We start from the raw sequence: 72,089 nt of genomic DNA on the forward strand, positions 1-72,089 counted from the left end.
TTTAATTAGTTAGTAAAAAATAAAAAAAATATATATATAAATTATCATGTTTCTTTTTCTAGTGATTTTATAGAAAAATAAAAAATTTAAGCATGACAATTGCATGTTAACTCCTAGCACTAAGCATGAAAAGTTAGATTCATTTAAAAAGAAAAATACTTTATGTTTAATGAAATCATGCTTGATGTTTCAATGATATAATGAAGTAATAATATGTATCTTGATGATTTCCATATTGCTTTTTTATTTTGATTGAAAATACTTTTTTTCAACGAAACCATGCTTGATAATTTGAAATCATGCTTTATGAGTTTATAGTTTGAAATTGTGCATGTTATATACCTTGAAAACTTGAAACCATGTTTAGTGAAAAATTGACCAACTATGAGTCATATGTAACTTGCGAGCCTTGCCTTCATGGAGAACTAACCAACTCTCTAATGAACGATTGGAATGAGCTGGAGAAGAAGAATTTCACTTTAAACGCCAAAGCTATGAATGTCTTGTTTTGTGCTTCCGATAAAAACGAGTTTAATCGTGTGTCTATTTGTGAAATGACTTTTAATATTTGGCACACACTCAAAGTGACTCATGAAGGCACTAGTAGAGTGAAGGAGTCAAAAATTAATATTTTAGTACATACTTATCAATTGTTTCGAATGAAACCGAGTTAGACCATTGAAGACATGTACACCTGATTTATGGATGTCGTCAATGGTCTAAAAGGACTTGGTAAAAGTTTCTCGGATTTTGAACTTGTTAATAAAATTTTAAAATCCCTTTCAAAGAGTTGGGACCCTAAAGTAACGGTCATTTAAGAGGCCAATGACTTAAATAACTTTCCTCTCGAAGAACTAATCGGGTCACTAATGACCTATGAGATGACTTGTAATACTTATGAAGAGCTTGAGAACAATCTTTTAAAGAACATGAAGGATATGACACTAAGAACTCAAGAAAATCACTTGAAAGAAAATTCAAGTGACGAGGATTTTGATGATGACTTGGCACTCTTGACAAGAAAGTTTAAAAAATTCATAAAAAGGAATAAATTTAAAAATGAGACTAAAAGTAAATTTGAACCTAATAAAGATCAAGTAATATGCTACGAATGCAAGAAGCAGGACATTATAAGAACGAATATCCCTTAGTGAAGAAGAAGCAACCATAGAAGAAGAAGGCTCTTAAAGCAACATGGGATGACTCAAGTGTATCTGAAGAAGATGAGCCAATCAACACCGGGCAAGTTGCTCACTATGCACTAATGGCTATTGGAGATGAGGAGACAAGTTTATTAGATGCAAATTTATCTTTCGTTGAGCTTTTAAGTGCTTTCCATGAATTGTTTGATTAATGTAGAACCTTGAGTAAAAAGTATAACTCTTTGAAAAAGGAGTATGCTATTAGGATTAAGAGTGGCACTAAGAGGGGGGGGGTGAATTAGTGCAGCGGTAAAAATTATGTCGGTTCAAAACTTCATTGCGATTAAATCTGTTTCCGATGAAAAATCATTTTTTAAAGATAATAACTTTGAAAGTGCACGAAAGAGCATAGTGGATGTAAAGCAAGTAGTGATTTGCAGTTAAAGTAAATTGCTCAAGAGAAACGCAAACCAAATTTTTATAGTGGTTTAATCATCATGACCTACATTCACTCCGCCGATTCTTCTTCCGTCGAGGCCACCGGCATCCACTATTGGTATTCCTTTAATAGGCAAAGACCAATCACCTTTTACACTCTTCTCCTTTTCACAGGTTTAGGAGACAACCTTTTACAACCCTCTTTTATAAGGTATCTCTCTCACACCTCCCTTAGAGCTCTCTCTAAGCTTTGAGAGGAGGGAATTAAACTTTCTAAGGTTTACAACTTTAGAATTATAGAGTTTTGCTCAATATTTATTGCTTATCTATGTAGGAATAGCTAAGGTATTTATAGGCCCCAAATGAATTCAAATTTGGAGCGCTAAATTCAAACCCCTAAAATTTCAAGGTACGAGCGGTACAACCTGAGGTGTCGAACATCAAGTTCTAATCTTATTAAGTCATTAATGGCATCGTTATTGTGATACTGAGCAGAAGAAAACAAGTAACAAAACTTCGAATTGTGATTATTTTTTTCTTTTTCTTCTTTTCAGGAACAAGATCCTAACATCCGGTTGTATGATCTGGTCAGGTATAATATCAAAACATCCTTTAAAGCCAATATAAATGGGAATTACCTGTCCATCGAGTGCAGCGATAGCATCGTCCATCTCGGACTGTGATTTGTCATTCTAACGAAACCGAAACCACGAGAGCGTCCGGTCATACACCACCCTTTGCATCCAAAACTTTGCCCTCTTCACCGAAAGACCTGCGCCAAGCGGGCATCATCCATTTCGCCAAGGCAAATTGCCAACGTAGATCCTAAAAGAGGGTTCAAAACCTCGCGGGCTTCTCTCCACAGGAGCTGCTTTATTTACAGTTACAAGCCTGCCGCTAATTGCAGCACAAAAATACTTCCAATAGAAGCACACATCTCTAATTCCCACATCTAACAACACTAGTTTAAAACTCAAGGTGATGAATAACAAGTGCGGATGCTCAAACTCAAACTTCCTACATCATATCCACATTCACAGTGGATATTTATGGCTTACACAGCGGTGGAATATGTCTACGGCTTTCTCTGCTTCAACGGTGCTTCAATCAGTCTTGATAGACTAATTAGACTATCATATCTTGATAGACTATTCAAATACTCTCATTATAAAACAGTGATCGATAAAATAATGATTCAGTTACCCTATCGAAATGTTACGATGATCAATAATTATATACTAATCAAACCTTTATAAGTTAATATCCAAATGTTACTGTGAAAGATGGGGCCGCTGATGCACCAACTAAGTTGAGCTAAGAAGCCTGCACACGAGAAAAGAGACCCAAGGATGGCAGTGGCACGTGACATATTGAGCAACAAACAATGAGGTTTTTGAGTCAAATTCATTGCAAGCACGAAGATATATGAACATTAGAACAACACGACTTTAGCATTTCGAAGTTGTTCGAGTACACATTCAGAAAAAGGAGACGAAACTGTTCTACACTATATCTACTAATTAGAAGCCAAAGTTGTCATGTGTTGGCCACAATTAGCAGCCAAAATTGTCGCATTTTGAGTGTTTCCCGTACGACATCAATGTATATAGAGCGTACAATAACTGGTACATGGCACATCAATGTATATAGAGCGTACAATAACTGGTACATGGCAAATTAACCTTCAGGAACATCTTATCCACTAGGATGCAAAAGATGCCACCATGACTACATTCTCTTCAATACTCTAAACTGGCACCTTGTCCACAATTAGCAGCCAAAATTGTTGCATTTTGAGTGTTTCCTGTACTACATCAATGTATATAGAGTGTACAATAACTGGTACATGGCACATTAACCTTCAGGGATATCTTATCCACTAGGATGCGAAAGATGCCACCATGACTATTCAAATGTTGCTGTAACTCCATCTTGTGAAGTGGCACCAGCCACCCGACTCGTACTCTAATCTGGCACCCGGATCAGAGCTCTTTGGATTTCACAACAGCTTGAACATGGAAATACAACCTCCACAATGTCACATTATCCTAGAAAACAGCAGTGACACATTCATGGTGTGACTAAAAAACTTGAGTTTGTCAAACCCAGAGAGCTGAGCCAACCTTACCAGCTCTTCCAAATTAACAAAGACATCATCAGGAAAATCTGTTGCCGGAGAGTTCCTTTGCCGAAAGATATCTACCACACCACCAAGCGCCTCTCCTGGGAGCTTCTGGATCCGTCTACCAAGTTGCTGCTTCTCGGCATTGGTCATAGGTCTGCAAATTACTCGAGCCCAAGAATTACATAAAATGGCATCAGTATCTTTGGATTGCATATATCCTGTGTGCCAGAAAATTGACACCTATACTATATATTGTCTCAGCAGGCAGCCATCAACAACAAGAGCATTACACTTGGAAAATGAAGTCTTGTCACCCCAAATTCCCTCGTATAAGATCCAAACGTGATGGTTTTCACAAATATAGCGACAATACATCATAAGGCTATCAGATAAGAAATTATACTGATTGTGTACTAAATTTACTACATCATAAGTCGATATAAATAAGATGGAAGACCAACTTAGAGAAGCCCCAATTATCCAACTAGCAAATTACAGCACAAACTGCAAGTATAATATATTTTCCTGAGGAAAGGCTTCATTAAGAAAAAACTAAATATAGATTTTAAAATGGTGCTTTATAGAGACAAATATAATCTCAAGATAGAAAGAAAATATACTTTTTTGGACAAAGAAAGCAAACTTCACTTGTGATAAACAATGCATTGCAAGAAAGCCAATTATGATTTACTTTATGCACCAACCCTATATGCTTGAAATCTTAGGGCTCATTATTGTTGTTACCGTACACTTTATTACCTTCAACTACTGATAATAAAGAAAACTACTCCACCAATCAAGGTATGATTTGACAAGTTAGTAAAAATTCAGAACTAAAAACCTATGTGACTTGGGCAAATTTGAAACATAACTGACATCAGAGGAGCAGAGACCTAACATTAGGTAAATTCTATAATTTACTGATGCTGTATTGACAGTTCTTCAAATCTTCAAAAATTTGAAGATTTACACTCCCAAAATTAAGCTTGTCAGCTACAAACACTGAGAAACCCAGATTAGGGTCACAAAGAACGCGTATCAGGAAATTATTCCAACACAGTTTTGGTAATTGTAGAGCTTAAATATGTTCACAAATTGATCATCATACCTTATCATATTGGATCATAAATGACTTTTCATACTCTGATGATATTTCTGGGAAAAAAACTATAATATCTGCTTGCCAGTCATCTCATTACATATTAATGATTTTTTTTTTTAATTTAAGTGCCCTTAAAACACAAAAAATTTACAGATGTGTTCAAATGTATGTGATTTGATAGATCTTTCCCTTCTATTTCCTACAAAACTCAGCATACCTCGATCTAGATGGATAATTAGGTATACTGACACAAATTTTGGGTTCAAGAACTGAGACCAAGTTCCATGCTTCCATAAAAACTAAATTAAAAAAAAAACAAAAATCAATTTCAATTAAAAGATTTTCCATTTCCCTTCCCAATTGTGGCCATAATGCATTCCTAAATCATGTGCCCAATCATTTAAGATTCTCATCTGCCAAAACATTACTAATCCCTTTAGCAAATAATCAGGGTCTTCATGGAAAAAAAAAATCATACTCCCAAGTTCATTATTGGTTTTTTAGATGAGTCAAGATAACTGGACCAAGAGAATGTCATTTCTAGATCAGAAACTTTGGTGCCATGTTGAATGTTACTGTAAAATTAAAAAAATTACAGTTTACACACTCGACTGTCAAGGTATTACATCGATGAGGTTATAATACTCTTCCACAATTTCAAGTTTTGATTTTATTCGTGTCCAGTAAGTTCTATGCAGCATTTGCAGGTAGAGTCTTTAGAGAATTAATCTTTTAAATTAACCATGAGATCCAAATAGCCCATGCATCCTGTACTAAAGATTTCATAAGAAAAAAAAAGAAGGTACTCTACAAAACATCATGTTTCGAGATCAAGAAATACTAAATAGAGTACCTGCATTTGGAGACAACCATATCCAGATATTCATCAATGTTCTCCTCCATTTCCATAAGCTGAAAAAACAAGAGATGTTCTTGCTCCAGTGTTAACATTTCAGAACACCAACCCAACTTTGAACTAACAGTATCGAGTATCCATTGGCAAAAAAATGTTATATTCTAGGGAATAAATTGAACTCAAAGGTAATTCTTTCAAGCCACCATACATATTAAGGAGAGCACCTTCTCATTTATCTTATCTGAGTACTTTTCCACAGCTTCCATACATATTGCACCATCTCCTTTAACAGCTTGAATTTCATTGTAGACCTAATGTAATCCAAAACCTAAATATTTAATGACCAATATATTAATGAAACTAGTACTAAATTAGAATGTCTTAATGTAATCAGTAGCAGAGCCAAGGTTGATATTCAGGGGCACAGAACTCAGAGACATTAATTGAGATGCAATTGAAAGAATAAGTTGAATCCCAACAAAAACATGTAAGGCAAAACCAAATTAGAATAAAGATAAAGTGAAAGCATTTGCATAGTCTCACTGTGCTTTGTGTGACCAGGAAAGACTTTCTTTAGTACACTTTATTTTAAATAGTTCCGTTGTTTGTTTTGTCTAGACAGTGATTTACAAAGGCGCTCGGGCGCTCGCCTAAGCACTCGGGCGAGGTGAGGCGAGGCCCGAGTGCCTCATTTAATGGCCTAGGCACTCGCCCGAGCCCAAGCGTCAAGCGCTTCAGGCGAGCACCCGATTTAAACAAGGCGACCGAACCAGATTTTTAAGTCAGGTCGGTCGCATTTACGTTAGCTGGTTCGATTGAACCAACTATCGCATGCATATCAGCCTCACCCTCATTACGACTTCCCCTAACCCTACGTGCAATTCCACCGTCAACATTTTCACTGCCTCTCTCCGCCCTTGCCTCTCTCTATTGTCGTTGCCGCTGTCGTTGCCACTATCGCTACTCTCTGTTGCCACTACCATTGTCACTGCTCTCTGCTGCCGCTGCTCTCTGTCAATAGCCTCCTGCTCTCAATCAACAGCCTCGGTCTCCTCCTCAATCCTCACATCGGTCTCTACTCTTACTTCTCACATCGACTCAGTATACTATTAACAATATATTAACATTATACTGTTAATATACTATTAACAATATTTTTTATTTATTAGATTAATAACATATTATTTTAATTTTAATACTGCTAATTTTTATTTATTTAAAATTATTGTTAGGGTTTCAGGATAAATAGTAAGTGTACAAAGCAACTCAATAGATTATTCAATGACATCAAAAAGGATCCTACATAGAAGTATAATTATCTAAAGAACCTAATGTAGTTACTTACATCTTCTATGATAAGACTACTAGAGGTGATATTTTTCGTACAAAACATCTAGTAGGAAATTTCAAGAATGCAACAGCCTGCAAGAAGTATCCACCTGAGGTAAAAGAAGAGTTGTTGGCTTATATGAATGAAAAGAAGATGCAAAAGAATGCATCTTATGAGAATTACCAGAGGATAATTTTAAACATATCAGGGATGATGAAGAATAAGATTATTCTAAGTATCAACCCAAGTGGAAAAAAGGTACACAACAAAAAAGAAAAATAAGCTATGGTTACTAAAAAGGGTAAAAAGGGACCGATGGATCTATCTATGTTATGGTTACTAAAAAGGATAAAAAGAGACCGATAGATCTATATATGTTTCAAGGATCACAGAAGTAATAGGGACAAGTAGGAAGCTCAAAATTAAGACAAAAAAATATAAGTGATGCTCGTGATAAAAAATAAGAGGAAAAACAATTCAGCACATTGCTCGCTTCTTCTATCAGGTTGGTCTTCCCCTTAGTACAACTCGTTTAAACAATTTTAAGGAGATGATTGAAACTATTGGAAGATATGGTGAGAGATTAAAACCTTCAGGTTATTATGAGATGCGAGTTCCATTATTGAAAAAGAGTTAAAATATACAAATGACTTACTAAAAGGCCATAAAAAATCATGAGTAAAACATGGTTGCTCTATTATGTCAGATGCTTGGACCGATAAGAGACGCAAGAGTATAATTAATTTTATGGTTAATTATTCTTTAATGATCATATTTGTGAAGTTAATAGATGCTTTATCTTTTGTGAAATCTAGAGATAAGATATATGATTTACTTGATAAATTCGTGGAAGAAATTGGTGATAAAATATCGTTCAAGTCATAACCGATAATGGAAGCAACTATATATTAGCTGATAAGATTCATCTTTTGAATTTTTTTAATTACTTTATCTTCAATTAAATAGAAGATGTATTAAACTCTTTAAGTCTTTTTATTTTTGTTATCATTTGTCTCAGGTCAATTACTTAAAACAAAAAGACCACTTATATTGGACTCCATGTGCAGCACATTATATTGATTTAGTGTTGGAGAATATTGGAATGAACCTTAACATCAAGAAAATTTTAGAAAGAGCAATCTTTGTTGTTGAATTTCTCTATAATCATATTGGGACTTTAAATATGATGAGAAAATTCACAAGCAATAAAAAATTAATAAGATATGGTATCACCCGATTTGCTACTTCATTCTTGACATTACAGAGCGTGCATCGTCAAAAACATAACCTGTGAAACATGTTTGCCTTCAAGAAATGGGTGACAAGCAAATGGGAAAAAGAAGCAAAAGGCAAGAGGACCACTGATATCATCTTAATGTCATCCTTTTGGAATCATATAATTTATATATTAAAGGTAATGGGCCCTCTTGTTCGAGTCTTTCGGTTGGTAGATAATAAAAATAAGCCAGCAATGGAATATATTTATGAGGTTATTGATAGAGCAAATGAGACGATTCAAATGTCCTTTAATGAAAATAAAGAAAAATATGAGAAAATTTTTACAATCATTGACGAAAGATGGAATTATCAATTTCGTCGTCCCTTACATGTAGTAGGATATTATTTGAACCCAGAATTCTTTTATAAGATCAAATATGTTGGGTTTGATGTAGAAGTCCTGAATGGGTTATATTAGTGCATTATAAGATTAATTCCAACCCTTGAGGTACAAGATAAGATTATTCGTAAATTATCTCTATATAAAAATATTGATGGTAATTTTGGAATTCCAATGGCATTTCGATCCGAGACAACTACATCCCCAGGTATTAATAATTTGATATAATTAATTTCATCTATAGTATGTTACTATGTTATTACTAATAATAACATAAATTTTGCAACTGAATGATAGAGTCTATTTGGAAATTCCACCCCGAACTTGCAGCAATTTATTATCAAATACTTAGTTTGGCATATAGTGTTATGGGTTGTGAGCGAAACTGGAGTGTCTTTGAACATGTAAGGATCATTGAATATTTTTGTTTCAATTAATTTATTTTTTTAGATAGATGTATTAATATATTTTTAAATTATATAGCACGACAGATTCACTTAAAGAGAATAAATCGGTTAGAACATCAACAATTACACGATCTTATTTATATCAAATATAATCAAACTTTGAATACTCGTGATGATTTGCGAAATATAATTGATCCAATCGCATTACAATATATTGATGATTCAAATGAGTGATTGGTGAGAAAAATAGGTGCCAACTTATAAGCAGTGATTTAAAGGCGCCAAGATCCAAAAATACCCCAGGCGCTCGCCCGAGCGAAGCGAGCCACTAAAATATAAAAATATATAATATAATTAATAAATATAATTATTTAAATAAAAAATATGCTATTAAATTAAGAAAATTAGGTACAAAATCATAATAAATAAATCATAATAGTATATTTTTTATTTTTAAATAAAAAAAATACTATTAAATAAATAAAAATTAATAATATTAAAATTAAAATAATATATTATTAATCTAATAAATAAAAATACAATTATTAGTATACAGTTAGCAATATACTGTTAATAGTATATTGAGAAGATTGTGAGAAGACAGAGGCAGTCGAGGCAACAACAGCGATAGCAGGCAACAACCGTAACTGTAGCGGCGAGCGGCGACCACAATAGGAGCGGCAACTGCGAGGGACAACGAGAGCGGCGACAGCAGCGACGAGCGACGACAGCAATGGCGAGCAGCGATTGTGGCAGCGGCAAGCAGTTGGCGAGCAGCGATTGTGGCAGCAACGAGTAGCGACAGTAGTGGCAGCAACGAGTAGCGACAGTAGTGGCGAGCAGCGACAGTGGCAGTGGCAGTGGCAGCGACAGCGACAATAGAGAGCAGCGGCAGCGGAGAAGAAATCTCGACAGTAAAATCGCGTGTTAGGGTTGGGGAAGTTGGGGAAATTGCGTGAGGGAGCTTGATATCGATGATTTAGTTGGTTCAATTGAACCAACTAAAGCACCGGAGACCAACCAGACCTAAAAATCTGGTTTGATCGCCTAGTTTAACCCAGGCGCTCGTACGAAACGCCCGACGCCTGGGCTCGGGCGAGCACCCAAGCGGCGCCTCGCGCCCGAGCCCAGGCGGCGCCTCTTTGAAGCGAGGCGCCTGGACATAAAGCGAGGCGCTCGAGCCTCGCCTCGCCTCACCCGAGCGCCTATTGAAATCACTGCTTACAAGATGCCAAAAACGAGTTTGTATTTGAAGATAATAGATTGACATAGGGAGATGTGACAAGAGCTTCAGGTGCTGGAGAATTACAAATATATACAAGACAGATTGCGAAAGGAAAAATGAGTGCAATAGCATCAAGCTCGGCTCCTGCTACTGTTGAAGACAAAGAGAATGAAACATCTTTTGATGAGAAAGGACAAGAGAAAAAGGACGAACTTAATAAAGATGATTTGTTTAAAAATGATGATAATGTTGATTATGATGAATGACTTTGATGTAAAACTTTATTGTTTTGAATTTCGAGACTTTTGTTAAAGTGACATTGTGACTTTATACTTTAGATTTTCTTAATTTAATATCATATTTTATTTAAATAATTATTTATTAATTAGATTATATATTTATTATATTTTAATATTTTAGAGCATCTTGTTTCGTTATGACGAACGCCCAGCACCTCGGGCGTTTTAGGACCTTAGCTCCTTTTAGTGCCTAGCACTTTTTAAATCACCGTCTAGTACAAATACTCAGCAATAAATTAGGTGAACCCATCACCCACTAGTCCACTTTTTAAAACCTCTATGCTCTAAGGAAAAAAACTCGTTTTCATTTCCATGCTTGTAGAGGAATCCAATAGATTAAGGTTAATGTAAAGAAATATTCATAATTTCTATATATATCTAATAATCTCAAAATTGATAATGTAAGCACACCAATCATATACCTATAATGGTAAGGAAGATCCAAACCAAAAGAAACACAATTTTGTACTTAAGCTTCTAATGCTATATAATGTTTATGGCCAAATATGTTCTTTATTTGATTGATATCCATGTTCACCTACACTACTAGGCTTAAGATGTTGAATTTTATTTCAACCAGTGATTTAAAAAAATTAGACGCCAAAGTCTTAAAATGCCTGAGGTGCTAAGCACTCGTCCGAACGAAGCGAAACGCTCTAAAATATTAAAATATAAAAGTTATAAAATATAATTAATAAAAAATAATTATATATAATAAAAATATAAATTTAAATTAAAAAGATCTAAAATACCAAGGCACATTATTCATCTTCAAATAACAAAAATATCAAAAGACTCAAAACAATAAAGTCTTGTATCAAATTCATTCATCGTTAGAATCAACATCATTATTCTCAAACATATCATCATCCTTCTCTTCCTCTCGTCCTTCTTCATCAAAATATATTTCCTCCTCTTCAACAATGACAAAAGATGAGCTTAAGACTTTTGTACTCATTTTTTCCTTTGTTGTCTGTCTTGTACATATCTGTAATTCTTCCACACCTAAGGCTCTTGCCACATCTACATGCCAAGCTGTTATCTTCAAATACAAGCTCGTCTTCGACATCTTGCAAGTTCGCACCCATTTCTCCCACCAACCACTCATTTCAATCATCAATGTCTCGTAATGATATTTGATAAATACTATTTCGCAAATAATGACGAGCCTTCAATACTTGATTATAATTTATATAAACAAGATCATATAATTGTTGATGCTCTAACCGATTTCTTCTCTATATGTAAATCTATCATGTCATATAATTTGAAAATATATTAATACATCTATCTAAAAAAGAATAGATTAATTGAAACAAAAATATTCTCTAATTCTTATATGCTCAAAGATACTCCAGTTTTGCTCACAACCCATGGCACTACATGTCAAGTAAAAAATTTTGATAGCCAATTGTTGCTAGATCGATGTGGAATTCTCAAATAAACTCCACCATTACAAAATTTATTTTATTATTAGCAATAACATAGTAACATACTATAGATAAAACTAATTATATCAATTTATTAATACCTAGGGATGTAGTTATCCAAGATCGAACTGTCATTAGAATTTCAAAAAGACCATCGACATTCTTATATAAGGTAATTCACGTATGATCTTATCTTGCACCTCAAGGCTTAAAACCAATCTTGCAATGCACTGATATAACCAATTTATAATTTTTGCATCAAACCTAACGGAGGTGTTTTTATAAAAGAATTTTAAGTTCAAATAATGTCCTACTGCATGTAATGGACAATGAAGTTGACCTTTCGTCAATGATTACAAATATTTTCTTATAATTTTCTTCGTTTCCATCAAAAGATTTTTAAATCATCGCCTTTGTTCTATCCATAGCCTCATAAATATATTACATTACAAGCTTATTTTCATTATTTACCAACTGAAAGGCTCAAACAAAAGGACTCGTTACCTTTAATATATGAACTACAAGATTACAAAAGAACGACATTAAGATGATATCACTGGTCCTCTTACCTTTCACTTCTTTTACCTATTTGCTTATTACTCATTTCTCTAAGTTACACATGTTTCTCATGTTATATTTTTTACAATGCACGCTCTGTAATGTCAAGAAGGAAATAGCAAATTAGATGACACAATATCTCACCAATTTCTTATTATCTGTGAATTCTCTCATCATATTCAAAGTCCAAGCATGATTATAGAGAAATCCAATGACAAAGATTGCCCTTTCTAAAGTCTTCTTGATTTCAGAAATCTTGCTAATATCCTCCAACATTAAATCAATACAATATGCTGCACATGGAGTTCAATATAAGTGGTCTTTTTTACTTCAAGTAATTTACCTAAAATAAAGGATAACAAAATTTATAAGACTTAAGAATCACATAATTCTTTCATTCAAATTAGAGATAAAATAATTAAAAGATTAAAAAAGTCAAAAGATAAATGTTATCAACTAACACATAGTTGCTTCCATTATCGATTATAACTTCGACGACATTTTGTTCACCAATTTCCTCCAACAAGTTGTCAAGCAAATTATATATCTTTTCTCTATATTTCATAAAAAATGATGCATTTATTGACTTCACAAACATGGTTTCTAAAGAACAGTTGGCCATAAAATTAATTATACTCCTATGTCTCCTGTTGGTCTAAGCATCTAACATAATAGAGCAACCATGCTTTACCCATAATTGACCCTTTAATAAGTCATTTGTATAATCCAATTCTTTTTTCAATAATGGAACTTGCATCTCATAATAACTTGGATGTTTTAATCCCCCACCATATCATCTAATAGCTTCAATCATCTCTTTAAAACTGTCTAAACGAGTTGTACTAAGAGGAAAGCCAACCTGATAGAAGAAACGAGCAATATGCTGAATTGTTCTTCCCCTTATTTCCTTATCATAAGCATCACTTATATTTGTTTATCTTAATTTTACTTTTGCTTGCCCTTGTTGCTTCTGTGATCCTTGATACATATATAAGTCCATCGGTCCTTTTTTACCCTTTTTAATAACCATGACTTCTTTTCCTTTTCTATCACATATTTTTTTCTCACTTGGATTGACACTTTTAGAATAATCTTCTTCTTCATCATCTATAATATGTTCAACACTATTTTTTGGTAAAATCCCATAAGATTAATTCTTTTATGTCTTTTTTCTGTCATATAAGCCAATAGTTCTTGTTTTAATGAAATAGAAACTTCTTACAAGCTGACGTATTCTTGAAATTTCCTACTAAATACTGCTTTGCATGAAAAATACCACCTTTAGTAGTCTTATCACAAAAGATGCAAGTAACTGCATTATGATCATTAGCATCCTTTATATAATTGTATTTTCAGGTAAGATCATTTTTAAAGTTTTTGAAGAATCTTCTAAATTGCTTTGTACACTTGCCATTAATTCTAAAACTCTAATAATAATTTTAAATAAATAAATATTAGCAGTGTTAAAATCTAAATAGTATATTATCAATCTAAATAGAGATTGCTTTAAACAGTAGTTAACAATCTACTGTTAATAGTATATTATTTACTATTAACAGTAGTTAGAGGGGAGAAAAGAGTTGTTAACAGTAGTAGAGGGGGAGAAAAGTGTCTCTGATAATGGAAAGTGGGGAAGGAGAGGGCAGCGGTGATGAAGAAACATTCGGACAACGACGACGATGACGAAGTTGTGGATGGTACCAACAACAGTAGAGGAAGCTGCGGATGACAACCGTGGCGAATTAAGCAACGGACTGTCATGGCCTTAGCTGGAATTGCCTAAATCGTGAGGCACCCTTGCGACAAAGATGCGAACTTAGCTTGCGTTGCTTAAGTCGCGAAGCACCCTTGCGGCAAAGACGCGAACTTAGCTTGCGTTGCCTAAGTCGTGCTTCGTCCTTGCGATTTGCGTCCGCAAAGATCAGCCCACTTGCAACCTCTCGCAGGCCCCGAAGGACCTGTAAAAGAGAGTTGATTAGTTCGAAGAACGAGCGACAGACAAGTCCCGACGTCTCGCGAAAAGGGGAAGCTTTACAAGCTTGAACGAACAGCTACAAGTCCACAAACAACTGCTCACCGAGTGCCGAGCGCGACAACAAGTTCCCGTCAAGGTAACGTGCGAACTTGCGAAAGAGTGTTTAACGCCCGACACTATACCGAAGCCCTATCCAGCCTTGTGCCACCCGAGTGGTTCCAGGGTGCTGAGATGGCTGACGTTTCGCGTGCAGCAGCGGGCTACAGAAATCAGCCCGTGACACATGAAAACAAAGCTGTTTTGGGGCTGTTTTGCTCGGTTCGGTGAGCGATCGCACTATAGCACTGTAACTTATTCGAATTTACATTTTTACAAGCAAAAGGACTTAAAACCAAACCAAAACATGCTGCCAAGCAGCTGTACATGTAGATTAGAGCGACGAATGGTTCGTTGAACGAAGTTGTTGCGGGTGCACAACGACCGTTCGTGACATTCTCCCCCACTCAACCTGTCGACGCCCTCGTCGACTCTTGTTGGTAGTTGTTGATAATTGTTTCTTCATGTCGTAGGGCATCTTCGGGCTCCCATTTGGCTTCAGTTCGGGGAAGCTTTCGCCACTTCACCAAGCACTCGGTCTGCTCAGCTCCATTGGGTAGCTTTATCTTGCGATCCACTAAAATAGTTTCAACTCGCTTCTCGTAGGAGACTCTGGTGGGGGGTAGCCAAGTTGGAACACTTCGGGAAGCATCTTGCGGATCCGAGTGGTAGGCTTTTAGGTTGCTGGCGTGAAGAACATTGTGAATTTTGAACCATGCCGGCAGCTGCAACTTGTAAGAGACGTTGCCCACCCTGCTGATAATTGGGAAGGGCCCTTCATACTTGCGCATCAATCCTTTGTGTACTTTGTTCCTAAAGAATTGGAGTGATGCTGGTTGGAGCTTTACTAGCACCAAATCGCCGACCTTGAACTCTTGCGGTCGCCTTCCCAAGTCTGCCAACTTCTTCATCCTTTTTGCCGCCTTCTCCAAGTAAGCCCCCGCAATAACTGCATTTCGGTGCAACTCCTAGGCTGACGGACTACTCCCAATATACCCGATTGCCATGGTGTGAGGAGTTGACGGTTGTTGTCCTGTAATGATCTCGAAGGGGCTCTTGTTGGACGCAAAGCTCCATTGCAAGTTGTAGGAGAATTAGGTAATGTCCAACAACTTCACCCAATCTCGTTGGTTGGCACTCACGTAGTGCCGAAGATATTGCTCTAAGAGCGAGTTTATCCTTTCGGTTTGGCCATCCATCTGGGGGTGGAGGCTTGTGGAGAAGCATAACTTGGACCCCGACAATTTAAAAAGCTCGGTCCAGAATCGTCCCAGGAACCGAGCATCTCAATCACTGATGATATTGTACGGGACTCTCCAATACTTCACTACATCCTTCATCATCAACTTGACCGCCTCCTCCGCTGAACAGTGTAGGGGAGCAGCAATGAAAGTTGCATACTTTGAAAATCGATCGACCATCACGAGTATCAATCCGAGTCTCCCTACTGCGAGCAAGCTTAATATGAAGTCTAAGGAAATACTCTCCCACGGCCTTTCTGGTACAGGCAACGACTCCAAAAGTCCCACCGGCTTCCGTTGCTCCACCTTGTCTTGCGGCAAGTGAGGCACGTTCGAACATATTCCTCCACATCAGTCCCGATCTTCGGCCAATAGAAGGCCCTCTCCACGAGAGCTAAGGTTCTGTGAATGCCAGGGTGCCCAGCCCAAAGGAAATCGTGACACTCTCTTATGAGTTCACGTCTCAGATTGTCCACTCAAGAAACATAAACCCTATTCCTTTTGGTATAAACGAGTCCTTCCTGGACCCAAAACTGTCCTTAGTACAAATCACGATCCAAGAAGGTAGTGTCGCCAAACTCATAGACAGTGGATCACCGCTGTCATCTCCTTCTCGTGCACCGGATACCACCGCTCAGTCTCGTTGAGTTTACAACTCTCGTAGGCCACCGGATGACCCTCCTGCATGAGTACTCCCCCAATAGCGAAGTCTGAAGCATCTGTATGGACTTCGAATGGCTCCCCATAGTCCGACAATTTAAGCATCAGTTCTGCCAATACAGCAGCCTTTAGATCTTGGAATGCAATCTCACATTTATCCGACCACCTCCAAGGCTGCTCCTTCTTCAACAACTCCGTCAATGGAGTTGCACTCTTCGAATACCCCGCTATGAAGCGTCGATAGTAGTTGACGAAGCCAAGGAAGGATCTCAACTCTGGCACCTTCCTTGGAGTTCGCCATCCGCAACCGCTTGCACCTTCGATTTGTCCATCCGAATGGAGCCATCACAGATTCGATGCCCCAAGAATAAGATCTCCGTTTGGGCAAAGTAGCATTTCTCCCTCTTCACGAACAAAGTGTTCTCCCTGAGAACCTTGAAAATTGTCCGAAGGTGCTTGACATGTTCCTCGAGCGTTTGACTGTAGACGACGATATCGTCCAAGTAGACGACCACGAACTTATCCAAATATTCCTTGAATAGTTGGTTCATGAGGGTGCAGAACGTGGCCGGAGCGTTGGTTAAGCCAAAAGGCATCACCAAGAACTTAAACACTCCATACCTGGTCACACAGATAGTCCTTGCTTCGTCGCCTTCAGCAATGCGCACCTGCCAATACCCTGACCGAAGGTCGAGTTTTGAGAAATACTTAGCTTTGCCCAATTGGTCGAACAAGTCCGCGATGAGCAGGATGGGATACTTGTTCTTCACCGTCACCTTGTTGACGGCTCGATAATCGACGCATAGTCGGAGGCTCCCATCTTGTTTCTTTTGAAAGAGAACTGGAGCTCCGAATGGTGCTTTCAAACTGCGGATGAGACCACCACTTAGCAGTTCACCTAACTGCTTTCTGAGTTCTGCCAGCTCTGGCGGGGGCATGCGGTAGGGTGGTCTCGCTAGAGGCTTCACTCCTAGCTCCAGCTCGATATTATTGTCCACGCCTTTGCGTGGCGAAAGAGTCTTTGGCAACTCGGGTGGCATAACGTCAGTGAACTCTTTCAGGACGTTCGCCACCACAGCAGGTTCATGAATGGCCTTCTCGTCGAGTGGCTCTAGCTTCATAGCAGCCACGAATATTAGTTCGTCTTTTCATACCCCCTTCTTCAATTGTAATGCCGATATATGTTGGGGGTCTTTGGTTCCTCTCCTAGAGACGGAAACCACACAGGGGTCGTCACCCCCCATCATGCATAGGGTGTTTAGGAACGGCATTAGCACCAACTTCGCCGCGTTCATAAACTTCATTCCAAGGATCACTTGGAAGTCATCCAATGGCACCGCCATTATGTTCATGCTCCCGCTCCATATTCCAATCTTGATGGGGACACCCTTTGCCAACCCGGAGATTCGCTTGGCCTTCGAGTTCACCGCCTTCATTCGACTTGGGCTCTTCTCCAAGATCAGCCCAAGTCGCTTTGCTTCTCGATCGACAATAAAGTTGTGGGTAGCACCCGTGTCCACCATTACACGGGTCGTTTGGCCATTTAGCTTGATGTTGACGTACATCAGCTCAACACTTCTTGTTTTTAGTAGCTTTGTCTTTGTGTTCTCCCCCACTTGACCCCGCAGTCTATGAACCTTTCTGCGGCAGCAATTGCCCTGATCAAATCGGCGGCATTCCTTCAATGTAGTTCTTGTTGCGCCCATGGCTTCAAACCATCGAGGAAGCTGAACAGCTTATCCTTCTCGGACATGTCCTGGATGTCCAACATTAGCGCAGAAAATTGCTTCACATAGTCTCGAATGGAAGCATTTTGGCGGAGTTGTCTCAATTTCCTTCTTATGACGAACTCGGTGTTCTCCGGTAGGAACTGAGTTCTCAACTCCCGCTTCAAGTCCTCCCATGTGTCAACTTGACACCGACCTTGTTGGATCTCCTCCCAACGGGTTTGCCACCAAAGTTTTGTATCTCCGTTCAGATACATAGTCGCTATAAAAACTTTGGTTTCTTCAGAATCAGGCCTCGTAGCTCGAAAGTATTGTTCCATATCGAATAGAAAATTCTCGGGCTCTTTTGCATCTCTGGCCCCTCCATAACCATGAGGCTCGGGTGCTCTCAAGTTTTGTGGCGGCGCAACGCGAGTGTTGCTTCCTCCCGCATTTAGTGCCCTTGTGAGCATGGACACCCTCGAAGTGAGTTCTGCCACAACTTCCTGCAGGTGTTGCACGGACACTTTGGTGTCATCTAACAATTGGTCGACTAGGGCCTCAACCTTGTCGATCCTGGACTCCGCTTCTTCTTGCGAGCTCCCTACCCCAACAAGCCTTCGTTGGCCATGGTAGAGTTCCTCCAAGCTCGCTTCGAGAACATCCAAGTGGGTTTTCGCCTTGTGAGTCTCTCCTTATGACTCTTTTTCCCGATTGACGCTCCATATTGCGCCTCCTCCGCTCGCGAAGAGTAGCCAACTTCTCGCTCATCATGTTCGCTGTCGCGCTCCTCCTAAGCGGCTCCAACAACATGCGAGCGAATGTGCACTTGCAGCCCACCTGCGGCTGCTTAGGGCAAGGGTCCGGCTTGCCCCGTCTTGCTTGATTCGCCACGATGCTTAGCCATGGCGAAGTTGCGAAGTTCCTTTGTTGCTCGCTCGAAGTGCTTGCCCGCTCTGATACCACAATGTCACGGCCTTAGTTGGAATTGCCTAAGGCGTGAGGCACCCTTGCGACAAAGACGCGAACTTAGCTTGCGTTGCCTAAGTCGCGAAGCACCCTTGCGGCAAAGACGCGAACTTAGCTTACGTTGCCAAAGTCGCACTTCCCCTTGCGATTTGCGTTCGCAAAGATCAGCCCATTTGCAACCTCTCGCAGGTCCCGAAGGACCTGTAAAAGAGAAAGTTGATTAGTTCGAAGAACGAGTGACGGACAAGTCTCGACGTCTCGCAAAACGAGGAAGCTTTACAAGCAATTCAGCGAGCACCTTGCATGCACAAGAGAAAAGAGGGAGAGGGGGAAAACAAAGACTTTAGAAGGTTGAACGAACAACTGCAAGTCCACAAACAGCTACTCACCAAGTGTCGGGCGCGACAACAAGTTCCCGTCAAGGTAACGTGCGAACTTGCGAAAGAGTGTTCAACACCCGACACTATACCGAAGCCCCATCCAGCCTTGTGCCACCTGGGTAGTTCCAGGGTGCTGAGATGGCTGATGTTTCGCGTGCAGCAGCGGGCTTTAGAAATCAGCCCGTGGCACGCGAAAACAGAGCTGTTTTGGAGCTGTTTTGCTCAGTTCGGTGAGCGATCGCACTGTAGCGCTGCAACTTGTTCGAACTTACATTTTTACAAACAAAAGGACTTAAAGCCAAGCCAAAACATATTGCCAAGCAACTGTACATGTAGATTTGAGCGATGAACGGTTCGTTGAACGGAGTTGTTGCAATGCGCGACGATCGTTTGTGACAGGACGACAGTAGCGGAAGCAACGGACAGTAATGATAGAACCCTTGCATATTCTAAACTTGGGGTTGATCTCTTTAGGGGATCGGCCTCTTTGGAACTCTATAGGGGTTCCTCTCTCCAAATTGTTGCTCAAAGGCTGCAGAAAAGATTCATCTATTGCTTATGAAAAGAGGAATACATAGCTATTTATAGGGCCTCTAAACCCTAACTCCTAATATGACTCCTACTCAAGACTCCTACTTCTAACCAACTCCTAATAGGACTCTTACTCAAGACTCCTATTCTTTTACAACTCCTAATTCTTCTCTAAGAAACAACCTCCTAACCCTAGTCGGCCTCTTCACCTCTTTAATAGGGATCGGCTTAGGTAGGTTTTAAATGAATGTCTCTCTCAATTAGGACTCTCCTAGCTAGAGTCCTAACAGACCCGCCCTCTTCAAATCAGCATTATCCTCAAGGCTGATAATTCATGAATTCTAGGAATTTGATCTTCAAGTCGTCATAGTTCTCCCAAGTGACATCTTTTATTGGTAGGTTCGCCCACTGTATTAGCACTTCAGTAGTGGGTCGTTGTCGTCGAGTCACGATCCGTCGATCAATAATGGCACTTGGCTGAGTCTGGAGTTCTCCTTGGGTAGTCATATTTGGTGGGTGGCTTTGGGCTGTCTCCAAGCACCTATTTACAACTTCCGTCTGGCCGTCGGTTTATGGGTGATATGTCGTATTCCTTTTCAATTTAGTACCCTGCATATGGAATAACTTTGTCCAAAATCTGCTCGTGAAGATGCAAGTAGAATTTGTCACAAGCACAATGCATCCCTTATAGCATAATTCTTTTGAGTCTCAATTGTAATAAGCCACGAAGCTTAATGCTTCCTCCAATTTTTTTATGATCTTACTAGTCTCCGGATCTTCCTATCATTCCCTCTTAATATCGTTAAGGAAGTCACTAGTCGAAAATGAAATGGCCAAAAATTCAGCTTGCTTAGGTAGCCATGAAAGCGCATCTGCAACAACATTCTCTTTCCCCTTTTTGTAAGTTATTTCATAATCATATCCAAGAAGCTTTATTACCCATTTTTATTGTTTGGGGGAAGATATCTTTCTGCTCCAAGAAATATTTTAGGCTTTTATGGTCGGTCTTGATTTGAAAGCATCGCCCAATCAAGTACGATCTCCACCTCGTTGCTGCGTGCACAATGGTGAGCATCTCCTTATCATATGTTGACATGTTTTGATGGGAGGGAGACAATGCCTTGCTAGTGTATGTGAGTGGTCGACCATCTTGCATGAGAACGTCTCCAATTCCGACTCCAGATGCATCGGCCTCAATGATGAAGGGTCGACCGAAATCTGGTAGTGCTAGCACTGGCATCGTCGTCATGACTGCCTTAAGTTTGTCGAAAGCAGCGGAGGCTTTGTCCGACCATTAGAAGGTATCATTTTTCAATAGAGAAGTGAGTGGTGCACTGATCTTTCCATAGTTTTTCATAAGCTTACGGTTGTAGCCTGTTAAACCGAGAAAGCCACATAGCAATTTTATGTTCCTCGGGGTTGGCCAGTTCTGCATTGCTTCTATTTTAGAGGGGTCCACAGTCACACCTTCCTCTAATATGATATGCCCAAGATATTTCACCTTTTGTTGAAAAAAGCAAAAATTCATAGTGACCGTTGTGTGTTTGAAAGGTGATTTTCGGTATGTCTTCTTCGCACACTTGTATTTAATGATACCCGGATCGAAGGTCCAGCTTTGTGAAGATTTGTGCTCCCTTTCATCAAGCAATTCATCTACTACTGGAATAAGGTATTTATCTTTGATGGTTATGTCATTGAGAGCTTGGGAATCAACGCATATTCGCCATGTTCCATCCTTCTTGCGTACAAGTAGCACCGGTGAAGAGTAGAGACTATAACATGGCCGAATAACTCTTGTTTCGAGCATCTCTTTTACAATCCTTTCTATTTCATTATTCTGGAGATGTAGATACTGATATGGCCGAGTATTTGCTGGAGGTTTGCCTAGAAGAATCGTTATATAATGATCATGCCGACGGGTAAGAGGTAGGTTGTGCGGTTCGTCAAATATATATGAAAATTCAGCAAGCAAAAGAAGTAGGTTTGGATCTTCAAATTATATTGGCTCTCCCTTAGTTTGTTGCTCAAGTTATACCAAAAAGTCGTTAAATGCTTTATGCAAAACCTTCTCCATTTGTTGTGTGCAAATCGTCGTTACGTCGCCCCCACGTTTCTCGTGCAGTATCACCTGTCTCCCCTTACTGTAAAATTTCATAATTAGTTTCATAAAATTCCAGGAAACATCACCTAATGCCATCAACCATTCAATTCTGAGCATGGCCTCATAATCATCAAGAGGGAGGAGGAAAAAATATGCAATTATATCTTGGTCCTGCAGCAACAGTTTCACTCGTGGGCGCCTACGATCATACTTCAAAATTCATTCGTCGGCGACCTTAACATCAAACCTACTGCAATTCTCGATAGGTAAGGCCATTTGGACAACAACCTTACTGTTTAGGAAGTTATTAGTGCTGCCCGTGTCGATGAGAACAATGATCGGTTGTTGTTTGAGAAGGCCTCCAACTTTTATCGTTTGCGGGTTTGAGTAGCCAGCTAGTGCATATACCGTAACTTCGGCCGGTTGTGGCTCTTCTTCTGCATCTTCTTCTTTATGTTCAAGGCTCTCTTCTGGATGTTCAATGACCCCTTCTTCTACTAGTTCAATCATAAGAAGTCTCCCTTTACTACAGCGATGCTCACGGCTCCACGGCTCATCGTAATGCCAATATAACCCCTTCGCATTTTGCTCTTGAAGCTCTTCTCTTGTCAACCTTTTTAGTGCAGGGACTCGGTCGATAGTATGGGAGACTAAGGGCTTCAGTATTGCTGGTCGAGGAGCGACCCTAGTCCTCCGGGCTTCATGGTTCAATCGCTCCTCTTAAAATCGTGCGAAAGAGATGGCTGTCATAAGCGTGCACAGTTGTCGCGCTTTAACTTCTCCTCGGATCTTCGGCTTCAAGCCCTCAATGAAGATCCCCAATAGCTGTTTTTCAGACCAATCATGAGTTTAATTAGATAACCTTTCAAACCTGGTTTGGTACTCCTGAATGGTGGAGGTTTATCGGATCTTTGCTAGTTGTCCGTCAGTGTTCTCGTAATCGGTTGGTCCGAAGCGGATCAGCAGTCCTTCTTTGAATTGTTGCCATGAGAGGACTACATGAGTGTGTTCAAACCAGTCAAACCACTGTATGGCATCCCCTTCAAGATGTATAGCCGCAATTTTCACCATAGATGCGTCCTCAATTTTGTGGTACCAAAAGTATCGCTCCGTGCGCAAGATCCAACCAATCGGGTCTCCTTCTTCCTATCTAGGGAAGTCCACTCTCATGCCTGGATAGTTGGGGTCGATCATAGAGCCTCCCCTCTCTTGGAAGTCATCTCTTCGAGCTTGGTGCGATTGGTTAGAACTCTCTCCTTGATGTGATTTCTTCGGGCTTGGTGGTCTGCCCAAACTGAGTTTGGTAAAGAGAGTCCGAATCTTATCCTCCATTCGCGCCTCGAAGGCTTCAAATTTAGCATTGATTACCTCCTCAGATGTCATAGTATATGCCTCCAAATCTATGATGTTAAGATCTCTCTTTTGTTGTCGGGTTAAAGGCATGTATAGGTTGAGAGAAATGATGGTTGAAACTTGAAAGGGTTGGTGGATTGGTGGATGTAGGCTGCGGTTTAGGCTTGTTTTGTAGCTGTTTTGGGTGCAGTTTGAGGGTGTGGTTTGGTGGAGTTTTAAGGCTGTGTATGAAAGTTTTAAATCTGTGGTAGATGGCAGCAAAGGTTTGATAAAAATCAATAGAAGTTGCTGCAGGTATGTGTTGTCTTGTAAGAGCAGAATTGTCGTCGAAGAAATAACGATTTCTCGATGAAATTTCCACCAAAAACTTAAGAAATTTAAGGAGGGAATTGACAGTAAAATCTTAGTTTATATGACAGCAAGGATGTCCAATTTAATCAAGAAAATTTTGGTAGTATAACAACAAGGAAATTGATGCAAGTTGTGATAGCTGAATTCTCGTCGAAAAATTTCAGCGGTTTACGACAAAAATTTGTAACTATACAAATTCGTTTTTAGAGGTGAATTCCTCAATAGATCAATCTTAGATGGAAGCCAAGATGATCTATGAAGTGTATAAGAAATTTCATTCAAAAAAGATTGCAAATAGATGGGTTAAGGCAACAATATGCGGCTGAAATTTTCTGCATCACAAATTTTCAAGTGTAGCAGATTGGACGTAAAAGATCAGTGGTTTATATTAAGAATTTTTCGACGAAACCAAAGGGAAATCCACTGTTAGAAAGTGTCAAAGCTATCATAAAAATTTCATAGAGATTTGGACAGAAAAAACAAAGTAGCAAGATCAAACAAACTATGCTATGCGGTTGGAATTTTACAGTGCAGATTTTCAAGTATAGCAGATTAGACGTAAAAGATCAATGGTTTATATTAAGAATTTTTTGACAAAACCAAAGGGAAATCTGCTGTTAGAAAGTATTACAGCTGTCATAAAAATTTCGTAGAGGTTTGGTTAGAAAAAACGTAGTAGCAAGATCAAACAATCTGTGCTATGCAACTGGAATTTTATAGTGTAGATTTTCAAGTATAGCAGTTTATACGTAAAAGATTAATGGTTTATATTAAGAATTTTTTGACAAAACTAAAGAAAAATCTGCTATTAGGAAGTGTCAAAGCTATCATAAAAATTTCGTAGAGATTTGGATAGAAAAAACGCAGTAGCAAGATCAAACAGACTGTGCTATGCGGTTGGAATTCTGTAATGTATCTTTCGTCGTAGAGATGAAAACTTTGCGACGAAAAGTTTATACAGCAATTTTGGAACAATTTTTTTTTTTTCGAATAAGGATAACTAAATTGCAACAGCAGTAAGGTAGGAAACCAGAACCTATTGCAATTCACGAGGAGATCAAAGGATGATCTGCGATGGTGGAGATGACGGCGGAATTTAACGACGATCTTTTAAGTAATTGTGGGAATTGCTTTGAGCGGCTGTGGAGGGCTGATGGATGGCTGTGGAAGGGCAGCGAGACGCCAAGAACGCTGCTCTGATACCAGGTGTTAGAACCCTTGCAGATTCTAAACTTGGGGTTGATCTCTTTAGGGGATCAGCCTCCTTTGAACTCTATAGGGGTTCCTCCCTTCAAGTTGCTGCTCAAAGGCTGCAGAAAAGATTCATCTATTGCTTATAAAAAGAGGAATACATGGCTATTTATAGGGCTTCTAAACCCTAACTCCTAATAGGACTCCTACTCAAGACTCTTATTCCTTTACAACTCCTAATTCTTCTCTAAGAAACAACCTACTAACCCTAGCCGGCCTCTTCACCTCTTTAATAGGGGTCGGCTTAGGTAAGTTTTACATGAATGTCCCCATCAATTAGGACTCTCCTAGCTAGAGTCCTAACAAGCAACAGCAACAACAATGTTAGTGGCGAAAGTTGCGGACGACGACGTCGTGGGCGAAGGAAGCTTCAAAAGTGTCTATTGATGGCGTAGGAAGCTACGGTCCTCTCCCTCAACGGTGGAAAGAACTGCACACAAAAGCAGTGGTGGAGAAAGGAAGCTACAGACGAAGGCTAGGTCGTCGGACCTATCTGTCGACGACAGAGGAAGCCTTGGTTTGTTGCGTCTGCGACGAAGACAACGACAGAAAGTGTCAACAGCAGAGGCAAAACCAACGCTAGGGTTGATGGCTCGGGGCAGTACGAGCATCTGGGGGTGGCTTTTGTGAGTAAGAAATTGGTTAGTTGGTTCGATTGAACCAACTAACCACTATTGAACCGAACCAAACTAGTTCAATTGCTTCATTTGAGTCAAGCGCTTACTTGAGGTGCCCGATGCATGGGTTCAAGCAAGCATCCAAGCGACGCCTCATTGAAGCATGCTGCTTGGTCCACCCTTAAGGCGTTCAAGCCTCGCCTTGCCCAAACGCCTAGGCGAGCACCCGGGCACCTAGTTAAACTGTTGATTCCAACTAACCTCTTGGAACATTTAATTTCTCACTAAGCATATGTAAATATTATTATGCTTAAAAATCACTTACATAATTGTATAGTTCTTTTTACATAAGCTTTTGTATGATCTATGGGACTTTGGACAAAGGAACAATTGTACAAAGCACTCATCTTACCGGTTTCTATTATAAATTTCACGTTGAATCATGTTAAGATTTGGAACTCATAGTTTAAGTTGCTTAAGAATTACCATCTTTAGTTTCTACCAAGGTATGCAATATCGTACCATACCGGAGTTTCGACGTTCGCTCGGTACGGTACGATATTGTATATCGCGCGGTATACCGTTCGATATACCACTCGGTGTGTGTGTGTGTATATATATATATATATATATAATTCAACGACGTCGTCGAAGCAACGTCGCCTCTCTCTTCTCTCAGGCAGGGCGACGTCGCCTCATATATATATATATATATATATATATAATTAATAAATATATATTTATATATAAAAGATTATATATTTATATATATATATATATTTATAAAAGGTGACGTCGCGTCGCCTCGGTGACGTGCCTCTCTCTTCTCTCAAGAGGGGCGACGTCACCTCGTTTATATATATATATATAATAATAAATATATATTTATATATAAAAGATTATATATATTTATATTTTTTTTATAAAAGGCGACGTCGCATCGCCTCGGCGACGCAACGTCACCTCGTTTATATATATATAATATTATATATATATATATATATATATATATATATATATATAGTTCGTTCCGTCCGGTAAGGGGCAGTCCGTGTATCAGTCAGCGAACCGGTACGTACCGCCCGTACCGGGCAGTATTATTCAAAATTGCATACCTTGGTTTCTACAACAATAACATCCTTAACAACAATAACATCCATAACAACAATAAAATTATAAAGTTTAACTATTTGAGATCGGTTACATGAATCTTTTGCTGTCCTTGAGATCTTGTAAAGAACCATTAAAAATATTTAAATATTTTGTTTATAATTTTTATTAAAAAATTTTCATGTCTCCCTTCATTTGTTGTACCACTAATAGTAATCATTTTATCTTTTCTACAATATGATCTCTATAGCACATTCATATCATCTTAAGCCATTCTTTCTTATTTTATCCTCTATCGAATAGACACCTAATTGTTCATGAAATATCCTGTAAACTTCATACATCCACTTTAACATTCATCCAAACAACATAAACTTCTTATCCAACAAATATAACTAATGCTTATACAAAACTCCTAATGCCCCATTTTAATTATTTTGTTTTTACTCTATGAACAATATCTTCAACAATCTCTCCATTTCATTAGATAATTAAAATCATTACATTTTGACAGTTTAAAAGACAGATGATGTTTCTCATGTCAGCGTCAGATGTATCTATATTTTCAGTTCATGTACTTCAAATGATGAATTGCATATAGTTCTCAAGTACATGCGTATGTATAAATATACATAAAGACAACATCACCAAAGTAAACCCAAGGCTCAAGAGAGATTAACCAAGGAGAAAGTTGCTCTTACTATACCTAACTATCACACCTAAAGACCCATGGCAAGATAGGACATGCTTTCCATAAAGCATGTTTTCTTCCTTGTACTATGAATATCTGGATTTTATCGACAAAGCATCTGGAGGGCAGGGTGCTGATTCATTTAAGTACAATGATACTATGCAAGGTCTGTCATACCGAAGTATACCGCCCGTATCGGGCGGTACGTACCGGTCCGACAGGTTACCGATATGCGAACCGCCCGGTACCGCTATAGTGCTACAGTACTATACTGTAGCATTGCTACAGTATGAAAAAAATATTAAATTGTTCGGTACATCAGGGTGTACCGCTCGGTACGCCCTGATATACCGCCCAATACACCGGTACCGTACCGTATCGAGCCCGGGTCGAAACCCCGGTATGGTACAGTACGGCGAACCTTGATACTATGTACCATCACAATCCTTGTGATAGGTTACAACATTGAAGTTATAAATGATATGTAGTCCATGATATCTACTAATAGCACTATGACATGCAGTCCACATCTGCCACCATTTTGGTAGAGCACCATTCTGATTGGTGCCACCACCTTTGTCTTAAGAATTGTTGCCGCTATTGCCTTCATTATCACATGGGTGAAAAAGATAAAGAAAAAGACACATACTTATTGTCTGAATAGGATGTTATTTTTGAACTTCTTACTTTTAATCTTTTCTACATAATTCTTCACAACCATCCCAACATTTTCATCTTGGTGGCATTAACTTTTTTGTATGTTATATTGTAATTCCTCAACATCTTGATCCACGAGATGTGGCTGGCCTCGTAATATCACATATAAATTTTCTTTTATGATACACAACAATAAAACAAAAACCCTTAATGCCTCTCCTCACTTTATCCATCGCACTTTTAGTCCATACTCCATAAATAATATCTACATCAATCTCTCTTTTTTGTTAAATATTAGATCAAAGATATCTAAATCTTTATTTTTGTGATCTTTTTGTCCATGTATCTTAAATAAGTCTATAATTTTTTTCTTAGCATTATATCTCATTTATCCTGTCACAATCCTAATTTGTTAAAACCTGTCATTTCTAACTCTTATATATATATGTATATATATGTATATATATATGTATATATGTATATGTATATGTATATATATTTATGTATATATATATATATATATCTATGTGTGCATAGATGTATATATATATACATAGATGTATATATATATACATAGATGTATATATATATACATAGATGTATATATATATATATATATATATGTATATATATAACACTCAAATTTAGAATTAAACCCAACTAAACACCCATGAGTCTGAATGATATCATCAACAAATAAAATATAGCACCAAAGCCTATGTGTATGCTTCGTAAGTTCATCCATTATCAATTCAAAAATATAAAAACTTAACATTAATGCTTGGTACTGCTTTATGACTACAGGATACAAGTTATACATATCTCTTACTTTCCTAAGAGTAGTGACTATTCTACTATGCATATCTTTAAGATAAATTTCTTAAACATAACATATACCTTTGTCCTAAACTGGGTATTGACACCGAAAGGATTAGAAAAGCCACCAAAGTTGTCGAGAGAAGATGACTTTCGCTTCTTGTTGCAAAGAGGTTCACAAATCTCTTCATTTGAGAAACTTGAATGACATGACAATTGCCTTTTATCTTGCAGATCCAACTCGATCAGTAGAGTTGTTAAAATACAGCCAAAAACCTGCATTCATTGTTCAAGGTGGTAATAATCATTATAGATCTTTGCAACTTGTATTGATTGCTTCATATGATAAGAACAAATAAAATATTGATAAACTTAGCCACCTCATGCTACAAAACATGTTACAGACAGAACAATTTAATGCCTCAAGCGGCAAGGAATGCTATTACCATATTAAAGGGATATTTTGTAGGCAACAAAAAATGTCGCTTTATACATATGATAGTATCTTAGAGAACAGAAGTAGAGAGGCTTAGAATGCCAAAATATTGTCAAATACATCTAAATTTTATATGACATGAACAGCTGTAATTATACACTGTTGATGCATAATATATGTTTTTGATGCAAGCAGCCAAGCATGACTATTTATCTGCAAAAGTTTCCTGAAACAACAATTTACAGATTGTAAAAAGCTAACTTAATTATTAAGGAGACATTTTTAGATAGTGACAAAAAGTAAATTGTAATGTACTTCATCAGCTTCCTGATTAAGACAAACTGTTGCATGGTGGAGGATTGCCTTCAGTCTCTCCTTCTTATATTCTGAAAGCTCTTCACCAATTACTCTGGTAAAGAACGAAGCCGAATGATAGCAACTTTTATCTTCCACAACATTGTTTGGATTAACAATGCCTTCAACCTGTCCACTAGGATATCCTAACAGTGACTCCAAATTTGATGGCAGAGAAGGTGAAGCTCTATCACCACTTTGAGGAAACAGCTCAAAGAATAGATGCTTGAAGTAACCAAAATAGTCAGGCCCTAGTTCATTTTGCGTAACAGAAGAACTTTCAGGCATCATAAAGAAGTCAAACCCTGTCATAAATCATTTATAAAGGATTTACCTAATAACATATCAGAAGAAGATAAAATATGATAACATGGAAGCACAGAAAGAGCATCAGATTTGCACTGGATATTCTCAAAAGCAAGATATAGGCATAAAAGATTAATAAATTTAACAACTATTTATTTTAATAGTTTACACAATTGCATTTAGTCATCAGCTGCCAAATTATGAAGGCATACCCAAAGATGTATGTCAGAATATAAAACAAGATAGACAATTGAATATGTTACAAAAATATTTTGGTAAATTTTCTATATATGTTATTTGTCACATACTATAAATTTCATGCATAATTTGAGTTGATTAGGGTAGTGACATCCTCTTGAGCTTCTTGCCTGACTTAAACAGCTTTAAATACAAGGCAACATAAAGCCATGAGAATAAAGATAAAATACAAATAAAATGTGAAGTGGTAATGAGTTGTTGATGATGATGATAAATCTCAGGGTTTATCTCCAATATCAAATTCTTTACCCAGCTGCCCAGAGCTTAATTAACCTAACCTAGGAAATCCAAAGAGCTATAGGAGGCTGGATTCACAGAAAATCCATAATATGCACCACAGCAGTAAGTTCCTCTACCTTTCAACAGCTGAAGGGGATTCTCATTATTGCATCTTTTGTTTTGCTCTTGTAAATGTTGATCTCATGTTGTGTTTGTTCAGTATCTTGAAAAAAAAAATTGTTGCAGAACAAAAGCTTACTTATGCTGAAGGCTTTAACAAAAAGACACTCATGGAGCCCTTGGTCAATTCGATTCTGACAGCAAATTTGCAAACTATAATTTTTCATAATACATTAATTACTAACCTATATCCATCAATCTATTATAACATGTGTCCATTTCATATTTGATTCACATTGCATCCTCCCATGATCTGTTTTATTGTTTAGCTTTAACATTTGATTTTTATTCATATTAACATGTAAATTTGTATCCACTTTAAAAAAATATGATTTCTAAAGTTAGCATTCCTTAGTATTCATATTCAATGTGGTTTTGGCTATATCCGACCAGTCTAACGGCTCTAATCCATTTCAAAAAAATGGATTTTTTTAAGTCCAAACGTCTAGAAATATTAATGTAAATAATATAATCCAAAAATCAAGAATTTGAAGAAACATCCATTTCTTTTTAATCCATTTTCCAACCGAATGTTGACCCATGACAACGATAAATTTAAAAAGATTAAGAGCACAATATTTTAATAAAAAACACACAAATAGTCATAAAGCCTTCTGTCTATCACATGAGATTGTTTACCTGTGACAAAAATAAAATGCGACAAAACCATCCAAATGCAACCATATCCCTCAAACCAATCCATCGAAAGCTTCTTTTCAAAAATTTGATGTGTCAAATAAATAAATACTTCCACAAAGAAAAGCGAAAAGACAAACGAAGAAAGAGAAAAAGAAAAGGAAAAAAGAAAGAGAACGAACGAGAGCACGGGGGACAAGAAATAACTTACCTTCTTAGATAGAGAACGAAGACGGTATCAAAGATTTTGTCCCCGGCCAAATCCTGGAGATAACCACCGAGCCTCACTCCCGAAATCAAGGAAACCAAACCCTAGTTGGTGTAGTGCGGAAAGGAATTAATAAGGATAAAGCGGTCTCACCAACAACTTTTGCCCTCAACCTTCTACCTTTTCACAAAGAGACTTTCCATTCACAACTCATCTATTATTAATAATCTCTTATAAAATAATAAAATATTATTTTCCTGTTTACATTCAACTGTCTACTGTCTCCCCCCGGGGGGCGCGCCTTGACAACTCATTTATTATTGATAATCGAAAAAATAATAATAATATATTATTTTAATATTTATACTCCCATTATTACTAATCTTATATTTATACTCGTTGTTGATAGTGCTCATCGTCGACGTCACTTGTAAATGTCGCTTGTCACTCCTTTCAACTCATCTCTACTTACTATCAACGCTTCTTCCCAGTTTATCATAGTGTCACGGACTTAATTGCTTTTGTACAAATTATATGATACAATTATTTCAAATAGACTTAAAAAAATAGATTAGAGAAAATATTTCACTTGAGATATACAAACAATCATTTCATTAAACACTTTATAATCAATATAAATTACAAATAAATTTCATAAATTTTAAATGATATAAAATGTCTAAAATGATCCACATCCAAATTTTCATAAGGGCCCACATAACTTTTATCTACAAGTCGATCATTAAAATTTAAAAAAATAAAATTATTTAGTCTACTATGAATAAAATTAAAAAATACAGACATACTTTAACATTATATCAAATATCTCACTTATAATTTTTAATTTTATATGTGAGAATAGGGTGCAGTAAGAATTGACATTGCTCGTCACCTCTTCACCCACTGCCTACATTGCTTGCCATTGACTTTGCTCGTCGTTCGCTCCTTGGTTCCTCGTCACTCCAGTAGTAGGTGGATCCCACTAGTAATATAGGGTTGGCAAGAACAATACGTGGGGCTTCTTGAAATCATTTCGGATAGCAATATCAACAATAACTGAAGGGAGAAAAGGCGATGACGGCGGTCACAAAGTTGTTGAAGCACGGACAATGAGTGAAAGAAGAAGGTGGTAGTAGCAGCCACCGAAGTCATGCAGGAGGTGATCATATCTGTAGCTTAGGCGATGGCAGTGGGATGAGCAATGGGAAATAAGAGGAAGAATAAGACATTTATGTGGGTTTATAGAGGAGTATTTTAAGAATATTAAAAATGATTAAGATAAGATTGTAAATTATAGAAAGGGAATGATATCCTTTTACAAAAATGTTGCATGTTAGTCTCAACGCTGGTGGTCAACTGTTCCATCTCCCGATCATGAATGCCGATTCAACCGGACCATTGTAGGGGAAAAGAGGGAGCAGCTTCACCTGCTTGCTTGCCAAGACTGATCGAGCATGAGAAAAAAAAATGGTTGAGGCGGTCATCAAAAGGAACAAAATCCATCATCTCTTATAAATTTTTTTTCTAATATAAAATATAGATCTAATTTTCTCTTTTAATTTTACTTGTTCTCTTATTTCTCTACTTCTTATCTTAACCCTAAACTTGTTTGTAAATGATCTACCTTCTACCAGTCAAAGTAACGTACCTATAAAATAAAATTTAAATATATCACATAAATATAAATGGGCAATTTTTCTATAAAGTATTTATATTTTAGATATTTTCCAACCGATATCCCTCATTATGTTTTTTTCAAACAATACCCCTAATTTTTAAAAAAATTAAACTGTTCTAAAAAATTTTCTCGTCTATTATAATGTTTTAGATTGTTACAATTTTGATATTTTGACTACCATGACAAAAATATTATAAATTTAAGCCACCATATCAAAAATATAATATTTTAAAAACACTGTAAATGATCTGAATATACTATATCAAACTAACTATAAGCCTAAAGATATAATATTGCAATGGTATATGAGCAATAATAACTAAATAGACACGATATGATATAACTTATAATATTTTTAAATAATTTATAATATTTTCAGTATATTAATAAAACATTTTAAATACTATAGAAAAATATTATAAATGAGATGAATAAAAATACTATATCAGTTAAAAACTAGTAAAAGAACGGGTAAAAAAACTTGGTGGAAAAACTTTTTGATGGGTATTTGGGATATGTTTTAAATTAAAGATATTGTTTAGAAAAAAACAAAAGATGGGGTATTTTTGGGAAATAATCGAGTATTTTCTAGGAAAATTGTCCAATATAAGTGAACAAAAAATATTATTTATTTTATAAGATTTGATAGATGATTATTTTTAGCTTTTTTAGAAAATATTTTTCACGTCATTTTTTAGAAGATAGTTGAGTACCGAGGCTGTTTTAGAAAACTCCAAGAAGGAATAAAATTTTCATGTGTACTAACTTGAATATTGACTAACTCAAAAAGTATGGAAAGATATTTCCTTCATTAATTACCTTCATAATCCTGAACTTGAACCTGGCCTTTATAATAATTGTAAAGTGTTATGATCGAATCTTAGCAAATTATTTTATATAATTAATTTTATTTTACATTAATTTAAAATAGCTGTTTCTTTGGTAATTTACCCAAAACCTCCTCGTAGTTAAGGTGTTTGATGCTTTTCGATTATGTTTTTTTCACTGTTCTCAAATATTTTCTCATAGATAACTTATTATATTGGATAGGATGTGACATATTTTTATTAGCATTAATTTTCTTTTGGCAGCATGTTTTTATTTTTATGATTCTATTTGTAAAGCTTGAAATGTCGTAGGCTGTGCAGGTGTGGTACAAAAGGAAAAATACATAAAATAATCTTGTCTCCATATGGAACCCCTTGGACACAGTCCAACAAGGTCTTGGTTATGTTATCTTAGGTTAGTGAATTTGTGGCTTACCGATTGACCATGACTCTAGCATTTGCAAACACACATAATGTACATACTAATGCTTCAAAAATATATCGAAAATCCATCTCATGTTGACACAAACCAAGTTGAGAGATGATGCTACTCATCTAGATAACCCATTCAAATTTAGAAAACCAGTTTTCTAGAATAAAATCATACTCTTAGTAAAAATTTGCTAATAATATTACATAAAGACCATTATGCCATTTAGGAAAAGGACGTCAAAGAACATGACTACATCTTTTACCATAAGGTAAATTGTGAGGACCAAATTCTTATTTTTTTATATTTTTAATTTCCTAAATGAAATCACCATAGTGCAATCACCAAAATTTTATTTTTATTTCATAAATCATTCCATAATTAGCCATTAACAATAACAGCACAATTTACTTCCTGATAGGTGTTTCCTAAAATGAAAAAAAAAATTTAAACAAAAAGACTATTTTTCTGTTTTTTAATGAGCAAATATGGACTAACATAATTATTTAATTAATTATTGAATAGAAAAATACAATTACAGTTTCTATCGTAATTAACATCCTCGCTACTCTCCTATTTAGGTCACATGATGTACCGCAATTCAATCTCACGGTGATCATGAAGTGTTTGGTGGAAAGGATGAAAGGACGAAGGGCAGTGATCATTGATCGAGGACACATGTAAGTCCTCCAATATTTCTTTAATTTAAGTTGAAAATATTCAATTTATGTTGCTGATTTTTTATGAATTTCACATATTATTTGATACTAGACTTAAAAAAAAAAAGAGTTACATTTATAATTCATAATGATACTAAATTACCTTATCATTGTTAGTTTAGTTGTGTTATTACAAATTTTATACTATTATATAATAAATTATTTGTTAGATTAAAATGTGGATCGATGAGGCACTATTGGATCTTGTCCAATCGACACTTTGGTCTAGCCTAGACTAGATCGAGTTGAGTCGAAACAATCTATTAAGATGGACCAAATTAAACCTAGGTTAAGTCTAGTCCGATGCAACCTGTGTGAGAATCAAACCAGAGTCAAGTCAGCAAGAATGACATAGGCCCAATGTGGCCCAAAGCTCGTGGTCCAACTCAACGTAATACCCGTGGTTTGGCACCCAAGTCTGTACAAATGTATTCAAAGCGAGAAGCCTTATCCGAAATGCTCCCAATCCAATTTTATAGGTTTTGATGTGATTCAGAAGTAGAAGCGGACGACAATTTAGTCAACACAATCCTGGGACAAAGACAGAGAAGGATCCTAATCCTAATTGACTCCAAATCAGCACCCATGCCAAGTCCTAGTACATTGGATCAAAAATAAAGACTCATACATGTTTTTTCAGATCGGACTCTCATATGAATTAACCAACCAAAGACCATCAAAGAAAAGAACATCGAGCAAACCAAAGTGCTCGTTTCGTAATTATCTATCCATATACCAAAATGTTTTGGCAAGGATTAAATTAAACTAACATCCACAATCGCTATCAGCATAAAGAGGATTATCAAACTATGATCAAAATAAAATATATATACATCCAAATTTCATCACCAAGTACGCAATGAAGAAGAAATGTCTCATAGTTCTTGTGGAGTGATAATGGGAACAAAGGGAAACAGCATTACATTTAATGAGCCTGTTCTTCACATCTTACACCATATAAGAATGAAGATCATAAAAGAATTGACCACATCAACCGTGCCAACCAGATGCAGCTAAACAAACGTACAGCCCCTGCAAAGAAAATTGCAGCAATGCCCTTCCCTGATATCAAAGTCACAAAATTGTGGCATCTAATATGAGAATTCATGTCCACGGATCGATATATACTTCTTCACCCATATTGCAATGTCCTCCGTGCAGGCCTGCGCCTGTGGAGTTTTGAGGAGCATGTCGAGCGTGGCAAATTCATGAACTGCATCTTTGTATTCAAGGACTGGTGCGTCAACATTTACCTTGCGAAGCTCCTCGGAATATGCAATTGCACGGTCCCTCATCCAATCATGCTCTGCAACCACTGTGAGGGTCGGAGGCATACATTTCAATGGAGGTCCCCTACCTGGAACGAGAGGATTTGCAGCTGGATGGTCTAAACTAAACTCATCCTCTGGTAAGAACAACTTCCAAGCAAGCACACACGAAGATTTGTCATAGAAGTAAGAATTTGCTAGCTTTATCTCAGAACGGGTGGAGACGCATCCAATGAAGAAGGGACACATCAGAACTTGAGCAACAACCCTAACTGGCTCGGCGAGTTTTCCTGCATCAACTACTTTACGAGCCACATGATCTGCAATATTAGCTCCACAGCTTACACCAAGTAGAACACATCTGTTTCAACACAGCAGCCAGAAGCCAATAGGTCAAATGCTATAGCTGCAGATGTAATAGCTATTACCTTTAGAGATACACTAACAGGTCACCAAATATTAAAATATCTGAAGAATTTAACGGAACATACCGAACAATTACAATTAAACATCTCATAGTTGTTTAAAAGGCAGACGGTGCAGTGCATGAGTCTCTCACCAATATAACTTATGAGAGGTTCATAGTTGCTTAAAGGAGGACTAATTTAAAGAGTTGTCATGATATTCAACAAATAGTAGCTGAAGATAGTATCAGCAGCTACTAAGTATCAGCAAACTTGAAACAAATGTTGCAAACAGCAACCACAACATATGCATGCAGATTCAGACCAGAAAGCAATGTGCTGTTGCATGTCTCCAAGTGCCACATATGTGCTGTGTCTATCACATGCATAGTCACATAGCTTATCGTACGTATACGAGCACAGCACTAGCATGAACAACATGGTGCCAGTGCCCAAGCTAATGGCACAGGCCAATAAAACCAGCATGAAAACCTTGAGCATATCAAATAAACAAATAAAACAAACATTAAGATGAAAAGAAGCTGCACAATGGATTTGGATCAGCTGGACCTAACTCAAAACTCCTTCAAACTTTTGGTTCAGATCCAGATTAATAGTTTCAAAAGCAACTAATGGTGTTCTATTATTTTTATATAATTATATCTGTTAATGTTCAATTAAAAACCACCAAGTCCAATATGAATCAGCTGAACAGGCAAAACCTGTCAATAGTCCATAAAACCACAACTACCAAAACCAAAGGACCTGCAAGATTGCTGATACCAACACTTCCAACTGGTTAAAAAACATAATTGGAATATAAATTGATACTTAGGCTTGGCATTTTTGTGGCAAGCAGAATAAAAGTTGGTTATTGCGCCTTGTTGATCTGCAAAAATTCAACCTAAGAGACTCACCTACTTATACTGCTTTTACGTTTTAACAATTCAAACTCTCAGTCTTATTGCCAGTTTCTACCATGATCTTCATTAGCAACCAATCTAAAGGTGCACATTCCCCTAGAAAACCAAATAGGTCAAGAACTATACAGAAACAAAGATCATTTTACAAAAAAAAAGTGATCTTATTCTGTTCACACATCTCAAACTTCCACCCTCTGAAAACAAAAATAAATAAATAGAAACACAGACAACAAAAAGAAAATCAAAAAAGAAAAAAAGAAGAAAAAATACTTGTTTACTGAGAAGTGAAATCCTATTCTTTCCAGTTTCTCATTTGTCATATAAAAATATCTAAGGTAAAGGTATCTTTATTTAATTACTAAGAGTATGGATGCTTTGCACAGAATTTAGTGTCTGTCCCATCCATCATCCCCCGAACTACTCATCCAATCCTTTTCCATAATCTCAAGTTGCCACTTTTCTTTAACATAACATGTTGTTCAGGTAACAACTATGGAGTCCAAGTCAACACGACACAGGTGACAGAACAAGATATGTGTCAGCCCAACTTGGTCAGATTGAATTAGCAAACATGATGTGAGTGGTTTACCCCAAGGGTTTTATTGAACATCTCATGCTCAAAATACAACTCAATCACCACTTAACAATTCAGATTCTTAAGATCCATTAAGAAAGTACACATTAGGCATTTACTTTAAGTTATACTCGTCTCAATTATAGGCATGTGACGTACTGGGCAGTTGACATAACATATGATGCAAGCACTATGCTAGACCTCAGAGAAAATGAAACACAATCTTTCAAGATGTCCAAAAAAAGTACAATGAAACAATGCTAAAAAAAAAAAAGACATTATGTTCTTACTTTCAATAAAAAACCAATTGCTTGTCTGAAATTGGTCACCAGAAAAACATCGGTCTTACATTTTTAGTCTATAAAAATGACTACAATTAAAGACTTAAGTCCATCATCTTATTTAGACTTCGGTGCAGCATCTATATTCCATAACATACTTGGCTTCTGAAATTCTCTTTGAATTCTTAGATGTAAGAAACAAATAATCAGAACAGTGTTTGACTCTGCATATTGAACAACTTCTCCCCGTATTTATTTAAACAAAACCTCCGAAACTTCTGTTCTTTCCGATATGCCATCATTCCCATCTAAGAAGAATTGCAGCCAATAAATTGCATGTATGCAGCAAAAACATGAAACCACGATAAGTATATACATTCAGTTCAGCATTTAAATACTTGCCAAATGGTAAGCATCACCATTTTGTTGTGAGTTAAACTTAGCAACAAAAAAAAAAACCAACTGTGTAGATCCCAAATTCTTCATTCATATCAAATCTTGTGCCTCGCATATCAAAAATGCATATGAGCACACAAATCTTTGGGCTAAAAATCTTGTGTTCATTTTCCATGATGCAAGTATTTCATAATAAATCTTTCAAAATGTGTCTTACACAATAATATGTAGCCACACACCCATTCCATTTGATTTCATTAACAAGCTGTTTAAAAAATCTTGCATTTAAAGTTAAGCTCAAGAATTTCACCTTGCTCATTCAGTTGTTGTGTCTGGCACAAGTTATAAGTTACCAACAATTTATAACTCAAGTGCCAAACTAAATCCTCCATTAATGGTTCACAAAGTTCCCTATGTAACTAATGTTTCCTAGGTGAATCAATACTTTACTGCATATATGCATGTTTAATGCCAACTTTTTAAATGTTACTTCATGTCATGCACAACTACATTACCGAGTGCCAAAGTTCATGCAGTAAAGTCATCAGATGTGCATCTGAATTATCTCTAATTGGGGTTCCAGTCCAAAGCAACTTCACAAAAGTATATAAGCAGTGATCCATATGTCAGCCACTATTTTCATCTATGTTATTCACATACACCAACCAAGTCCAGAAGCTTAGATATCATTCCATCTGAAGATCCTCCAACAATGAGAAGATAAACAAATAACCACGAAAGAGAACTAATTTTAGGCATTATCTTCTTGAGATCAAATTCTGTGGCATAGAGCTAACAGAAATAATTACCTAGGACCAACACAACCCTAAGAAGAAGATTCACCTGGAAGGATCACCATGAGCTGCTAGCCATGGTTCCACAGTGGAAGCCCCAAATGTATCAACGATCTGGGATCTCCTCACCTCTCCAACCCCTAATCCCCTGGCAGTCCCCATCGACATCCTACATTCCACTAATTTTGCCTGCTTCCCCAACCAATACAGCACCTTCAACCCATCCTCAAATGCAGCAGGATACCGACTCTCTGGCGCCAGCCTATACCCAACCGAAATCACTACGGCATCGCACAACTTAGCGATCCGTCTGCAGAAGAAATCATTCGCGGTCGAAGTATTGCTCCCGGCAATGAACCCGCCTCCATGAAACTGGACGACGATGGGCAACTTCTTCGATCTGCCAGTCCGATGACGCGCATCCACGACAGAGGGCAGGTATCCCCTGTAGGTCCCCGTGGCGGCAGTCTCAGCCGCAGCGGCTCCATTGCCGTTCTGGGATCCGGGGCCGTCATAGCTGCTGCGGCGGGTATGGTCGGGCGGGGGGGTGGCACAGGCGCCGCCGTAGCTGTTGCGGCGGTCCTGATCAGGGGCTTGGCGTGGCTTGGTGCCAACGCGGTCGAGGGCGGGGTCCGGGAGGAAGATGCGGATGGAGAGGGCGGTGAGGGGGTCGATGTGAATGTCCTTGGTGGCGACCCCGTCGGGGCCGAAGGAGGGGTTGGCCGGGGCGGTGGACTCCTCCGGGCGGGAGATGACGCCAAAGGGGCTCGCCGCGTCCTCCATCTGCAGGCGCTGCTGCAGCTTGTGCTTCAGGAGGAGCTTGAAGAACACGCTGTAGAGCTTCACCGCCACGCTCGGCATCACTCTCTCTCTCTCTCTCTCTCTCTTATCGCAGAGATCTGCTGTGAGGCGATCCTTTCCGGATGTGTGTCGGTGGGTGATTTGGGGGTTGGCAACCGTGAGATGTTTGCCTCAATCTACAGGAAGAAGGAAAAGGACTTGCTGCGAGATAAATAGAGCGGGCCTGTCGCTGCGATTTTTACATCGGCCATTGGCTGTCACGTACCTGAAGGGGTTAAGGTATGTGGGCCCAGTGACGGCTGCTGCAACAGAGTCACTACTTGGACTGCTGGAAGAAGTGCATTCACTTAATAACATATAAATATCTGAATCAGATTTATATTATGAAATATATAATTAAGTTAAAAAGATAAAAATATAATTCTTAGTGCGCAGATTTTTTATAATTGAATAAGATATATATAATATAACTAATTGGATTCTGATAAAATATATTTACCAATAAAAAGAAGTATACTTAAAGTATGATTATTTAGGAGATAACCTTGATGGGAGGAACTCTCATAATTACTTATTATAGACCCTTTGCTCTTGTCTATTTCGCCTATAAATAGACAGGACGAGATTGAAGACAAGAAGAACAAGAAAATAGAGAGGTTATCTTGAGGGATTATAGTCTTTTTAGGAAGAGAGGAGAAAGATCTAGTTCTTTTTACAGATTCACAGCGATCTTTGATTAAAGACAATGCCTTTGCAGATCAAACAAAGATTTGTATTTAATACAATATATTACAGATTTTATGCTTAAAATTGGTATCAGAGCCTAGGTTCTTGAGATTAAATATATTAGATCTATTATTTTGTTTACGATGCATAAATAATACCTATTCTCTAATGATCGTGAAGCTACAATAGTCGTCGTTGACCTTGCTGCGTACAACTAGTGATTCTGCTACACTAGGCACACCGCATCCATGCGAAGGCCACACACGAGCAGAACCCGCGTCCATGCGGTGGCCACATGAGGGTAGACAATTGCATTAGGTAGCGGCCATGCGTTGGCGGCAACCGCGGCCAGTCGTGTGTAGGTGTCGGCAACCCCGCCCAGGTGGCAGCCACGCGCAAGTAGGAACCGTTGTAGCGATCACACACAAGCAAAGGCGACCCCAAGGTGGCAGCCAGCGCGGGCAAGAACCATCGCAACTACTGTGCGCTAGCAGAGGCGGCCCCATGGCGGTAACGCCGCGCGCGGGCAGGAACCGCCGCAGCAGTTGTGCGCGGGCAATGATAGTGCTGCACTCACAGGTGTCTGCAATCGCGCACGGTCAATGGCAACGCTGCATGCAAGTTAGGGTTTTGGCATATTTATGGTTTTGCCCTCGAGGTAGTTTTATCAAATTATAATTCTACCCTTTATAATTTTATAATTCTAATTTATGTCCTGTCAAATCTTTATAGTTTTACCCTTATGAATTTGAGAATTCTAATTTATATTCTCAATTGTAAAATTGATAAATATGATTCATTATCATTATGATTAAATTTAATCATGATTATATTTTGATTATTTGATTGGAATTAATCTTTGACTAAAAAATATATAAATTATGATTTAGTTTTATTGTTTTCTCATATGAATTATTGATTATATTTTTTACCTATGGTAAATAAAATCTAATTATTGTTTTTGGATATTCATTTCATTATGATTTATATGTTATCATTATTATTATATGTGTTTTTTTTGTTGATTAATTTTTAATAATTATTATGATTGTTATTTTATTATTGAACTATTTAGTATAAATTAAATTGAAGAAAAATTGATGAATATTATTTGTAACTCATATTCCTAAGTTTTATTATTTGACTTGTAGCTGTCAAAATGGTGGGATGATAAGCTTTTGTGATGTGAATTACAATAAATTTTTTTTATCATTTATATGATATTTTAAATTATATTTTATATTATTGTATTAGTCTTGTAGCCACCAAAGTGACCTAGACTAATAATTTATAAAATAATATTATGGAATTGGTCCTAAATGATATTAAAGAAATAATATTTACAATGGTACACATAATTAAGAGATTTAGATAATCCCAAAGGAGAATCTACTTCAAATAATTATGTGATAGAGTAGGATGATACTGTTTTGGATATCCTTATAGTTTATGGTTGTATACACAAAGGTAATAACACTATTTCACAAGAATGGTATCAGTCTTCCATGATCTTTGAGTGAACACTAGATATGTCAATATTTCACCCAAAAGTGTAATATAGATGATATCAATAGTTTATCAAATTAAAAAAAAAAACTCAAAGCATTGATGTTATTTTATATTTTGCAGTGGTACTTCTGTCTATACATTGATATGCTTCTAATGTCCCTATACTCTCTACATCAAATTATTCAAAATAGTTAGAGCATGTGCAATTTACACTAGGTGTACTAGATCTTGATTTAGCATTACTTGTTAAAAAGCCTACAGACTTGACTGATGAAAGTACTATAGAACAAGTTAATAAAATAAAGGCTTAGAAAGATCTGATAGACTTAGTTTAATATTCATAAGAATGGTGATTGCAAATAATATAAAGATTTTATTACCGATTGCAACTAGTGCATAAGAATATTTAAAGGTTATTGAAGATAGATTTAAATCTGCTGATAAGTCATTGGTTAGCACACTAATGAAAGAACTGACTACAACTCAATATGATAACACTCGAGGAATTCAGGATCACATCATCAATATGGCTGATAAAGCTGCAAAACTTAAAGCATTGGGCATTGATGCTGATGAGTCTTTCCTCGTGCAGTTCATTCTCAATTCTCTTCCTTCTCAATTTGGCCCATTCAAGATTCACTATAATACAAATAAGAATAAATGAGACTTGAATGAGTTAACTAGCATGTGTGTTTAGGAAGAATTAAGATTAAAGCAAGAAAGCTCATATAATGTCATGATTGCTACTTAAGGAGCTGGCAATAAGAAAAGAAAATTGAAGTATCATCAATCAAAGAAATTTATCGGGTCTGGAAATGTTAAACAGACTAATGAAAAGAAAGCTTTTATAGTAAAGTGCTTCTTTTATGATAAGAAAGGACATGTGAAGAAGGACTGCATTAAACGCAAAACTTGGTTCGAAAAGAAATGTATTAACTCAACCTTTGTATGTTTCGAATCAAACATTACAGGAAGTTTCTTCTAATACTTAGTGGATTGATTCTGGTGCTTCAACTCATGTTATCAATAATATGTAGGGATTTCTTTCAATCCGGAAACCAAAATAACATGAAAGATTCATCATTATGGAAAATCATCTTAAAATGAAAGTGATATTAGTGGGGACTTATCGTCTACGCTTAGAGATGAGTCATCTGATGGATCTTGTTGACACATGTTATGTTCCTATTATTTCTGGAAATTTAGTTTCTCTATCTAGAATTGATGAGTTAGGATAGTGTTTCTTTTAGTAATGGTAAACTCAGTATATTTTATGATTCAATAAAAGTTAGTTCAGGAATTCTATGTAATGGTTTGTACAAAATTAATTTGGATCTTGAGTTTGTAAAGACATTATTGACCTGCAATCAAGTGTTGGATTGAAATGCAGTTTCAATAATGAAAGATATTCTATATTGTGGCATAGACAATTGAGACATATCTCCAAGAAAAGAATTTAAAGATTAGTGAAAGATAATATTTTGGAACATTTAGACTTCACTGTTTTTTATGTTTGTATAGATTGTATTAAGGAAAAGCAAACTAAACATATAAAAAAAAAATGCTACAAGAAGTAAAGAACTCTTTGAGATTATTCACATTGATATATGTGGACTACTCCATATTCCTTGTTTTAGTGGAGAAATATATTTTATCACATTTATAGATGATCTGTCCATATACATAAAAAGTTTCAAGCCGTTGATACTCTTGAAGTATACATAAATGAGGTCGAAAGAGATAGAAAAGTTAAAATTGTCAAATCTGACAAGGGTGGTGAATTTTATGGTAGATATGATGGATTTGGTCAGAACATTGGTCCTTTTGTTAGATTCCTAGAACAACAGGGTATTTGTGCTCAATATGCATTACCATGTGTGCCATAGCAGAATAGTGTTGCTAAAAGATGAAATTATACACTTATGGATATGGTTAGGAGTATGATGAGTTATTCCTCTGTACATGAGTCGATGTGGGGTGAAGCTCTTAGGACAACTATGTACATCTTGAACAGAGTTTTTAGTAAGTCAATTCCATCAATTCCATTTGAGTTATGGACTAGTAGGAAGCCCAGTTTGAGACATTTATATATTTGGGGATGTCTTGTAGAAATAAGAGTATTCAATCCACATAAAAAGAAATTGGATCCAAGAACTATTTCTAGATATTTTATTGGTTATCCAGAAATATCCAAGGGATACAAATTTTATTGCCTTAATCATAGTACGAGGATAGTAGAATCCGATAATGTAAAATTCCTAGAAAATGATGAAATCAATGGGAGTGAAAAATCTCGAAGGATCAATTTTGATATTGAGGAGATTCAGGTTAATTCTCTCCTATCATCTCCTATTCGAGAAATTATTGTTCCTAAAATCAATGAGAGTATTAACGAGAGTGAGCAATAAAATAATATAAAAAAACTCTCACATGATGTTGATATCGTCGCTAATGATCTTGTAGAACAATCACAATTGATAGCTTTGAGAAGATTTCAAAGGAAAAGGAAACATGTCATTTCTGATGATTATGTGGTATATCTATAAGAATCAGATTATGATATAGGAATAAAAAGAGACCCCTTATCGTTTTCACAAGCCATAAAAAATAACGATTTTGAAAAATGGTATGATGCAATAAAAGAAGAGTTCAAATCAATAGTCTAGAATGGTGTTTGGGAACTTATTAAATTACATAATAATTATAAAAGAGTCGGTTATAAATGGATTTTTAAGACAAAACATGACTCAACGGGCAATATCGAACGATATAAAGCTAGATTTGTGACCAAAGGTTTTTCTCAAAAAGAAGGTATCGACTATAATGAGATATTTTCTCTAGTTTTTAGAAAGGACTCGTTGAGAATTGTCATGGCATTAGTAGCTCATTATGATCTTGAGTTACATTAGATGGATGTGAAAATAAAATTTTTGAATGGGGATTTGAATGAGAAAATCTATATGGAACAACCTGAAGGATTCATACAAAAGGGAAAAGAAAGTTGGGCTTATAAACTTAAGAAATCCATTTATGACCTTAAACAAGCTTCTAGAAAATGGTATATAAAGTTTTATGATACTATTACTTCCTTTGGATTTAAAAAAAATACTATTGATCAGTGCATATATCTGAAGGTAAGTGGAAACAAGTTTATTATATTGGTCTTATATATAGATGATATTTTACTTGCCAGTAGTGATCTTAGTTTATTACACAAAACCAAGATATTGTTGAATCTCGGATTTTGATGATAAAATCAATTGATGGGTTAATTGATCTAATCCATATTACTGAGTTAAGTGTGTAGGATTAACTACAATAACCAGAAAACACAAAGCAAGAATACCGGAGTCAAGTTCGATGGACGTTTAAGAGACCAAAGAATCGTCGGAGATGCTGCCGGAACCAACCGAGAAGAAATCGGGAACCTGTCGGAATTTTCGGAAGTTCACCGAAGAGATCGTCGGAGGTTCACGGAGATCACCGAGAAGGCTCGGCTACTCGTTAAAGTCATCACAAGATCGGGAGCTTGTTGGGAGTCCGTCGGAAGAAGTTCGTTGGAAAGCTCGCCGGAACAAGACTCTAACATTCGCGGTTGAAAACTTGCTTAGGATGTTTTTAGTTATGTAGTTCACATATAATTAGGATTAGGATTAAGAGATAATCCTATATCCTGGTTAGGGGCCAACTGGGCCCAAAATTAGACTTGGTTTGGGCTAAATTTAAAGCCCAACCAGTGAACCGAAGGGTTTGGCGGTGGCACCGCCAGACTGGGCGGTTGCACCGCCTAGCACCCGAGAGCCAGGCGGTGGCACCGCCCAGCACCCGAGAGCCAAGCGGTGGCACCGCTTGGCTGGGCGATGGCACCGCCAGTCCACTATCAATGTCAGACACTGACAAGCAGTGGCACCGCCACTGACAGGCGGTGGCACCACCAGCATCGAGAACCAAAGAGAATTCAAATTTTGGAGCCCAAATTTGAATCCTCTTGAGGCCTATAAATATCCCTCAAATCTCAACTAAGATTACAACTTTTTGAGCAGCAATTGATTGAGAGAAAGGTCTTAGAAAAGTCTTAGCAAGTCTTGTTTTCAATTTGCTAGAGTTTCACCTCCTTCTTTCTTGCTGAAAATTTGTAAGAGTGTGAACTGCTTGTAAAAAGTTGTAAGAGGGATATTTGCCCTTCCCCTTCAAGAGATTTGCTAGTGGAAGGTGGGAGCCTTATCGAAGAGGGCCTCGCTGCTAGTTATAGGTGCCCAGCAAGCCAATCATATGAGTGATGGCACTTTATAACTATTGCATATGTGCATATATATTGTGATGTCCTTGGATTTGTGCAATGGGAATTGGATCGTGATGAGATCATGATAATGAGATCGATTCACCTTTAAACACATATCCTAAATAATCCTGGTCATAGGTTACTTGAGAGGGACATCGTGATAACCGGACAGACTGGTGTGCTGTATACCCGTCCATATGATGGATGCAGCTGGTCTCATAGCTGCTCGTGTAGGGACATTAGGGATACAGTACAGGTGCTCATTGGAGAATGAGTTCACTGATTGATCCGCTTACGGAATGCTGGATGGTTGATGATGCCTTATTGTCAGACAACGATTCCGTAGTCCTAGTGGTGTATCTGGTCCTTAGACTTGAGACACCAAGGATGTCCTGTATGAGTGCTCCACTCTTTGATACCAGACTTATAGGTTTGGCTGTCCCAGATCTAGTACAGCTGGTCATTGGGAGTGGTAGTCGACCTTACGAGGGCTATTGAGTGTCGATAGAGGATCATCCACTCTCGGCGTCATAAGAGGAATATCCCATGTGTTCTTGCTCAGACAAATCCCTGGCCAGGGTCATTCAGGTTGAGAGAAAAAGAGTTCTCCGGGAGAATCCGATTAGAGCGAGACTCGAGTAGAAACCATATGGGTCTGACAGCACCATGCTCGATATACGGTCTCTGGGATATTAGATGGATGAGGGACTATAGGTACACGGTAATTGAGGACAGACAGGTCCAATGGATTGGATTCCCCTGTATCGTCTAGGGACTACGGCGTAGTGGCCTAGTACGTCCGTAGTCGATGAGTCAAATGAATTATTATAGAGATAATAATTCACTGAGTTAGAAGGAGTTCTGACAGGTATGACTCACGGCCAGCTCGATATTGGGCCTAGAGGGTCACACACATATGGTAGGCATTGCGATGAGTAGAGGTTCGGATATGAGATATCCGACGGAGCCCTTGTCTTATTGGATGAAGATCCAATACCCACTAGGGGAGGACCCATTAGGGTTTGACAGGGGATCTCTATAAATAGGAGGGATTCAAAGCCTCATAGGCTAGAGCCTTTGCTTACCTCTCCTATTCTCCTCCCCCTCTCCACCTCAGAGTAGGCCTGGAGTTTTGAGGAGGGTCGTCGCAACCCTGTTGTGTGGATCACCGCTAGAGAGGAGGACGCTTGACCTCCTTCACCCTCTCCTAAGGATCTACAAGGAAACAGGGATATACGATCTCCCTAGGTAACACAATCTACTCTATACGCAGTTTTAAGTTTCGCGGATTTTGCGAACCAATCTTCGCATGACGACGAACATCTCTTTGGGAATCAGGGATTTTGTTTTTTTGTTCTTCCACTGCGCATGTGATGTCGCCCCCAAGATTTCCCAACACTCGCAAGTGGATGTAGGTCATTTGACCGAACCACTTTAAAATCGACGTGATCTCTGGTTTGCATTTCATTATTGCTATTTACATTACTGCATACCTTCTTACGTGCTTTATTTCCTCATTACCTTTGCTGCACAACTTTACAAATACGCTTTCAAGTTAAGCACTTCCGAGTTCGGTTTTTATCATATCGAAAGATTTTCCAAAATCGAAGTTTTAATCCGCTACACTAATTCACCCCCCTCTCTTAGTGCCTCTCCGATCCTAACAATTGGTATCAGAGCGAGGCTCACTCTCATATTTGGTTTGATACCCAAGAGAGATGGCTTACTCCGGCATACATGAGGGTCATTCTATCATACGTCCACCCATGTTTAATGGGTCAGATTATACTTATTGGAAGACTCGTATGAGGATCTTCCTCATTTCCATGGATTTCGAGCTTTGGACTATTGTCGAAAACGGATTTCAAAAATCTTCTCTTTCGATGAGCGAATGGAATGAATCGGAGAAGAATGTTTTTGCTTTAAACGTAAAGGCTATGAATGCCTTGTTTTGTGCACTAAACAAAAATGAATTTAATCGTGTTTCAATTTGTGATTCGGCTTTTGATATTTGGAAAACTCTTGAGGTCACTCATGAAGGCACTAGCCGAGTGAAAGAGTCCAAAATCAACATCCTTGTGCACTCTTACGAACTCTTCCGAATGAAACCAAGTGAGTCCATCGGAGACATGTACACCCGGTTCATGGATGTCATCAATGGACTCAAAGCTCTTGGTAAAGATTTTACTAACTTTGAACTAGTAACTAAAATCTTAAGATTCCTCCCTAAAAGTTGGGATCCAAAAGTTACGGCCATTCAAGAGGCCAAAGACCTTAAAACATTCCCTCTTGAAGAACTTATTGGGTCTCTAATAACCTACGAAATGACATATCAAGCTCATGACGAGCTCGAGAACCCCCTTCCAAAGAACAGGAAGGATATGATACTCACATCACAAGAAGATCACTTGAAAGGAACATCAAGTGATGAGGACAGTGACAATGACATTGCACTTTTGACTCAAAAATTTAAAAAATACTTAAGAAAGAACAAATTTAAAAATAATACAAAAAATAAATTTGAACACAAGAAGGACCAAGTGATTTGCTATGAGTGTAAAAAACCGGGACACTACAAGAACGATTGTCCTCAAGCCAAAAAGAGAACATCAAAGAAGAAGGCGCTCAAGGCAACGTAGATTCAAGCGCGTCCGAAGAAGAGGAGTTCAACACCGAGTAAGTTGCTCATTACGCCCTAATGGCCATCGGAGAAGAGAAACATACACCATCACAAGCTAGGAGCAAGAGATGGTATCTAGATAGTGGATGCTCAAGACATATGACTGGAGATCCATCTCATTTCTCTATGCTCACTAGCAAAGAAGAAGGGTACGTCACCTTCGGAGACAACAACCAAGGCAAAATCATTGGCAAGGGAACCATAGGTAACAAATTAAAATTTTCTATTGATGATGTCTTACTAGTTGATGGATTGAAACATAATCTCTTGAGTGTTAGTCAATTATTGAAAAACCAAACCATAACATAACTATGATTGTATTAAAATAAAATAATGTCTACACCATCAACCTTGATGAACTAAGTAATGAAATGTGCTTCTCCGCTTTAAATGATGATGCTTGGCTTTAGCATAGGAGACTAGGCAATGCAAGCATGAAACTAATATCTAAGATCTCATCTAGAGAATTAATGCGAGGAATTCCAAATATAAAGTTTATTAAGGACAAAGTATGCGATGCATGTCAACTAGGTAAACAAATAAAAACTAGTTTCAAACCAAAAATTCAAATTAGCACCACTAGACCATTACAATTGATTCATTTGGACTTATTTGGACCAATTGACATGACAAGTCTAGGAGGAAGCAAATATGCGTTTGTAATTGTGGATGACTATACTAGATACACTTGGACCTATTTCTTAGCCCACAAAAGTGATTGTTTCAAGTGTTTCTATAAATTTTGTAAACTCACTCAAAACGAAAAAGGCTTCATGATTTCATCAATTCGGAGTGATCACGGTGGCGAATTTCAAAACCGTGACTTTCAAAATTTTTGTGAAGTTAATGGATACAATCACAACTTTTCCACTTCGAGGAATCCCCAACAAAATGAAGTAGTTGAAAGAAAAAATAGAAACCTACAAGAAATGGCTAGAACGATGTTAAATGAACATAGTCTACCCAAGTATTTTTGGGCCGAAGCCGTGAATACGACTTGCTACATCATGAATAGGGTTCTCATAAGACCGTCCCTATCAAAAACTCCATATGAATTATGGAATAACAAAAAACTAAATATTTCCTATTTTAAAGTTTTCGGTTGTAAATGCTTTATTTTGAATGAAAGGGATGCCTTAGGAAAATTTGATGCTAAATCCGATGAAGGCATCTTTCTTGGTTACTTTTCTATTTCTAAGGCTTTTCGGGTTTTTAATAAAAGAACCTTAGTAATAGAAGAATCTATTCATGTAGTTTTTAATAAAATTTCTAATTTAAAGAAAAATGATTTTGATGATGATCTTTGTTTTGATAATTTGAATTTAAATGAACCCCCTCCTCAAAATGGCAACTTGGATGCACCTTCTTCCGAAATTTCCTTACCCAAGGAATGGAAGTATATAGATGCTCATCCAAAGGAGCTAATTATAGGAGATACATCAAAAGGGGTTCAAACTCGTTCCTCTTTCAAGAATTTTTGTGCTAACACCGCCTTTCTTTCTCAAATCGAACCTAAATGCATTGACGAGGCCTTAAAAGATGATTTTTGGGTTATTACAATAAAAGAGGAATTAAATCAACTTGAGAGGAATAAGGTATGGAAGCTTGTTCCTAGACCCAGTGACCATTTAGTCATTGGTACTAAATGGGTCTTTAGAACGAAAATGGTATCGTGGTTAGAAACAAGGCTAAATTAGTGGCCAAAGGTTTCAACCAAGAAGAAGGTATCGACTACGAAGAAACCTTCGCTCCTGTGGCAAGATTAGAAGCCATTAGGATGCTCCTTGCCTATGCTAGTAGTAATAATTTTAAACTATTTCAAATGGATGTCAAAAGTGCCTTCTTAAATGGTTTTATTTCCGAAGAAGTATATGTCGAACAACCTCCCGGATTTGAAAATTCTCTTCTTCCTAATCATGTATTCAAATTAACTAAGGCTCTCTATGGCTTGAAACAAGCTCCTAGAGCTTGGTATGAAAGGCTTAGTTCCTTTCTTATTTTAAATAATTTTACTAAAGGCAAGGTTGATACTACATTATTTATCAAACATTTTGAAAATAATTTTCTTATTGTGTAAATTTATGTTGACGATATTATTTTTGGCTCTTCGGATGAATCACTATGTGAATCATTTGCCAAATGTATGAGTCATGAATTTGAAATGAGTTTAATGGGTGAATTAACTTTCTTTTTAGGATTACAAGTCAAACAACTTAGTGATGGTATATTTCTTAACCAATCTAAATATACATTAGAATTGTTAAAATGATTTAACATAGATAATTCAAAAGCAATAAGCACCCCTATGAGTACTTCGACTAAGTTAGATATGGATGAAAATAGTGAAAATTTCGATCAAAAAACATATAGGGGAATGATAGGTAGTCTACTCTACCTCATCGCGACTAGACCAGATATTATGTTTAGTGTAGGACTTTGCGCTAGGTGTCAATCTAATCCTAAATTATCTCATCTTAAGAGTGTTAAAAGAATATTTAGGTATCTTAAAGGAACTCCAAATTTAGGATTGTGGTATCCAAAATCTGAAAAATTCGATTTAATAGCTTATGCAGATGCCGATTTTAGCGGATGTAGGATAGATAGAAAAAGTACATCCGGAACATGCCAATTTTTAGGACATGCACTTGTTTCTTGGACTTCTAAGAAACAAAATTCAGTTGCAATATCTACGGTGGAAGCCGAATACATTGTTGCAAGTGCATGCTGTGCACAAGTAGTTTGGATGAAAAATACATTAGAAGACTATGGAATTCACTTCAAAAACGTTCTCATAAAATGTGATAATACTAGTGCCATATGTCTTACCAAAAATCTAATTCAGCACTCTAGAACTAAGCATATCGATATTACGCATCATTTCATACGTGATCATATCCTTAACAATAATGTTGTTTTAGAATTTATTGACACAAAGCATCAATTGACATATATTTTTACAAAAGCCTTAAATGAAGACCAATTTGAATTCATTAGAAGGGAACTAGGCATATTGAATTATCCCTGAAAATAAGCTTGTTTGAATATATTTTCCGAAAAATGTCTCATCCTTTTCCGTTCTTCTATGGATTTGACTTCATCATTCTCCTTCGATTCAAAATGACAGATTGAAGTACAACTCATTATCTTAACCTATCTTGAGTCAAACATCTCTGAAAAACAAAAGGGGGAAGAAAAGTTTTTTTTTCCTTCTTCCGCAGCACGCCAGTGGTGGCACCGCCAGAACCGGCGGTAGCACTGCCTGAGCGCTCGGGTGCCAGGCGGTGGCACCGCCCGAGATACCCTTTAAATATCTAAGGGTTAGGGTCGGCGGTGACACTGCCCCCAACTCGTGAAGGCCTCCCTCAAACTCTCCCAAAAACCTTCCTAACTCTCATTCTAACCTCTAGAAGTCTTAGAGAGGGATTTTTATTGGTCCAAGCTCTCCATCCTCCAAGAAACACTCCATAAGGTAAAATCTCTCCTTCCTCTTCTTGTTTTGTCTACTCATTACAATTTCAAATTTTTTTTCTATCATCTTGTCTAGATAATGACTCCTAAGAGATCAAAAGGGAAAAGGATTGAAGGAGATTCATATGACTATGATCTTTTTAGATCTAAAGAAGAGGCCCTTAGGTTTCCAAAATTTGAAACAAGATGTATCCATAAGGGTAAACACATTGATCTCGATGAACTAGGAGACTTAGAACCCATTAGGTGGTTTGCTCATCTAGAGGCCCTACCTCTCCTACAAATAGATGAACCAATTTATCCTAGGTTAGTTAGACTCTTTTATGTAAACCTATGGGTAGATAACGATAGCCTAAGTACTTACCTTTTAGGAACACAAATTAGGATTTCTGATAATACTATTTGTGAACTAATTGGAATCACTGAAAAAGATAGAGGCTGCTATTTTAGAGGTAAATGGGATGTTAATATAATAGGAGCAACTTACACCGAAGCTGTCGAAACTATTTTTGTAAACTCGGACCTCGGAATAATACCCAAGAGTTGCGAACACTTACTACCTTTTAACTCTAAGATTCTTCATCATATCATAACAAGCATACTATTCCCTAAGCAATATCATCTTGATGAAATGAGTCTAATAGAGATAAGCACCATGTATTGGATTATGACCGGTCAACATAACTGTTTTGGATACTCAATACGGCAACACATGCAGGATATTACAACTAAAGATACTATGTTGTCATATAGGGGGTTAATCACTAAATTTCTTCGTGCCTATGACATTTGCATCCCACCCGATGAAGAAACAATTCAAAGTGATAGATATAACATCATCAATAAAAATCTACTAAAGAGACTTAGGTGCACATTTAACAATGGAATATGGGTAAGGCAATCTAGAAGGACTGATCCTATTCCTCCACCAGTAGAACAACCAGAAACACCAATTTTTAGGGGAAATGAATCTCCTCCTCCTAGTCCCTTTGGCGCAGTGTCTTCAGCTCCTGTTTCATCCTCTGAAGGACTCATTATGGCAGAACTGTCTCAGATCAAATTCCAATAAGACCAACTCAAATCGCAGCAAGAACAAATTTAACTCCAGCAACTTGAAATTTTGAAGGAACTACGACAAATGAATCAGAAAATAGATGTTATGTATCAGCACTATGGATTACCTCCTAAGGATTAATTGATGTATCTTTTTATTCTGCTCTGTTTACTCTTAATATCAAGTTCAAAGCTTGTCATCTTTTGAACGAAAACTGAACCTTCTTCTTAGATGTATTTTTAAAAATTCTGGATATATGCTGATTTTTTTTTTCTTCTTGATGAATTTTTTTTAATTCTGGATAAATATTTTTGGCAAATTTGAATGATTAATCTTAATGCTGGATTTTTTCTCTAATGATTTTATGATCACAAATTGTGTGCTTCAAAGTCTCTCCTTTTTGTTGATGACAAAGGGGGAGAAAAGTGATGACTTGTACCATTTTGATAGCATGACTTATATGAATTGCAAAAGCTTGTGTGATATGAATGTGATATGAATTGCAAGATTGATTGATCATATTGAAAGCATGCCTTATATCTATATCATGAAATTCATGTTGAAAATCTTTATCTCCTGTCATAGTAAAAATCGTCCCTTATCATTTGACTTATGATTTTCATCGAAGTTTCGCATTTACTATTGCTTAATGAGAATAACGATAAGTTCTACGGTTAGAACTTATCGGTTTATGCTTGAATTCAATGGGATGGAATTCAAGTGTTTTTATCTTCTTATAATATGGCATATAGATAGGGGGAGTTATGTTTAACTCCGTCATCAATTGATTATCATCATCAAAAAGGGGGAGATTGTTGAATCTCGGATTTTGATGATAAAATCAAGTGATGGGTTAATTGATCTAATCCATATTACTGAGTTAAGTGTGCAGGATTAACTACGATAACCAGAAAACACAAAGCAGGAATACCGGAGTCAAGTTCGATGGACGTTTAAGAGACCGAAGAATTGTCGGAGATGCTGCCGGAACCAACCGAGAAGAAATCGGGAACCTGTCGAAATTTTCGGAAGTTCACCGAAGAGATCGTCGGAGGTTCGCGGAGATCACCGAGAAGGCTCGGCTACTCGTTAAAGTCATTACAAGATCAGGAGCTTGCTGGGAGTCCGTCGGAAGAAGTTCGTTGGAAAGCTCGCCGAAACAAGACTCGACGTTCGCGGTTGAAAACTTGCTTAGGATATTTTTAGTTATGTAGTTCACATGTAATTAGGATTAGGATTAAGAGATAATCCTATATCCTGGTTAGGGGCCAATTGGGCCCAAAATTAGACTTGGTTTGGGCTAAATTTAAAGCCCAACCAGTGAACCGAAGGGTCTGACAGTGGTACCGCCAGACTGGGCAGTTGCACCGCCTGGGTCTCGGGTGCTGGGCGGTGCCACCGACTGGCACCGCTTGGCTGGGCAGTGGCACCGCCAGTCCACTGTCAGTGTCAGACACTGACAGGTGGTGGCACCGCCACTAATAGGTGGTGACACCGCCAGCATCGGGAACCAAAGAGAATTCAAATTTTGGAGCCCAAATTTGAATCCTCTTGAGGTCTATAAATATCCCTTAAATCTCAGCTGAGATTACAACTTTTTGAGTAGCAATTGATTGAGAGAAAGGTCTTAGAAAAGTCTTAGCAAGTCTTGTTTTCAATTTGCTAGAGTGTTCACCTCCTTCTTTCTTGCTGAAAATTTGTAAGAGTATGAACCGCTGGTAAAAAGTTGTAAGAGGGGTATTTGCCCTTCCCCTTCAAGAGATTTGCTAGTGGAAGGTGGGAGCCTCATCGAAGAGGGCCTCGCAAGTGGATGTAAGTCATTTGACCGAACCACTTTAAAATCGGCGTGATCTCTGGTTTGCATTTCATTATTGCTATTTACATTACTGCATACCTTCTTACGTGCTTTATTTCCTCATTACCTTTGCTGCACAACTTTACGAATACGCTTTCAAGTTAAGCACTTCCGAGTTCGGTTTTTATCGTATCGAAAGATTTTCCAAAACCGAAGTTTTAATCCGCTGCACTAATTCACCCCCCCCCCCTCTTAGTGCTGCTCCGATCCTAACAGATATTTCTCAACAAGAACTTTAAGATGGTTGATATGAATAAGGCAGCTTATATTGTTGGCATTGAGATATGATATCAGTTTTGTAGTTGTAATGTTGGGAAGATACCAAAGCAACCCAGGAATGGATCATTAGAAAGCTACAAAAAAAGTAATGAGATATCTACAAGGGACAAAAGATTATATGCTTACATACAGGAGATCAGATCAGCTTGAAGTGATAGGATATTCAGATGCTAATTTTGTAAATTGCCTCGACAATAGGAAGTCAACTTCAGGATTTGTATTCATGTTAGTTGGTGGGGCAATTTCTTGGAAAAGTACAAAGCAATCGCTTATTACATCATGAACAATTGAAGCTGAATTTGTGGCATGCTTTGAGGCCACAAATCAAGCTTTATTATTATAAAATTTCATCTCAAGACTTGGTGTGATCGACTCAATTGCCAGGACACTGATGATATTTTGTGACAACACCACAATAGTTTTCTTCTCTAAGAATAACAAGTACTTTAGTGGTTCCAAGCATATCGAGATAAAGTACTTGGTGGTTAGAGAAAAAGCCTAGAAACAATAAGTGTTAATTGAGAACCTGAGTACCACTATGATGATTGTTGATCCATTGACAAAAGCTTTCTAGTGTAAAATATTTAAAGAATATGTTCTTAGAATGAGGCTTGTGAGCAAGTCATAAAAGATATTATGGCGCATGTTTAGGTGGATGCTATTATTGATATTTTTCTTGCTTAACTAAAGTTATTTGTTTCTGTATATTTGGATAAGATATATATAATATAACTAATTAGATTCTGATGAAATATATTGATCAATAGAAATGAAGTATACTTAAAGTAGGATTATTTAAGAGATAACCTTAAATGGGAGGAACTCTCCTACTTATTTATCCTAGACCCTTTGCTCTCGTCTATAAATAGACAGGACCTCTAGGGACTGAAGAGAAGAAGAACAAGAAGAAATATAGAGGTTATCTTAGTTGAGGGATTACAGTCTTTCCCTCAACTCTTCTCTCTAACCATTAATCTAGGTGGTCCTATGAAAATATAGGAAGAGAGGAGAAGGATCTAATTGTTTTTGTAGATTCACAACGATCTTAGATTAAAGACGATGCCTTTGCAAATCAAATAAAGATCTCTTTTTCAGATGACATCAAAAGGTATGTATCATTAAACCAGATCTAATTATTTGATTTCAACCCTGACATAAAAAATTATTTTCGTATTTAATACCACATATTGTTGATTTTATACTTATACTCAACGGTCATAATGATAAAGAAGTCAGCTACGAATAGAGCTACTAGATGATAATACAATGTTTTTAGTAAATCCTTTTTCTATTTAGATTCTTGTCTTACAAAATCTATCCTGCATTCTTAACTATTTTTGTGTCGACAACAATGTAATTTTATATATTTATTTATCATTTTAATTTTTTCTATTTGAGATTATAAAAATCCTTAAGTTGGATTGAGAGCTCACATCACTCCATATAATTTAGTGGTGTGATCTTTTATTTTATTTTTTTTGAAAACATAAATCAACTATTCATCTTCAAATAGGTGAAGATGAATAGTTGGAACATAAAATGGTAGATAGATTATAACCCCACATCTAGGAGATTTTTCTACTACATGTTAAGTTGGTGCTAACAAGATGAATGGCAATCAGGACGCTTATAATAGAAGGGACATATTGGACGGGAGACGAATGAGACAGGTTTTGGTGATGCTGCGATGGGGTGGGTGGGTTGGAGGAAGGTGGGACCTAAGAAGGATGGATCGGGTTTGGGATATCAAAAGTGGAGCGGTTTGGTCGGGCCTTGGTTTGTTATTGCAATTCGAACCTAAGGTCGGTATAGGGGTCATCTTCAACCATGAACATGGACCAATGTTATGGCATAAGACCATAATGAAAATAAAAATCAGGCATGATATCATTATCAACCAAATAACAATGTCATTTAAAAGTCATGAGTTATCTAATCACAAAAAAAAATTATTGAGAAACTAGGGCAGTATTATGCACAACGGAAAAACAGAAAATAAAATCTTTGATTTCCAACAGAAAAAGTTTCTTGTCATCGTGCGAAGATTGATGTGCAAAAGCCGTAAAACCCATGCAAAGATTGATATGCAAAAATTGTAAAACCCAAAAACTACACGTATATGAAAGATGTGTGACATAGGGAGATCATATATCCTTGTAAACCTATAGATCTGTGAGAGAGGATGAAGAAGATCAACTATTCTCCTATCTAGCGGTGATCTACATGGTAGATGCACACTCCTCAAATCATTGTACAATCTGTAGGGAAATTTAGGGGTGACATCACATGTGCAACGGAAGAATATAAAACAAAATTCTTAGATTTCCCAAAAAGGTGTTCATCGTCATGCGAAGATTGGTACGCAAAATCCACAAAACCAAATACTGCATATATGAAAGATTATATTTTACCTAGGAAGATCGTATATCCCTAAATCCCTACAAATCTGTAGGAGATATATGAAAAAATGTGTTTTACTTAGGGAGATCGTATATCCCTGAATCCCTACAGATCTGTAGGAGAGGATGAAGGAGGTCAAACGTCCTCCTCTCTAGCGGTGATCCACATAGTTGAGATGCGATGATAGCCATTGGTTCCCTCCTATTTATAGAGATTCATTGTCAACTTAACCTTAATGGATTCTACCATATTGGGTATTGGATCTCCATTCAACTACCCAATCCTATTAAATTAGTAGATCTTTATCTAATAAATCTCATTAGCTCTTATTAGATCACATCCATAGGATCTAATAATTTATGGGCTTATTGTATATCCAATAAGATAGGGGCTCTGGTGGATATCTCATATATGAACCTCTACTCATCGCAACGCCTACCATATGTGTGTGACCCTTTAAGCTTAATATTGAGTTGGCTATAAGGCATATCTGTCAAGACTCCTTCAGACTCAGTGAATTATTATCTCCATAATAATTCATTCGATTTGTCGACTACGGACGTACTATGCCACTATGTTATAGTCCACAAATGATATAGGAGAATCTAATCCATTGGACATGTCTATCCTCATTTACCATGTACCTATAGTCCCTCATCCATCTAATATCCCAAAGACCATATATCGAGCATGATGTTGTTAAACCTATATGGTTTCTACTCGAGTCTCGCTCTAATCGGATTCTCCCGGAGAACTCTTTCTCTCTCAATCGAAATAACCTTGGCTAAGGATTTTGTCTGAGTAAAAACACATGGGATATCCCTCTCATGACACTGAGAGCAGATGACCCTCTATCGATACTCAATAGCCCTCGTAAGATTCACTATCACTTCCAAGCCTATAAGTCCAATATCAAAGAATGAAGTACTCATATAGGATATCTTAGTATCTCAAGTCTAAGGACTAGATACACCACTAGGATGACAAAATCATTGTCTAACAATGAGGTATTATCAATCATTCAGCATTCTATGAACGGATAGATCAATGAACTCATTCTCCAATGAGCACATGCATTGTATCCTTAGTGTCCCCAAACAAGCAACTATGAGATAAGCCACCTCCATTATATGGATATGTATATAATACACCAGTTTATCTGGTTATCTCAATGTCCTTCTCGAGTAATCTATGACTGAGATTATTGAGTGTCTATGTTTAAAGGTGAATCGGTTTCATTATCGCGATCTCATCACGATTCGATTCCCATTGGATAGATCCATAGACATCACCATACATGCAACAGGCAATATAAAGTGAGAAAAATATCAAATAAATAATAAGTAAAAAAATACATATCATGTCACATGTGTAATTACTCATGTGATTGACTTGTAGGGCACCTATAGCTAACAGAACCAGCCAAGCATTTTCTTGGATCTATCGCTATAGATCCGAATCCCTAAGATATATAATGCTTTCCCTAAGTCCTTTATGGAAATGTGTCTAAATAACTAAGCATTTACTATGGAGAGCATTCCTATTACTAGTCATAGGTGACCTGCAAGCCAATCACTTAAGTTATGACACATATGACTTGACACGTAATCTTTTTGCTTGTTATTATTATTTGATATTTTATCACTTTATATTTCTTGTTGCTTGAATATATTGTGATGTCTATGGATCTATGCAATGAGAATTGGATCGTGATGAGATCACGATAATGAGACCGATTCACCTTTAAACACAGATCATAAATAATCCCAATCATAGGTTACTCGAGAGGGACATCGAGATACTCAAATAGATTGGTGTGTTGTATACCCATCCATATGATGGATGCAACTAGTCTTATAGCTGCTCATGTGGGGACACTAGGGATACAATACAGGTGTTTATTGGAGAATGAGTTCACTGATTGATCCGCTTACGGAATGCTGGATGGTTGATGATGCCTTATTGTCAGACAGCGATTCCGTAGTCTTAGTGGTGTATCTGGTCCTTAGACTTGAGATACCAAGGATGTCCTATATGAGTACTTTACTCTTTGATACTAGACTTATAGGTCTGAAGGTTCCAGAACTAGCACAATCGGTCATCGGGAGTGGTAGCCAACCTTGCGAGGACTATTGAGTGTCGATAGAAGATCATCCGCTTTCGGTGTTATGAGAGGAATATCCCATGTATTCTTGCTCAAACAAATCTCTGGCCAGTGTCATTCGAATTGAGAGAGAAAGAGTTCTCCGAGAGAATCCGATTAGACTGAGACTCGATTAGAAACCATATGTGTTTGACAACACCATACTCGGTATACAGTCTTTGGGATATTAGATGGATGGGGAACTATAAGTATATAGTAACTAAGAATAGACAAGTCTAATGGATTGGATTCTCCTGTATCATTTGGGAACTGTGGCGTAGTGGCCTAGTATATCCATAGTCGATGAGTCAACTGAATTATTATGGAGATAATAATTTATTGAGCCAGAAGAAGTTCTAACAGGTATGACTCATGACTAGCTCGATATTGGGCCTAAAGAGTCACATACATATGGTAGGCATTGCGATGAGTAGAGGTTCAGATATGAGATATCCATCGAAGCCCCTATCTTATTGGATATCCTATAAGCCCCTAAATTATTGGATCTTATGGATGAGATCAAATAAGAGCCAATGAGAGATTATTGGATAGAGATCCACTAATCTAAGAGACTTGGATAGTTGAATAGAGATTCAATACCCAATAGGGTAGGATCCATTAGGGTTAAGTTGACAGGGGACCTCTATAAATAGGAGGGAGCTAATGGTTCATAGGCTAGAGCCTTTTTGGTTGCCTTCTATTCTCCTTCTCAAAACAAGCCTAGAGTTTTGAGGAGAGTCGTCACAGTCTTGCTGTGTGGATAACCACTAAAGAAGAGGATGCTTGACCTTCATCACCCTCTCATAGAGATCTAAAGGGATTCAGGGATATACGATCTCTCTAGGTAACACAATCTTTAATATACGTAGTTTTCTGTTTTGTAGATTTTTGTACACCAATCTTCGCACGACAATGAATACATCATTGAAAAATTAGAGATTTTGTTTTATGTTCTTCCGATACGCATGAGATATCGCTTCCTAAATTTTCCTACACCTATATCATTCCTAATGATCAGGATGTCATCTACATATAGTACCAAGAAAGTGAAAGCGCTCTCACTTACTTTCTTATACACACAAAGCTCATCTTCATTCTTAATAAAGTTATAAGTGTTAGGAAAAGAGTGGGGTCGGCACTAAACAACCCTTACAAGCACTCACTACTCTCTTACAGAATTCTAAACTTAGAGTGGAGGAGGAAATTTCTCAAGAGATTGCAGCGGCGTTTTCTCACTTTTAAATTCTCTGTGCTTATATCTTTTAACTAGGGATGAGAGGGGTATTTATAGGCTTCAAGTTGATTTAAACTTAGAGCCTAAAAATATCTCATCTCGAGTTTCCCGGGCACGGGCGGTACCACAGCCTGCGCTGGGCGGTACCATCGCCAGTGTCAGTCTGACACTGGGTGGTACCACTGCCCAGACTAGTAGTACCACTACCTGCAGTACCACCGCCTGATATAGTCCCAGAGATTGTGCCATGACGGTGCCACCTCATGGGTCACTGTTTAGGCCTCTTATTGGGCCTAACACAGTCCTTACATGGGCCCAACTGGCCCCTAATTGGGTTGGCCCAAATCCAAATCCAATTACATGCTAACTACGAAATCTAAGACATTTGCTAAGCTAAATAAGTCCCTATGTCTTGGTTTCTTCCGGTGAGTTTCCGACGATCTTTCGGCGAACTTCTGATGATCTCTCGGCAATGTTCTGGCGGACTCCCGATAAGCTCTTAGACTTCATGACAATCTTCTTGGAGAGTTCCAACGAGCTTCTCTAGCAAGCTTAAAGACTTCTCGGTTGGTTCCGACAGAACTTCTGACGAACATCTGGACTTCCGATGAATCCTCGAACTCCCAAAAAAATCACGTCTTTGACTCTGGGACTTTATTTTGCTTCATGCCTTGCTATCGTAGTTAATCCTGTACATGTAAAAACATATTTCGATCTAGACAATTAATACTAAGCATTAATCATGTTGTCCAGCATGTCATTGGTCCCTCGACGCTTTGTCCGATTCTTTGGCGCATCGTCCTCTCTTGCGGCCTATTGCCCAATTGACTAGTTGACTCCGCAACTCCGATATCCTTGGCCCAATATTTGCTCTTCTTGACCCGATGCCCGAATCCATGGCCCGAAGCCTTTTGTCGATATGTCGACCGATCCTCCGGCTCGATGTCCAATTTCTAATATGTTTTCCCTCGGCATAACATGATTCTTCCTGCTTGAATTATCTTATCCTGATCGAAGCATCCTGCGTCACTCAAAACGTAGATTAAATCATAAACACATATCAATTTGTTTCATTATCAAAATATGAGATTTAACAATCTCTCCCTTTTTGATGATGACCACCAATTGATGATGGAGTTAACCTTAACTCCCGGAGTTTAACCAAACCCTCCCTATCAATATGCCATATTGATAGAACCTTGAATTCAAGCTAAATTCAAGTCATTGCAAATTTCATCATGAATATTTGCAACACGTCATCATGCATAACATGATCATACTTCTCTCTTTTGTCATCAACAAAAAGTGTTAGGATCGAGAGCACTAGGGGGGGGGGTGAATTAGTGCAGCGGAAAACTTTCTACGATTAAAATCGAAAGCTGCGTTCAAACGATAAAAATAACTTCTGTATGAAAGTTGATACTAATCAAGGTTAAAGTCAAACTAAGCAGGCAGTTTGCAGCTATGATGAAAACCAGAATATCGGCGCAAACTGAAATCCGACGTTCGTACGAAGAAACTGATTTACGTCTAAATGCTGATTCGTAAATCACTTGATTAGATAAGACGCAGTTTAAGCAGGAGTATAAAGGCAGTGTGCAGTATTGGTAAAGCTCAAAACGTAAATGCAATCTGCAATATGATGATCATACGAAAAAGCAGATTTACGTCTAAACGCAGATTTACGTCTAAGCGTTGAAACTTGTTCGTAAAATCGCAGAGGGCAGTAGCTATTGAGAAGTTTGCAGTGAAGGTAAAATGCTCAAAGGAAATGCAAACCGAGATTTAGAGTGGTTCGGTCAATCTTGACCTACTCCACTTTTGGCTTCCTCCACCGATGAGGTCACCGACGTCAACTAGAGGCCTTCCTTCAATAGGCGAAGGCCAACCACCTTCTTACAGATTCACTCCTTTTGACGGGCTTAGGAGACAACCCTTACAGAAGTTTTCTCTCCTCTCTTTACAACTCAAACTTTGAAGAACAGAAAGAGGAGAACTAGCAGTTTTGAGCTCTAAGAACCACAGAAAGACAGCAAGATTTTGAGTGTGTGTTCTGTGCTTTCAATGCTGAATGGGTGGGGTATTTATAGGCCCCAACCCAGTTCAAATTTGGAGCTCAAATCTGTCAATTCCCGGAATTCCGGGATCAGGCGGTTGCACCTCCTGACTGGGGCGGTTGCACCGCCTGGCAGAGCTCGAAGACTGAGCCTCTGGGCGGTGCCACCTCTGTCAGGGGCAGTTGCACCTCTCTGCTAGAGCTCGAAGACCGAGCTCAGGCGGTTGCACCGCCTGACTGGGGAGGTTGCACCGCCTGGCAGAGCTCGAAACTTGAGCTCTAGCGGTGCTACCTCTTGACAGAAGAGGTTGCACCACCCAGTCTCGCTCGGAGACTGAGCCCGGGGCGGTGCCACCTCTTAGCTGGGGCGGTTGCACCGCCCAGTCTCGCTGGGAGACGTAGCCTGGGCGGTGCTACCTCCTGGCCTGGGCGGTTGCACCTCTTGGCACTATTTCAGATCATTGGTTGGGCTCCAAACTTGGCCCAAACTAGTCCGAATTCGGGCCCAATTGGCCCCTAACCGGGTTATAAGATTAACACCTAATCCTAACCCTAATTAACGTGCTAACTACGAATTTAAAGACATTTCTTAAGCTATTACAAAGTCTGCAAGTCAAGACTTCTTCCGGCGAGCTTCCGGTGAACTTCCGGCGGTCTTCCGATAAACTCTCGAAAACCATTCCGCGGACTCCCGGCAAGCTCCTAGACTTCACGATTTGATCTTGGCGAGTTCCGACGAGCTTCTTTGGCAAGCTTCTAGACTTCTCGGATTTGTTCCCGCAAAACCTCCGACGACCATCCGAACTTCCGTCGAACTCTCGAACTCCCAACGTGATCATAGTCTTGACTCCAGCGCAACTCCAGCTACATGTCTTACTTTCATCGTAGTTAATCCTGCACATGTAAAACAAAACTTCGATCGAGACAATTAATCCTAAGCAATTAACCAAGTTGTCCGGAATGTCATTGGTCCCTCGGCGCTTCGTCCAATTCTTCGGCGCATCGTCCTTTCCTGCGGCCTATTGCCCAATCGGCCAGTTGGCTCCGCAACTCCGATATCCTTGGCACAATACCCGCTCTTCTTGGCCCGATGCCCGAGTCCATGGCCCGAAGCCTTCTGTCGATACGTCGACCGATCCACCAGCCCGACGTCCAATCTTCTGACATGTTCCTTCGGCACAACATGATTTTCCTGCTTTAATTGTCTCATCCGGATCGAAGCATCCTGCATCACTTAAAACGCAGATTAAATCATAAACATATATAAAGTAGTTTCATCATCAAAATACGAGATTCAACAATCTCCCCCTTTTTGATGATGACAACTACTCGATGACGGAGTTAAACTTAACTCCCAGAGTTTAAACAAACTCCCCCTATCAATATGCCATATTGATAGAATCTTGAATTCAAACTGAATTCATGTCATTGCAATATTCATCATGAATACTTGCAACACGTCATTATGAACTTATGCATAAACTTATGCATAACATGTCATGTCATCAACATACTTCTCCCCCTTTGTCATCAACAAAAAGGAGAAGTACCACAATCAAGTGTTTATGATATTGGTTCAACTCATTGCATGAAAATCATAATATCAAGTTTTATCATCATGCAGTTTTGAAGCCAGAAAATTTAGCAAATGTTACATCATGCTTAGAACATTCAAGCTATCAAGTTTTAGATATGCAAGTTTTACAGCATACAAGATAGCACTTTTATAACATGCAAGCTAGCAATGTTGCAACATTTTAGAACTTGCAAGCTAGCAATTTAGAGATGTTCAAGAAGGCAACTCTTGCTTCTTGAAATATGCAAGTTGCAAGCTAGCAAATTTTTACGATATGCAAGTTTTGCTTCTTGAGATAGGCAAGATAGCACTTTTGCAATTTTTGTTTGGCAAGCTTGTGATGTTCAAGATAATAAGTTCTTTCTTCTCTTTTGAGAAGTGTCATTTTTGCTTTCTTTGCAAAGTGCAAGCTAGCAAAATGCCAAACTAGCAAGAGATAATGTTTTACATGAGGCAAGCAAACAATTTGGCAAGTGTTACATTTGCATCTTCTCTTTAGATGTGCAAGAAAATAAACAAGTTTTTGCATTTTCTTGACATTTCAAGGTAGCAATTATCGGTGATGTTCAAGATAGCAATTTCTTCTCTTTTGTAATTTTTGCCTTTTTCTTGAATTGTGCTAGCAATCTATCTCCCCCTTTATCATTGTCAAAAAGAAGGGAAAAACCCTTTACATCAATTTCTAAATCATGACAAAGGTAAGTAATCATTCTTATTTGTGCATCATTATAGTTTCAATGCACAAATTCATTAACATTACATTTCATTTTTTTTTTATGCACGATACCGAAAAATCAATCATCATCATGAGCATATCAAGCATGATATTCAAGCATTCATGATATATCATTTTGGCAACATGATCATAGATATTCAAACGATGGTATCTAAATGTCAGAATTCATTACATCCTATTATGCATGATCATTGACTCCTCATTTGTATTTCATGCTTTATTTCATTTCATCTCATAAGGAATATCAAGAAGAGTTATTGGATGATGAGATAAATATTTTATGAATACACGGAATATCATAAGTGTTTCATGTATTCATATTATCATATGAAGCATATTATCATTTTTAAGATTCATAACATGAATAACGTTATTACTATTTCATCAAAATCAATTTCGAGATTCACACAATATCATGAAATCATTAATCTCGATAAGATGGGAAAAGCATTTTCTTTTTAAGTGATTCTTTTAACACATCATAAAAAAAACTCATTCATAATTCAAGTGATTTACAAGATATCATAAATGAATTTATCACTTGTATTTCATCAAAATCGAGAACTCTAGAGATAGAAAATAATTGAAGCATTTAACATGATTGAAGCATGATTCATATTTAAAGTGTATCTTATGTCGTAAATACGAATCAAGCATTTGTCAAATCTGAAATCATCCTCAAAATTACATTCAATGAATTCATGTATGACAAGCATAGATTTATTGAAAAATCAATAAGATAGAGGATTACATTTCAAGTGTTCATCAATTGTAGCATTTCATCATATGGTAAGATATCAATGCGTAAAACTGTGAAGCAAGATTTTGTTTGATATCTTGATACAGGGCATGATGTACACATTTCGAATATTTTAGCAAGTGTAGCATTGCATCACATGGTAAGATATCAGCTCGTATGATGCAAATTTTTGTTTGATATCTTGATACAGGGCATATAGCAATGATAGCAATCATATATTTCTTGGTGATGCAAGCATGGGATAATCATAGCATAGTGTTTATAGCATCAATTCATATATTTCTCCCATTTTTTAAGTGTTTTATCTTAAGTGATCGATTTCATGTTAGCATGCCTTTTTATTTATGTCAAATGAAAATATGCATCAACGTTTAGGATCGTAAAATGAATTTCATCATAAAACCATCAATCACAAAAATCATCATGTATAACTTTAAAATCTCATGCATAAAATCGTCAAATCATAGTATCAAAACTTTAATATTTTCATTGCAACATTAAGCAAGGTTTCATTGAACATAATTTTGAATGATTCTTATAAATGCCTAAAACTTCTTTAGTTTTAATTTATATGATTAACTTTATAATAGCATGCTCAACTCTTTATTTTTATGTCAAAACCATACATTATATTTAACAAACAAAGACAATGAAAAATATCAAGCCTTCCAGACAAAAGCCATGTATCATCACTGAAAAGCAATATGAAAATCATCAAAATATACATTTTTGCTTCTCAAGCACATAAATAAGATTTAATCTCACTAGGTGTACAATCATTAGATTTCTATCTTGCATTAACATAAGACATGCAATTTTCATTTTCATTTTCAAAATTACAAGCATGATAATATTTTTGTATTTTCATTATTAAATTATTAAAAATATAATTTTCAAGAAAATTTAAAGAAAAAGAAAAATGCATCATGAAAAACATCATGTAATTTCGAAGTAAATTAAAGGCATTTTGATTACCTCAGCGTCGAAAGGCGTAAAGGCGTAGTTTGCCACCTCGCCTTTGTTGATTTTCTCCTCGTCTTCAGAGGAGCTCGATTCATCCCAATTTTTGTTCTTCTTCTTGCGTTCAAAGCAAGTAGTTCCGTTCTTTTTACTTTTTACTTTTTGTTTCATTTGTAGTTTAAGTTCACCATCACTTGAGCTTATGCTCGAGTGGTCTTCAAATGTTCTATGTCCCAAATCCTTCCTGTTTTTTGGAAGGTGGTTCTCAAATTCTTCACGTGCATTGCACGTCATTTCATATTTGATCAAGGAACCAATTAGTTCTTCAAGTGGAAATTGGTTCAATTTTTTCGATTCTTGAATAGCAATTACTTTTGAATCCCAAGGTTTAGAAAGTGAGCGCAAAATCTTGTTTACGAGTTCAAAATCCGAAAAACATTTTCCAAGAGCTCTTAAACTATTGACGACATCGGTGAAACGGGTGTACATGTCGCTTATAGTCTCGCTTGGTTGCATTCGAAAAAGCTCAAAATCATGCAATAAAATGTTAACTTTCGAGTCTTTGACTCTACTAGTTCCATCGTGCGTGATTTCAAGTGTGCGCCAAATATCGAAAGCCGTTTCGCACAAAGAAACCCGATTGAACTCATTTTTGTCCAAAGCGCAAAATAAGGCATTCATAGCCTTTGCGTTTAAAGAAAAATACTTCTTCTCCAAATCCGACCATTCGTTCATCGGTTTAGAGGGAAGTTGAAAGCCGTTTTCAATGATATTCCATAAATCCAAATTCATAGAAATCAAGAAAACTCTCATTCGAGTTTTCCAATAAGTGTAGTCCAATCCGTTAAACAACGGTGGATGAAAAACCGAAAAGCCCTCTTGAAAGCTATGAAGAGCCATTTCTCTGGGGTGTAAATCCGAAATGAGAAAAACCGGGCTCTGATACCAATTGTTAGGATCGAGAGCACTAAGAGGGGGGGGGGGTGAATTAGTGCAGCGGAAAACTTTCTGCGATTAAAATCGAAAGCTGCGTTCGAATGATAAAAACAACTTCTGTATAAAAGTTGATACTAATCAAGGTTAAAGTCAAACTAAGCAGGCAGTTTGCAGCTATGATGAAAACCAAAATATCGGCGCAAACTGAAATCCGACGTTCGTACGAAGAAACTGATTTACGTCTAAATGCTGATTCGTAAATCACTTGATTAGATAAGACGCAGTTTAAGCAGGAGTATAAAGGCAGTGTGCAGTATTGGTAAAGCTCAAAACGTAAATGCAATCTGCAATATGATGATCATAAAAAAAAGCAGATTTACGTCTAAACGCAGATTTACGTCAAAACGCAGATTTACGTCTAAACGTAGATTTACGTCTAAACGTTGAAACTTGTTCGTAAAATCGCAAAGGGCAGTAGCTATTGAGAAGTTTGCAGTGAAGGTAAAATGCTCAAAGGAAATGCAAACCGAGATTTAGAGTGGTTCGGTCAATCTTGACCTACTCCACTTTTGGCTTCCTCCACCGATGAGGTCACCGACGTCAACTAGAGGCCTTCCTTCAATAGGCGAAGGCCAACCACCTTCTTACAGATTCACTCCTTTTGATAGGCTTAGGAGACAACCCTTACAAAAGTTTTCTCTCCTCTCTTTACAACTCAAACTTTGAAGAACAGAAAGAGGAGAACTAGCAGTTTTGAGCTCTAAGAACCACAGAAAGACAACAAGATTTCGAGTGTGTGTTCTGTGCTTTCAATGCTGAATGGGTGGGGTATTTATAGGCCCCAACCCAGTTCAAATTTGGAGCTCAAATATGTCAATTCCCGGATTTCCGGGATCAGGCGGTTGCACCTCCTGATTGGGGCGGTTGCACCGCCTGGCAGAGCTCGAAGACTGAGCCTCTGGGCGGTGCCACCTCTGTCAGGGGCGATTGCACCTCTCTGCTAGAGCTCGAAGACCGAGCTCAGGCGGTTGCACCGCCTGACTGGGGAGGTTGCACCGCTTAGCAGAGCTCGAAACTTGAGCTCTGGCAGTGCTACCTCTTGACAGAAGAGGTTGCACCGCCCAGTCTCGCTCGGAGACTGAGCCTGGGGCGGTGCCACCTCTTGGCTGGGGCGGTTGCACCGCCTAGTCTCGCTGGGAGACATAGCCTGGGCGGTGCTACCTCCTGGCCTGGGCGGTTGCACCTCTTGGCACTATTTCAGATCATTGGTTGGGCTCCAAACTTGGCCCAAACCAGTCCGAATTCGGGCCCAATTGGCCCCTAAACGGGTTATAAGATTAACACCTAATCTTAAGCCTAATTAACGTGCTAACTTCAAATTTAAAGACATTTCTTAAGCTATTACAAAGTCCGCAAGTCAAGACTTCTTCCGGCGAGCTTCTGGTGAACTTCCGGCGGTCTTCCGATAAACTCTCGGAAACCATTCTACGGACTCCCGGCAAGCTCCTAGACTTCACGATTTGATCTTGGCGAGTTCCGACGAGCTTCTTTGGCAAGCTTCTAGACTTCTCCGATTTGTTCCCGCAAAACCTCCGACGACCATCCGAACTTCCGTCGAACTCTCGAACTCCCAACGTGATCATAGTCTTGACTCCAGCGCAACTCCAGCTACATGTCTTACTTTCATCGTAGTTAATCCTGCATATGTAAAACAAAACTTCGATCGAGACAATTAATCCTAAGCAATTAACCAAGTTGTCCGGCATGTCATTGGTCCCTCGACGCTTCGTCTAATTCTTCGGCGCATCGTCCTTTCCTGCGGCCTATTGCCCAATCGGCCAGTTGGCTTTGCAACTCCGATATCCTTGGCACAATACCCGCTCTTCTTGGCCCGATGCCCGAGTCCATGGCCCGAAGCCTTCTATCGATACGTCGATCGATCCACCGGCCCGACGTCCAATCTTCTGACATGTTCTTTCGGCATAATATGATTTTCCTGCTTTAATTGTCTCATCCGGATCGAAGCATCCTGCGTCACTTAAAACGCAGATTAAATCATAAACATATATAAAGTAGTTTCATCATCAAAATACGAGATTCAACAAAAAGGAGAAGTGTATCTTCCATGTGTTTGGAATATAACAGTTTCAAGTCATTACATAATAAACATAATCTCCATTTTTGTAATCATGCAATCTAGCAAAAATTTAGAGTTGTGCAAGTTTGTAAATTTGCTTTTCTTTGCGATGTGCAAGATAGCATATTTTTATATTTTCTTGAGATTTCAAGCTAGTAATTCTCGGTGATGTTCAAGATAGCAATTTCTTCTCTTTTGAGAAGTGCGATTTTTTTTACTTCCTTTGCAAAAACGCAAGCTAACAAAATGTTATAATATTTTACAATTTGAGATGTTCAAGAAGTAAGTTCTTTCTTCTCTTTTGAGAAGTGCAATTTTTGTTTTCTTCTTGAATTGTGCAAGCTAGTATCTTTTATCTCCTCCTTTGTGATTATCAAAAAGAAGGAAAGACTCTTTACATCAATTTTTAAATTATGACAAAGGTAAGGTAATCAAGTCGTGAAGATCAAAATAATTTTTCATAATAAATATTTTACCATTATATGCATCATTTTCATAAGTTGAAGTATTGCATGCATAATATCAAATCATCATTCATGATTACATCAATGTTTAATCATTATTTCAATAT

General features: G+C 37.6%; 2 protein-coding genes across 5 annotated transcripts; both read right to left on the reverse strand.

Annotated features, from left to right (window-relative positions):
- Nucleotides 1-3,163: 3,163 nt before the first annotated feature.
- On the reverse strand, nt 3,164-31,801 carry LOC135676620 (uncharacterized). 4 transcript variants are annotated; one of them, XM_065187998.1, is made up of 7 exons: nt 31,636-31,801; nt 29,835-30,130; nt 29,117-29,311; nt 5,888-5,974; nt 5,661-5,719; nt 3,709-3,859; nt 3,164-3,628 (listed from the first exon to the last, which is right to left on the reverse strand). In XM_065187998.1, the coding sequence occupies exons 2-7, from the start codon at nt 30,114-30,116 to the stop codon at nt 3,563-3,565; spliced, it is 840 nt and encodes a 279-aa protein (XP_065044070.1). In that variant the 5' UTR covers nt 30,117-30,130; nt 31,636-31,801; the 3' UTR covers nt 3,164-3,562. The 4 variants fall into 4 exon arrangements, with proteins under 4 accessions (XP_065044070.1, XP_065044071.1, XP_065044069.1 ...); XM_065187999.1 differs by having other exon boundaries at nt 3,704-3,859; nt 29,787-30,130; XM_065187997.1 differs by having other exon boundaries at nt 29,787-30,130; nt 31,636-31,800.
- A 4,284-nt stretch (nt 31,802-36,085) lies between these two features.
- LOC135676621 (probable carboxylesterase 11) lies at nt 36,086-40,914 on the reverse strand. The gene is made up of 2 exons (XM_065188001.1): nt 39,976-40,914; nt 36,086-36,915 (listed from the first exon to the last, which is right to left on the reverse strand). Exons 1-2 carry the CDS (start codon nt 40,785-40,787, stop codon nt 36,378-36,380), a joined length of 1,350 nt encoding a protein of 449 aa, XP_065044073.1. The 5' UTR covers nt 40,788-40,914; the 3' UTR covers nt 36,086-36,377.
- Nucleotides 40,915-72,089: the final 31,175 nt, after the last annotated feature.

The sequence above is a fragment of the Musa acuminata genome, chromosome BXJ1-6 (genome assembly GCF_036884655.1).
Source record: "Musa acuminata AAA Group cultivar baxijiao chromosome BXJ1-6, Cavendish_Baxijiao_AAA, whole genome shotgun sequence".
Taxonomy (NCBI): Eukaryota; Viridiplantae; Streptophyta; class Magnoliopsida; order Zingiberales; family Musaceae; genus Musa; species Musa acuminata.

What these genes read in the sequence shown, in the direction of transcription:
- LOC135676620 (XM_065187997.1), bottom strand. Translation starts at nt 30,116, where the DNA reads ATGATGCCTGAAAGTTCTTCTGTTACGCAAAATGAACTAGGGCCTGAC. An exon ending in ATACCCAGTTTAGGACAAAG is followed by an intron (nt 5,975 to 29,116) that starts GTATATGTTATG and finishes GGATTACATTAG; the next exon opens with GTCTACAATGAAATTCAAGC. An exon ending in ATGGTTGTCTCCAAATGCAG is followed by an intron (nt 3,860 to 5,660) that starts GTACTCTATTTA and finishes AGTAATTTGCAG; the next exon opens with ACCTATGACCAATGCCGAGA.
- LOC135676621 (XM_065188001.1), bottom strand. Translation starts at nt 40,787, where the DNA reads ATGCCGAGCGTGGCGGTGAAGCTCTACAGCGTGTTCTTCAAGCTCCTC. An exon ending in GCTCATGGTGATCCTTCCAG is followed by an intron (nt 36,916 to 39,975) that starts GTGAATCTTCTT and finishes GTGTTGAAACAG; the next exon opens with ATGTGTTCTACTTGGTGTAA.